This window comes from Nicotiana tomentosiformis, chromosome 2 (assembly GCF_000390325.3).
Source record: "Nicotiana tomentosiformis chromosome 2, ASM39032v3, whole genome shotgun sequence".
In the NCBI taxonomy this organism is placed as follows: Eukaryota; Viridiplantae; Streptophyta; class Magnoliopsida; order Solanales; family Solanaceae; genus Nicotiana; species Nicotiana tomentosiformis.
In genome coordinates this window covers 35,379,261-35,450,962 of record NC_090813.1, presented here as the reverse complement: position 1 = coordinate 35,450,962, position 71,702 = coordinate 35,379,261, and the positions used below count along the sequence as shown (strand labels likewise).

The 71,702-nt window shown below is 36.2% G+C and overlaps 6 protein-coding genes and 1 long non-coding RNA gene across 13 annotated transcripts in view; 2 read left to right on the top strand and 5 right to left on the bottom strand.

The window, feature by feature from the left end:
• The window catches only part of LOC104087647 (G-box-binding factor 1), a 7,950-nt gene extending 4,738 nt beyond the window's left edge, over positions 1–3,212 (top strand). For all 6 annotated transcript variants that reach the window (XM_009592186.4, XM_070195147.1, XM_009592181.4 and 3 more), the window contains 2 exons: positions 2,452–2,577; positions 2,897–3,212. In XM_009592186.4, the coding sequence (XP_009590481.1) occupies positions 2,452–2,577; positions 2,897–2,980 (210 nt within the window). In that variant the 3' untranslated portion in view covers positions 2,981–3,212. The remainder of the gene's footprint in view (positions 1–2,451; positions 2,578–2,896) is intronic.
• A 1,347-nt stretch (positions 3,213–4,559) lies between these two features.
• On the bottom strand, positions 4,560–6,761 carry LOC104087646 (scarecrow-like protein 15). The gene has a single exon (XM_009592180.4). It carries the CDS (start codon positions 6,480–6,482, stop codon positions 4,857–4,859), a length of 1,626 nt encoding a protein of 541 aa, XP_009590475.1. The 5' UTR covers positions 6,483–6,761; the 3' UTR covers positions 4,560–4,856.
• A 20,953-nt stretch (positions 6,762–27,714) lies between these two features.
• LOC108943624 (uncharacterized) lies at positions 27,715–38,323 on the bottom strand. Of its 2 annotated transcripts, XR_004504600.2 has the most exons (3): positions 38,216–38,323; positions 33,223–33,336; positions 27,715–28,052 (listed from the first exon to the last, which is right to left on the bottom strand). It is a non-coding gene; the product is annotated as an uncharacterized lncRNA (long non-coding RNA). The 2 variants fall into 2 exon arrangements; XR_004504598.1 differs by lacking the exon at positions 38,216–38,323 and having other exon boundaries at positions 33,223–33,479.
• On the top strand, positions 29,373–32,288 carry LOC104087645 (vicilin-like seed storage protein At2g18540). Its single transcript, XM_009592179.4, has 4 exons — positions 29,373–29,771; positions 29,889–30,064; positions 30,155–30,235; positions 30,499–32,288. Exons 1-4 carry the CDS (start codon positions 29,435–29,437, stop codon positions 32,095–32,097), a joined length of 2,193 nt encoding a protein of 730 aa, XP_009590474.1. The 5' UTR covers positions 29,373–29,434; the 3' UTR covers positions 32,098–32,288.
• Positions 38,324–39,514: 1,191 nt separating the features above from the next.
• On the bottom strand, positions 39,515–42,617 carry LOC104087644 (zinc finger protein GAI-ASSOCIATED FACTOR 1-like). The gene is made up of 4 exons (XM_009592177.4): positions 42,033–42,617; positions 41,536–41,932; positions 41,123–41,415; positions 39,515–40,659 (listed from the first exon to the last, which is right to left on the bottom strand). The coding sequence occupies exons 1-4, from the start codon at positions 42,169–42,171 to the stop codon at positions 39,875–39,877; spliced, it is 1,614 nt and encodes a 537-aa protein (XP_009590472.1). The 5' UTR covers positions 42,172–42,617; the 3' UTR covers positions 39,515–39,874.
• Positions 42,618–59,671: 17,054 nt separating this feature from the next.
• LOC104087643 (uncharacterized) lies at positions 59,672–61,740 on the bottom strand. The gene is made up of 3 exons (XM_009592176.4): positions 61,527–61,740; positions 61,306–61,378; positions 59,672–60,067 (listed from the first exon to the last, which is right to left on the bottom strand). The coding sequence occupies exons 1-3, from the start codon at positions 61,609–61,611 to the stop codon at positions 60,055–60,057; spliced, it is 171 nt and encodes a 56-aa protein (XP_009590471.1). The 5' UTR covers positions 61,612–61,740; the 3' UTR covers positions 59,672–60,054.
• A 466-nt stretch (positions 61,741–62,206) lies between these two features.
• LOC104087642 (splicing factor U2af large subunit A) lies at positions 62,207–68,457 on the bottom strand. The gene is made up of 13 exons (XM_009592175.4): positions 68,217–68,457; positions 67,192–67,472; positions 66,819–66,926; positions 66,110–66,180; positions 65,421–65,491; positions 65,297–65,341; positions 65,091–65,150; positions 64,428–64,488; positions 64,229–64,341; positions 63,407–63,853; positions 63,170–63,305; positions 62,992–63,059; positions 62,207–62,682 (listed from the first exon to the last, which is right to left on the bottom strand). The coding sequence occupies exons 1-13, from the start codon at positions 68,277–68,279 to the stop codon at positions 62,545–62,547; spliced, it is 1,662 nt and encodes a 553-aa protein (XP_009590470.1). The 5' UTR covers positions 68,280–68,457; the 3' UTR covers positions 62,207–62,544.
• Positions 68,458–71,702: the final 3,245 nt, after the last annotated feature.

Here is a 71,702-nt window from a genome sequence, read left to right as displayed (position 1 = left end):
CAAGCAGAGGTCCCCAAATTTATTTCTAATAATAAATAAAAGCAGCTCTTAAAGACAATGATGGGGTCTATAGTCTCTACACCAATATAAAGCCTTAAGATTATTCTGTTTTACGCATCCAAGAGTGACCTAGTGGTCAATAAAGTGGGGTGAGAACATGAGGTCTCAGGTTCAAAACCTAGCGGATGCACAAATACAAGGTAATTTCATCCCATCTATCCAAACCTTGGTGGATGGAGTTACCTGGTACCTGTTGCTGGTGGGAGGTGACAGGTATCCCGTGGAATTAGTCGAGGTTCGCACAAGTTGGCCCTGACATCACGGTTATTTAAAAAAAAAGATCATTCTGTTTTACGCCATCATATGGCACACTGATCTTTTTGCATTTTCGTCTAGCCACATTAACTTAGACTGATGCTTCAAGTTCCTTGTTTCAACCAAATCATTAATATCTTATGATGATGAATTTTTCTAGTTGATTGAAACACATTGTGTCACCTTTATGAAATGGTCTCCGGTATAAATAAGAATCGGGAATGCAATTCGATGTGATATCGGCATATCATGCTCTAATCTGCAGATAGTGTTTTAAGGCCCTAGTAACTGTAACGTTCTTTAGTGTTTTCTCTTTTCCTCTGAAAGAACAAAATCTGGTGTCTCTATTATTTCAATTCGTGAAGACAATGTAAAGCACAGCAACAACAACAACAACAACAACAACCCAGTATAATCCCATTAGTGGGGTTTGGGGAGGGTAGTGTGTACGCAGACCTTGGTTTGGGGAGGGTAGTGTGAACGCAGACCTTACCCCTACCCTGAGGTAGGGAGGCTGTTTCCGATAGACCCTCGGCTCCCTCCCTCCAAGAACTCCCCACCTTGCTCTTGGGGTGACTCGAACTCACAACCTCTTGATTGGAAGTGGAAGGTGCTCACCACTAGAGCGACCCACTCTTGTCGAAGACAATGTAAAGCACATGTGAGAAAATTTCTTCGAGTTGTAGAAGACAAATTAACGGATGGTATGTACCAAAAATGGAATATAATGTGAAAAAGCAACAGGAGATGCATTCATATCAAATGTCACGTAATACAAACCACTTATAGACGGTCTCCCTTAAATCACCATCCTCTTGAAGGCTGATTACCTGTTCTCAAAAGTAAGTCTGTCCCAACTATGTCTAACCCTTTCCAAAGAGAATCTTATATCAAATCCTACTACAATCTCTTTTATGGACCCTTAGTCAATACTTGGGGGTCGTTTGGTACGCGGGATAAGGTGGAATAAAGTATTGTACTAAATTTATACCATATTTGGTTGATGGTATAAATTTATTCCGGGATAAAATTATACCGTAAACGAAACATGGTATAAACTTAGTCCCAGACTTAATCCTGGATATCCCATCTTATCCCACCTTATCCCATCAAATTTGGTATTATTTTAGCCCACCTCCCAGGTAGGATAAATTAGTCTAGGGATTATAGTCCCAGGATTATAATCCCGGAATAAGTTAGTCCGCGTACCAAACGATCCCTTAATATTCTTGTCCTCTCACCTTATAGACTTAATTGTTAATTATAACTACTGACCCTTTTGTGAAACTGTTCCGTAATCTTCCTAGCTAAGACATATTATGTCAACGTAGGGAGTAATAAATACTCGTATATTTGAGAGACATGGTTGGGTAAATGTAGCCACTAATGTAAAATATACTCTCCTTTACCTATCAGTTACGCTCTTGAAAATACCTTTTAGCCCTTGAGCTCCTGGAAAGGCAATTGTTCTAGGCAAAACAGCTCGAACCAGAAAACTATTTAGTGACAAATAAAAACATATATGACCATGAATCTTGATGGGCTTAATTGAATAGGAAGTGGATAACTGGATAGAAGTGTAAATACCCATTATTATTTCTCATGTCATTGGGGATCGATGCATAACCTAAGTGTATCCACTCAAAAGGAGAAAGATAAAGAAGAAAAAATTCACCCAGATGCAGTAGTCAGCTACTGTTCTCCTAATGATAGTTATTAGTTAAATTAAATGGTGACATGAAGCGATGGGAAGCGTCATCAAATTAATGCCAAGAAACGAAGGAATTGGCTGCTTTCCATTTTAGGAGTTCATCTTACTGCATGTGGACTTTTTCTGTCCTTGTATATGACGTCAGTTTAGAAAGGAGTTACAACTGGTGACTAAGTGTAAAAATTCTTCCCGTGCACATCAAGCTTGTACCTCAGCCGACACAAAAACATGATACTCTTTTCCATTCATGTCACAACAGCAACCAGAATTCCAGCAGGATAGCAAACAAGCTGATTTTAGTTCTTAATAATGTTCATGGGCGGTTTGATTGTTTGCTTGCTCCAATTTCTGGAATCCAAAATGTACTCAAAATTTCCTTTAGATTTTCTGGCAGTCATGTTGTTTTCTGTTTCTTATTTTTGCAGGCTGAGTGTGAAGAGCTGCAGCGTAGGGTAGAAGCTTTGAGCAGCGAGAATCATTCACTCAAAGATGAGCTCCAACGGCTCTCCGAGGAATGTGAGAAGCTTACCTCAGAGAATAGTTTGATAAAGGTACTTAATACCTTGTTAAGTGTTCCTCTAATTGCTTATCCTCCTTGATATTTGGTAATATTCTCAAGTACCCTCTTCATGTCATCCCCTTTTTCCTTTCCCTCATTTACCTTTGCACTTTATAGGGATAGTGTGATGCTGCTTCACGAATAGCATTTTGTTATAACTAATGTGAGGCAATTAGTATCGTAGAATCTTGTTTTGTAGTGCTACTTTTTTTTCCCTTGCAAAGGATTTCTTTTTAACCTGACGAAGCAGTTGTGAAGGAGAAAGATGAAATTAAAGTACTGATATTTGCTGGAATATGGTGGTAAAACAGGAAGAGTTAACGCGTTTATGTGGGCCAGATGCTGTGTCTAAGCTAGAGAGCAACGGCAATGCCACTCATGAGGAAGCTAGTTAAGGAAAAGCCAGACACTGAGTAGTAGGTGATTTAAGTGCTCACAAATATTTCAGGAGCCAAAAGAATTCATTGCTTCTAGGTGCAGAAATGTTTGTTGTCCTACTAACCTATACCTTTAACCCTTTTTGAGTGTGACTAAAACATTTATTTTCTAATTGTAACCCCAGTGTTCTGTGCTCTTGTTAAATTACCTGGAAGAAGTCAGTGCACCATTGAGTACTGTTTCGTTTCATTTTCATTGGATATTTTTAAAGTTTCTTGCATTGAATGTGGATGAGATTTTGGCAGGGAATATCTTTGAAATATGAGAAAAATAGCAAATTATTTTTTAATTCTAAACTAACTAGAGTTGGTTATATAAATTTTATATTGTCATTTTCTTCAACTCGGAGTCTATTTACATGAGATAAGAATACTTTTGGTATATTTTTTTTTTTGGGGGGGGGGGGGGGGGGGTATACGGCAAGCAGTACTCCCTCCGTCTTAAATTACCTGTCATGATTTCTAAAAATAATTGTCTAAAATTATTATTTGTCATTTTCAAAGTTTAAGATAAAATAAATTATATTTTTTTCATTTTACCCTTAACATTAATTGTTATTGAAGATGTAGATAGTACTTAAATAGAGTAAATATTCAATGAAGAGAGATTATGTTTTAAAATATAAATAAGGGTAAAATAGTCCAAGCTCGTTCTAATTAATTTTTTCTTAAGGAGCGTGTAAAAGAGAAACACAACAATAATCTGAGGCAGAGGGAGTAATTGGTCATTACTTGTTATAATGGTTAAATTAATAGTGTAAATTATTTTCATATCGGTACATATTTAACTTAAACCTTCTGGTAATACTTTAAAATACTGTTTACGACTTTATGTAATTGTCTGCAATATTTTTTAGATGACTAAGCTCCCGTTTAGCCATATATTTTGTCTTTATTTTTTTTTAAAAATTGAAAATATTGTTTGTTTATGAAATATGATCATGTTTTGAGACAAGAAATTTCAAAAATTCCCAAGTTCCCAAAAACGGTTTTTGGGTGAAAATTTTTCTTCCACTCATAAAACTTAACTTTTCTTCAAATAAAATGTATGTCCAAACAATTTCAACTTTCAAAAATTATTTTTCAACACAACTTCAAAAACTCTTTTTTCAAGTTACAATCAAATCTATGTCCAAACGCTAACTTATTATGTTGTAATACCATACTGCTTCAGTGCTTCTCCTAGACTTAATTATTCCTTCGCTAGAACTCATCCGGTCAAAGTAACTAAAAATTTCGGATTGAAGTAATAAAATTATTGAATTATTAAAACTATTTTGATATTTTTATTTTTATTTTTTAGCCAGAGAGTATTTGTGAACTCATACGACTTTCATTTTTTCATTTTTTGGTTTGAATTGTTTGTTGATTGAATTATTACTAGTCGGCAGCTAGTTTATCGAATCTACCCGATTTGACTATACATAGGTTTAACTTTATCTTTTAATGAAATTTCTCGGAATAATTCACAAGTCACAATCCTATTACTCCTAATTGAACATGACGATGTTTTTTTCATGGAAAAGAACAAACATGGTGATGCGCAGGGAGATTTCTTTGAAATTAACAGCGAAAAAGTTACACATTGCATTTATCCACTAATTAGAGAGACCAACCTGACACTCGAAATTAAGCTACAAAATTACAAAAAAAGATAGTACCAACACAATTGAAAAAAACAAAAAAGCAAAAAAAAAAAAACATGCTTCTTAAAGTTTCTTTTGAGTTTTATCTGTTGTTATGCTACCCCCACCCCTAAAACTAAAACCATATAGGCTAAAGATTGAAATCACTGCTATTATTACAACTAGTTTAGGGTTAGTAGTTTTTATTATTAACACCTCCAAGCTGACGTGGCTACTAGGGCCCTATCATGCCAGCACAGCAACATCTCCGCTTGTCTCTTCGCCACGTGGAATCCCCTAACCTGTACTCTCCCCAACAAACAATCCGCTTGAAAATCCGCAAACTGGCTTAATCCCACCGGCCGGAATCCGGCAGCCACCATCGCATCCTTCCACGAGCCACCTCCTCGCCGCCCTACTGCCGCCACCATATCCACTATCTTCGGAAACAGCACGAAATTCTCAATTTTCCTCATCCAATCCCCACAATTCCCGCCACCGATATTTGCTGCTTCTAGTGATTCCAGCAACGTAGAGTAAAATTCCAACCCATCAATCACCGTCTGACGAAACGACGCGGTTCCGTAACCCATCAGCCCTTCGCTGTCCACGTGTACCACCATGTTAGGGGAAATACGACGGAGGTCGTTAACAAACCCTGACCCGATCCGCCGGAAGATAGCGGGGGATAAAAGCACCGCTGTCTTCTCTCCGTCCATGAACTTTATTGCTTTGAAGGATAACAACTCGAAAGTTCGAATTAGAACAAAATCTATTTCGAAACCGATATTGAGTTCACGAGCAAATTGTGTTAAATTTTCTCTGATTAACCTCGATTCCACAGCGTACTCTTCAGGGACTAGAGCCGTAATTCGAAGAACCGGCGCGTTGGCTTTACGACACTCGGCTTTATCGGCTAACTCTTTCATGAAGGAAGCCCAGTGGCCTCCGAGTCCGATGTCGAAGTCGATGACGTGGACTAGCATCGAGCCGTCGACTGCCTCGAGTACGGCTTGGTTCGCCGTGAAGCTGGAGAACATAGGGATTGGAGATATGTTTGAGAAAATTTTGTAGGATTTGATGGTCTGAATCACGTCGGATGAGCTGGCAGGGCGAGTCTGTCGAGTTGACCCGGCGAGTTGGGCTTGAAGTGCTTCCTTGAAGTAAAAGGCAGCTCGTTGAAGAGGTTTTCCGGCGGCGGATCTGAGCCGTTGATTGAGCCGTGCCAGTATCACATGTGCGAGCTGGAAAGCGTTGGTTTCGAAACATTCAGTGAAACGAATGAGCTCATCCACGTAATCAAATCCTACGTTCCAATTATTCTGGTGGATATCACCGGAGAGATCAAGGGCGTTAATGTAATTTCCCTGATTCACCGATTGAAATTGCTGAGGGAAATTCTCGGAGAAAGAAAAATCAGATGTAGGGAACTGAGTCGAGTCAGCTGAGAATTCGGAGAGGTTATGGAACTGAGTCAGCGACTCGCTTTGTGTAAGGCTGAGTTGAGGGTTAGATTTTGAAAGTGAAGCAGAATCGTCTTGTAACCCAAGTTCTCTCATCAAAGAATCCCAATCTTCGAAGTTGCTCAGAACATGATCTCCTAGCTGGAGAGGATCGTCGCCGCCGCAAAGGGCGGAGAAATCGGGATTTGTTATCACCTGCTTCTCGACGATAGGGCTGGGGCTGCGGCGGAGTTCGAGGACTGATTTGGGCTCGTAGCACAAGTTAGGGCCGTTGGTGGCGGCCGGAAAAGTAGCGTTCTGGAGATTGTTGTTGTTATTGCTAATCAATGGTTTTGAACTCACGTTGTCATTAGAGGAAAAGGGCACTTTCATTTCTCTGAAAAAAGAGAGAAGATTATTGGTAACCGTAGCCAAAGTCTCTAAAGACTATGTAACTAACAGGTGAGTGAATTATTTTTTGCGCGAGTGTTTGTAGTGCGTATGGTTTGTAGTTGCTTTAATAGAAGAAGACTTTGTGTGGGGTGTGTTCTTTTTAGCTTTCCCTTCTACTTTCTTCAATGGCTCTGAAAACTTTGAGAGAAAATGGAGGCTTTTTGGGAGGATGATGATTGCTGCCTTTTTATCTTTGCGTGCGTGCGTGCGGGCCTAATTGCATGCATGGGATTCAAGTTGCCTTTAATAGTGGCCGATCAAAAATTTTTACTAAGAGGTATTAAAATATAAACAGGTAAAAAGGGCCGAGACAAAATATACTACTAATATATAATTTTAATATTTTTTATTTAATTATATAGTGTAATTTTCTGAACGAAAGGGTCTCATTTGGCACATCTTTTGATAAGGCCAGTGATCAAGGGATGGGTATGATTTAATGCATAGCATGCATGTATGTGTTGTAGGGATAGGAACATGCAGGACACGAGTCTGAAGTGATTGATTTATCTTTTTGTAAGATTAGAGGTGTGTATGTGAAGTCTTTATTTTTGTACTTGAAAGAAAGAAAGGGAAAAAGAAGGCTTTTCTATACTTTTCCAAACACTTTATTAGTATTTCTTACGTTCAATTTTCCCATACCAATCTAATTACTGGTTAGCATGTCTTCAGATTTAATGTGTTGTCCTTCCTTTAACTAATTCAAAGTACGTAGTTATTCTTTTTTATTTATTTATTTATATATGTGTAAGTGTGCAAGTTAATTAAGTAAAGAGGTCAAACAAGAAAAACGAATACAATGCATAGTTGTTGAAACAAGATAGCAGCTCTTTCTCAGTAAAGTTATAGTATTATTTTTCACTTCTTAGTTAACTAATCCATTTCAAAGTTATTACAAGTCTTCCTAAAGTTATTACTCGACTATATATTCAAAGTTAATTATATTACAACAATCTGTTCAAAAGTATTGCGCTGCTTTCTGCTCTTCCTTTCTTAAAGCCAATAGCACGGAAATTCGATTGATGCGAAATAGTTAATATACAAACCTTCTCAGAAGAAAATAGTTGAGTAATTAAGCTAAGGTAGCATTAAGTGATGATTAATTAACTTCCGGTTTTTATTTGAGCTGCATTTTTTATCTAGCGGTAGGTTAAATCAATTCAGTTATTACCACGGAACTTAAAGCTACAAAATTATTGTCACATTAAAGTAATTAAATTATATGTGAATTGTTCAAGATATACAATAATCAGAAGGTCCTATTTTTCGCACTAGGTTATGACACGAATAAACGCCACGCTAACCTTTGTTACTCTAAAATTCCACCTAAAATAATAAAAAATAAAAGGTTGTCTACCATATATACTTTAAACAAAAAAACATTTATAAACAAAAAATGAAAATCGAATATAGTTTAGAGGTAGGGTTTCGAGAACATATATATTAAGCTTTGATAAGAGCTCCTACCATACTGGAAAATCGAATATTCAAGGAACGAAGGCAGTATATGTGTAGTGCATATTGACAAATTAACATGATGCTTCGTTACACTTTTGTATCTTGTGGTAGTATTTTTCAAAGTTCAGTCGTATTTTTCTTGACGCTCTGATCATGTTTATAAATGAACCTAGAAACAAAAAAAAAAGGTAGTTGTTGTAAATAATATATGGATGGATTTCCATGATGTAAATAGTGTGAGGATGGATTTTCCTACGACATATCTATCTTTGCACTATTCAAGATAGATTTTAAGTTACCCTTTCTTGCCTATAAAATTAAAGCATGACAATTTACATCGGTAGAGACCACCCAAGAAAGAGAAAAAAAAGAGTTCTACTACATCTCTTCTTAATTTTACTTCTCTTATTGTTTTTTTATTTTGTTAAATTATTTTATCTCATAACACGTTATCAACACGATTGCCACATTCAATTTCACAATCACATCCTAGTTGTATTCGATTCTCCTTCAGGTATATCACTATATATTCATTTTGGTTTATGGTAATATATATGCACCAGTATACTTGTTATTAATAAATTCATATATTGTTAAGCATTTATTATAGTTGGCCATGTTACTGAAGTTCTCTTGCCTTGCTTATTGTTAAAGAAAATATAATATATAGAATTTAAGTGTGTTAAACTAACAAAAATAATTTAATAAATATGTGTGAACTTGTGTAGAGCAAAATTTATCTTCAAGTCATTTTACAAAAAAATAGTGATAACCAAGGTGACAAAGTGATAATTGTACGTACTAGCTAGTTTAAATTACTTTACAATTGGTGGAAAGTAATATTTGAATGTATTCACTCTTATTAACATATATAGTTATTCCTCACATCCTCGCTTATAATAAAAAGCTTTTCTTTTACCATACTGAATATATCTCTTTGTGTTTATTCATATGCTCCATAATAATTCATGCTTATTTGACATATACATTATATGTTACTTACACCTCTCCTTTTTTGTTTTAATGGTACATGTTTAAAATGATCAATTTCTTAATTAGCAGTCTGGATTTGTTTTTACAAGTTAATTTTCATTGAATTTTTTTTTATTATTTCTAACCCATTTACTTTTATGATTAGTTTCAATATGTCAAACCTATCAAAGCTTGAATTCTTGGCACTAGGCATTACTTTATCATGAGTCTTTGATGCTGAAATTCACCTTGATGCTAAAGGTCTTAGGAATACTATTATAGAAGGAAATGAAACATCAAATCAAGATAAAGCAAAGGCCATGATTTTCCTTCGTCATCATCTACATGAAGGATTAAAAACTGAATATCTAACTGTAAAAGATCCACTTGAATTATGGATTAATTTGAAGGATCGATATGACCACCTAAAACTTACGGTATTACTGAAAGCTCGGTATGAGTGGATACATTTAAGGTTGCAAGACTTTAAAATCGTAAGTGAGTATAATTCTGCTATTTTTAAAGTAAGTTCTCTATTAAAATTATGTGGAGACACTGTCACAGATGATGACTTATTGAAAAAAATATTTTCCACTTTTCACGCTTAAATGTGGTGCTACAACAACAATACCGTGAAAAAAGTTTTAAGAAATATTCTGAGTTAATCACATGCCTACTTGTTGCAGAGCAGAATAATACTCTATTAATGAAAAATCATGAAACCCGTTCCACTGGGTCAGCTCTATTCCCGGAAGTGAATGTTGTAGCAGCATATGATAAGTCTCAAAGAAAATAAAATATTTATCATGGTCGTAGACGTAGACGTGGCAGGGAGCGAGACAATTATCGTTATTATGGTAGAAATAAACAGGAGAATAATAAGGCTTCTCAAACTAATCCTTCAAAAGGTAAAATTAATATGTGCCACCGATATGGTATGAAAGGTCACTGGGCACGTATTTGTCGTACGCCAGATCATTTTGTCAAACTTTATCAAACCTCCCTCAAAAAGAAAGAAAATAATATGGAGGCACACTTAACCTTTCAAAATAATGATGAAGCAGGTCCCTTAAACAAATATGATTCTAAGGCACATATAACATATAAAGATGATGATTTTGGAGGCCTTGCAAACATTACTCATTTACCCTCAAACAAATATGATTATGAGGCACATATTGCATATAAAGATGATGATTTTGGAGGCCTTGCAAACATTACTCATTTAGAAGTTGGAGACTTCTTTGAGGATATTGACTGAAGAACTAATAATCATACTGAGAAATGAAGCTATAATAAAAGTTGTTATTTTTTATTTTATATTTGCAACTAGTTTATGTGTATTTTTCTAATGCATCATGTGTTACTAGTTTCTACATTCCTAATGTAGTTCTTAATGTTTCTTTTCTGTTAGTCTTTCATATTTCTTATGATGTACTTTTTGTATTTTTATGAAGAATATGAAATTCCCAAGTCTTCAAGATTAATAAAGATGATATATGCCCTTTGGATAGTGTTATAACACACTATTTTAAGAGATAAGAGATATTTCTCTTATTTGGTAATGAAAGAAGTCAGTGTTAATACAATATCTGATAGCACAAGATTAATTGAAGGTTCTGGAAGAGCCAGTTTATTACTACCAGGAGGTACAAATTTGGTTATTGATGAAGCACTATATTGTTGTAAATCTCAAAGAAACTTACTCCCTCCGTTTTAATTTATGTGAACCTATTTCCTTTTTAGTCCGTACAAAAAAGAATGACCTCTTTCCTTATTTAGAAATAATTTACCTTTGTGCAATGATTTATAGCCACACAAAATATATGTGCCTCATTTTACACCACAAGTTCAAAAGTCTTCTCTCTTTTCTTAAACTCCGTACCCAATCAAATGGGTTCACATAAATTGAGACGGAGGGAGTATTAAGTTTCAAAGATTTTCACAAAAATGGCTACCATATTGAGATTATAAATTGTGAAAAGACTGAATATCTTTATATCACCACATTAATGTCTGGTAAGAAATATGTGCCTGAAATGTTATCTGCTCTTTCCTCCGGCTTATACTACACAAGTATTAGCAGGACCGAAACATATTTCATAGTAAAGGAGAAGTTTACTGATCAAGATAATTTTAATATTTGGCATGGCCGGTTGGGCCATCCTGGTTCTACTACGATGCGTAAAATAGTTAAAAATTCGCATGGACATTCAATAAAGAACCAGAAGATTCTTCAAAATAAGGAATTCTCTTGTGCTGCATATTCTCAAGGCAGATTAATTATTAGACCATCGATTAAAGTTATGATGGAATCCCCTGCATTTCTGGAACGTATACAGGGTGATATATGTGGGCTCATTCACCCTTCATGTGGACCATTCAGATATTATATATTTTTGGTAGATGTATCTACAAGATGGGCACATGTGTGCTTATTATCAACTCACAATATGGCATTTGCGAGATTGTTGGCTCAAATAATAAAGTTAAGAGCACAAATTTCAGATTATGCAATTAAGACAACTTGTCTTCATAATGCTAGTGAGTTTAAATCTTAGGCCTTTAATGATTATTATATATCAACTGAGATAACATTTGAGCATCTGATTGCTCATGTTCATACTCAAAATGTTCTAGCGGAATCATTGATCAAACGCCTCCAATTAATTGCTATGAGAACAAAACTTTCCATTTCAGTATAGGGTCATACTATTTTGCATGCAGCAACACTTGTGCAGATAAGGCCCACACGTTATCATAAACTCTCCTAATTACAATTGTCTTTTGGTCAGGAGCCAAATATTTCCCATCTTAGAATCTTTGGTTGTGCGATATATGTTCCAATTGCTCCACCACAATGCACAAAGATAAGTCTCCAAAGAAGGTTGGGGATATATATTGGGTGTGAATCTCCTTCTATTACAAAATATTTGGAATATATGATTGGAGATTTATTTATGGCAAGATTTTCTGATTGCCATTTTGATGATTCAATATACCCAACATTAGGGGGAGAAAATAAGCAGCTGATAGGAGATAGATTGGAATGCATTTTCATTATCTCATTTAGATCCTCGAACAAATTAATAGGATAAAGAGGTTCAAAAGATAATTTATTTGCAAAATATTACAAATCAACTGCACGATGCATTCACTGACCTACCAAGGGTGACTAAGTCACATATTTCAGCTGCTAGTGCTTCAATTCGAGTTGAAACCCCGACATGACAATCAATTAAAACAGATGAGTCTAAGACACGCTTGCAACGTGTTAGACCAATCAATTCTAAAGATAAAAATCCTCGAGGAAGAAAATGAGCAAATGATCAAAGTGATCATAATATGGAGGTTGTGGCTGGAAGGAGGGCCTTCTTGTGTACTCGTTCCCCTTGATATACTGCTTTATCCTTCACAATAGCGTTTCTGAAATTTGTAGAGCAGACCTCCTCAATGGATGACATCCCATCAGTGGGCACGCCCAAAATGGCTCCCAATACACTAGTGTCCATCACAAAATCAACACCGTTCACTTTCAGACAAATGTTATCATCCTCAACTATGAAGAAGTCAGCATAGAAGCTACGCACTTCTTCCTCATATACCTTGGGATTGTCAGTTGTGAACAGATGTGTCCACTATTGGAATTCATATATCTCCACCAATTGGCGCATTCCTGACATATCCAGAATATCGGGGGCAAATGTACGGACCTATAGTGCTTTTTGGATTCTTAGTTTTTCCCTTCCAGTATCCTGGGTTGCACCAACCTTGGCCCTCTTGGAGGAACCGGGTTCTTCACTAGCACTGGCTTTCCTTTTCAATGATTGTCTTGCACTTTTTCTTTTCTCACCAGATTTTTCAAACACTTTTTTCTCAGACACCTGTTCAACCAACTCTACACTAGATTTCTCAACTACTTTCTCACAAGATTTTTCACCCTCAACCTTGCTCAAGTCCATTTCACTCACATATGACTCACTTTTGGACTTTGGAACAGTAAGTTTCTTTGAGGACTTACGAACTAAGGAACCAGGTTCCTTTTCTACCTCATCATCAACATCAACGACTAGTGCAGGAGGCACTACCTTCTCATTTTCAACCTTTTCATCTTTCACCAATCTCCTCTTCTTCTTCTTTTTCTTTTTGCTTTTCCTTAAAACTGACTCAAGTTCTTCCTTCTTCTGTAACCTAGTAATAGGTCTCTTGGAAGTTGACTCTTGGGGAGTTTCTTGACTACTCCTTTCCCTGATGAAGCTCGCAAGAGCCACATTGTCATAGTCATCTTCACTCCTTTTGTTTTCCTCCTTAGACAAAGATCTCATCTTGGGAGGAACAATGGCCTATGGCTCAGCATAGAAATGAGAAGAGGGAGCGAGATCAGTACTGACCTAGTTCTTTAGAAGAACAGGGAGTTTCATCCCAAGTAGGATCATAGTGCTCCTCTTGTGTGGAGGGATCAGGTCCCTCAGGAAGTTCCCCAGTAGTACTGTCGGGTGCCAAATTTTTCATAGGCACCAGTTCCCTTTCCTCTACCAGTACACTATCACCTTCCCCCTTAGACCCATTTATTTCAGACACGCCTTCATACTCACCAACTACACAGCCTTTAACAGCGATTGATAACATATTCTCTATGGCCTCTTGTTCTTGCAAACCCAAAGTAAATTCAGAAGACATAAGAAGAGCATTACCTGTAGACTCGGCGACATTCAAATCAAAACTTGGGTTAGTCTTTGACGATTCATCATTGTTACAACCCACTCCTTGCATCTCAGAAGATTCTTCCACTGGTCGACTAAAAATTTACTGATTGTCTTTTTCCGCCACTGTATCTGTTTTTACCATTTTTTCCGACGAGACAAGGAGAGGTTGCTGTCACAAATTTTTTGGGAGTCGAGGTTTTGCGACTCCTATGAGAGCCAGTGCTTAACTGAGTTGGAGAGGAACCAGTAGGTAGTTGTGACTCTAGCTTAGAGTTTGGACTAGATGGTGTAGGGATTGTAGGTTCTAGCACTGGGGTTTCAATAGGTGATGACACAATGGGGACAATGCTTGGAACAATTTGAGTTTCTAGATTTTCTGACATGGTGGAGGATAGTGAGTGTTTGATGGAGGAAGAGAGTATTTGGTTTGAAGGAAAGGGGAATTTTTGGCTTTGATGTGAACAATTATGATAGTGACCGTGAGAGAGGTTATTTAAGAGGGGTGAGGGACTGGTCAGGAACATGGTATCAAGTCGGGTAGATGGGTCATTTCATAACGAGTAGGACGCTTGAGTTCCCAAAAAAAAGAAAGGAAAGATTGACATTTTAATGACGTGGCACCATTTCAGCCGTTAAAAAGATGTGGATGAGAGTACATAGAAACTACTAACATGTGTCAAAGGAACCAGGTTCCCTGACAGATTTTGTAAATATGGACTTCATCCTTTTGACTGAAATGCGATATCACCGGCTACTTGTTTGCTCTATAATCGTCATGCGTGTCTACCTGCAATGGTATAGAGATGAGTTAGACTTTGCTAGAAAACACTTTTTTAGCTAATTTACCTATAAATTTCTTTCATAGCCAATCATCGATGGACAAGGTCCTCAGCTTGGTTTTATCAACCCTAGCGCTAAGCGATTCCTCTCAAAGTGTTCTCCGCTTAGTGCTTTGGTGAATATGTTTGCAATCTGATCCTCTGTGCTGCAAAATTTCATACAGATGAGCCCTTTTTTAACATTGTTTCTGAGAAAATGGTGTCGCACATCGATGTGCTTTGTTCTTTTATATTGAACTGGATTCTTGGCCATGTTGAGTGCACTTGTATTGTCACACAGTAAGGGCACACAATCAGAAAATACACCGAAATCTTTTAGCTGCTGCTTGATCTACAGGAGTTGTGCACAGCAAGAGACAACTGCCACATACTTAGCTTCAGCAGTTGAAAGGGCCACTGAGTTTTGTTTTCTTGTCCCCCATGAGATTAGGCACGAACCCAAAAAATGTGTCATACCAGAAGTGCTTTTCCTATCCACCAGATAACCAGCATAGTCAGCATCAGCATACACTATCAAGTCAAAGTTATCTCCTGAGGAATAGTAGAGAACCAGGTCCTGCTTTCCTTTGAGATACCTCAGAATTCTCTTTGCAGCCTTCAGATGAAACTCCTTTGGATTGGATTGAAACTTGGCACAGAGTCCCACACTGAAAATAATGTCTGGTCTACTTGCTGTGAGATACATAATTGACCCAATAATGCCTCTATACATAGTCTCGTTTATAGGAGAACCAGGTTCATCCATATCCAGGCGAGTGGCAGTGGCAGTGGAAATAGGTGTATCAATGATGTACTTTTGCTGACTTATCATTGTGCCCCGAGGAGTTTGCCTGACTTATAGACCCAAGAAGAAATTCAATTCCCCCATCATGCTCATCTCGAACTCACTTCCCATAAGTTTTGCAAATTCCTCACATAATGAATCATTTGTTGCTCCGAAGATGATGTCATCAACATAGACTTGCACAATGAGCAGGTTGCTCCCTTGTTTCTTAAGAAATAAGGTGTTGTCAATTTTTCCTCTTGTAAAGTCATTTTCTAGAAGAATTTTGGACAACCTTTCATACCAAGCACGAGGAGCCTGCTTTAGCCCATATAGTGCCTTGTCAAGTTTGAAAACATGCTCAGGATGTTCAAGATTCTCAAATCCAGGAGGTTGCTTGATAAAGACTTCTTCTCTTAGAAAGCTATTCAGAAATGCACTTTTGACATCCATTTGGAACAATTTGAGTTCCATATGAGACGCAAAGGCAATGAGGATTCTGATTGCCTCAATTCGAGAAACCGGAGCAAATGTTTCATCCTTGGACCTGAGAAACAGAGTCCAGGTGAATCTGGAATAGTCATCCACATTAACAAAGATGTACTTCTTTCCTCCTCTACTTGGCACTCTCATAGGTTCACCTAGATCCATATGAAGGAGATCAAGTGGCCTTGAGGTACTGACTTCCTTTTGGGGCTTGAAAGAAGATCTGACTTGCTTTCCTTTTACACATGCATCGCACACCTTGTGATCCTTGAAGCTTGAGTTGGGCAGGCCGCGAACCAGGTCCTTCTTGACCAACTTGTTTAGCACCATAAAGCTTGCATGACCCAATCTTCAGTGCCATTGTTCAGGATCATCATCTACAACACTGAGACAACTGAGATCTCCATTTGCAGAGATTCAAAGTCAACAACATAGATGTTTTTGTATCTTTTGGCCACCAAAACCACCTCTTCAGTCACAAGGTTTGTGACCGTGCATATTTTTGACACAAATTCTAGCTTGTTTCCCTTGTCACAAATTAACCTCTTAATCCATCACTAACTTATAATAACTCTATTACAAGCCACTTTGTAATAACTCTATTACAAAGACTTACAACTCGACTAACTCTAGCCAAGACTTTAACACAAAGGTTTATGATTTACAAAGGTTTCCTACACAATGCTTCTAACTAAGGTAAGTAGGAATTACAAGTAAAGAACTTTAACAAAGGTGCAACACAACTAGGGACATGCAATGACTCAATACATGAAACTGGTCCTTCGTTATGTTGTTCTTTATTCTTGATGCCCTTGAGAATCACTTGCAAGATTGGCACAGACTTGAGAGGAAATGCCTGATCGATTCTTGCATGTGCAAGCATTTTATTTTACCTTTGCTTGATGTTAATAACTCATTTGTGACATCACTTGAATGATGTGAGCAAGTTAGGTAAAGGGCATTCCCCATAAAGTTGACTGCTGCATTATTTTTTTACTGTTGCGTGTGCAGGCAATAACTTTACAGCTGTGGGGAGTTGACTGGGTACGGTCACCATGGAAACTGATGTTCATCTGTTCCCCTTGTTGTTTCTTTGTCGTCTGAAGAGTTGATTTACATCTCCAGCTTAAGACTTGTTATTCCCACGTACTTGAAGGTGTGTATCAGGTTCCTTATACGATTCTTGTCATTAAGTTTGTTAGATCATCAAAACATTACAAGGTACATATAACCTATCACATAACAAATGATAAGACCTCAAGGGAGGTTTATATACCTGAAAATAATGAGAATGAAGAGATCTCAATAAGTTATGTCTCAACAGGAAAAAAGATGGAACCGAAATAATATTGTTATCGATAACGTTTTTGCTTATAATGTTGATGTTAAAATAATGCAACAAGATGAGGATCTTGAACCAAAATCTGTCGATGAAGGTAGACAGAGAAATGATTGGTCAAAATAAAAAGATGATATCTAGGCATAATTAAATTCACTTGAAAATCGTGATGTCTTCGGACATATAGTTCAAGCACCTGAAGGAATGAAGGCAGTAGGGTACAAATGGATTTTTGTGCGAAAACGAAATGATAAAAATAAAGTCGTTAGATATAAAGCGCGACTTGTGGCACAAGAATTTTCACAAAGACCTGGCATTGATTATATAGAGACATATTCTCCTGTGATGGATACTATCACGTTCATGTATCTTATAAATCTGGCAGTGCATGAAAAACTTGATATGCGTCTAATGGATGTTGTCACAACCTATTTGTAAGGCTTATTAGACAACAATTGTTTTTTTGAAAATTTCAGAAGGATTTAAAGTGCCTGAAGCATATAAAAGTTTTCGAGAAACTTGTTTAATAAAGCTTCAGAAATCCTTATACGGATTGAAATAATTAGGGCGCATGTGGTATAATCGCCTAAGTGAGTACCTATTGAAATAAGGATATAAGAATGATTCAATTTGTCCCTGTGTCTTTATAAAAAGGTCTGGATCTGAATTTGTTATAATCGCCATGTATGTTGATGATTTAAATATCATTGGAACTCCTGGGGAGCTTCCTAAAGCAGTAGACTATTTAAAGAAAAAGTTTGAAATGAAAGATCTTGGAAAGACAAAATTTTGTCTTGGTCTACAAATTGAGTATATGAAAGATGAAATTCTTGTCCATCAATCAGCATAGACCGAAAAGATTTTAAAGCGATTCTATATGGATAAAGCACATCTATTGAATACCTCAGTGGTTGTGAGATCACTTGATATAAATAAAGATCCATTTCGACCGCATAAAATGATGAAGAACTTCTGTAACATCTTAGTGCAATTGAGGCATTAATGTATCTTGCCAATAATTTTCGACCAAATATAGCTTTCTCTGTAAGCTTATTAGCAAGATTTAGTTCTTCCCCAACACAAAGACACTGAAATGACATTAAGCATATATTCAGATACCTCAGAGAAACCATTGATATGGGTGTGTTTTATTCAAATGAATCCAAGTTAACATTAACTGGTTATGCAGATGTAGGATATTTATGCGATCCACATAAAGTTCGATCTTAGACAGGCTATTTATTTATATGTGGAGGTACAACCATATCATGGCGTTCAACGAAAAAAATTATGGTTGCTACTTCTTCAAATCATGCAGAGATAATAGCTATTCATGAAACAAGTCGAGAATGCATTTGGTTAAGGTCAATAACTTAACACATTCAGGAAACATGTGGTATTTGTTTGACAAGAAATATGCCAATAATATTGTATGAAGACAATGTTGCGTGCATAGCTCAACTGAAAGAAGGATATATTAAAAGAGACATAACAAAATATATTTCACCAAAAAAAAAAAAAATTCACTCACGATCTTCAAAAAAACGGTGAAATAGATGTTCAACAAGTTCGTTCAAGTGATAATTTAGCGGATCTGTTCACTAAGGCATTGTCAACTTCAACATTTGAGAAGTTGATATACAAGATTGGAATGTGTCATCTCCGTGACATTAGGTGATGTTTTCATCAGGGGAAGTAAAATATGCGCTGCACTCTTTTTTCCTTAGCCAAGGTTTTATCCCACTAAGTTTTCCTGATAAGGTTTTTAATGAGGCAGCAAGTAATGCATATTGAAAATAACTATATACTCTTTTCTTTTACTAGAATTTTTTCTCAATGGGTTTTTTCTTAGTGGGGTCTATGAGTCATTTTTTCGTTTTACATGAAAATCCAAGGGGAGGTGTTGTAAATAGTGTATGGATGAATTTTCATGATGTAAATAGTGTGAGGATGGATTTTTCTACAACATATCTATCTTTGCACTATTCAAGATAGATTTTAAGTTATCTTTTCTTGCCTATAAAAGCATGTCAATTTACATTGGTGGAGACCATCCCAAGAAAGAGAAAAGAAAGAGTTCCACTACATCTGTTCTTAATTTTACTTCTCTTATTGTTATTTTATTTTGTTAAATTGATTTATTTCATAACAGAAGTGCTATTATTAAAATTTTCGACCTCGTCTAAAAAGGATGAATACTCTTGTTTTGAAAGGAAGACTTGGAGCAACAGTAAAGTTATCTTTGTGTGATCTATAAGTCACGTGTTCGAACCGTGAAATTAGCCGTTGCCTACATATCTCACCTTTTTGGGTGCGGCCGTTACCCCCACCCTACGTGAATGCGGGATACTTCGTGTACATGCTGTCATTCTTTTTGATGAATACTCTTGTTTGTAAGAAAAACTGAATTGGGTTGAAGTGCATCTAATCGGACGTGAACGAGAAGATCAAACATTGCAACAGGTCAATTATCACATCACCATATTCTTAGTGAAAATGAATATAAGAAGAGCAAATTCGAGAAAAGACATCATATCGACTTACTTTTTGAAATAGTTTTAAAAGACATTGTAGTTTGATCAGTTCAAGCCGGTAAAACTCGTAATAAATGTAAATATGTATATTCACGGGCTCAGAAGTGTATCCAGAATTTCAAGTACATGGGTGTACCATAAGTGCCATAAATCCAAATTTTCGAGAGGATGTATGAGAAGATGTACATTTTGTTTAGGAATTTTAAAAGTCAAAACAATGACTAAAGAAAGAGTTGGAAAAAAAAACATATAGCCAATAAAAAAAGGAAAAAAAGGGTAAGCAATAAAAAAAAAGGGAAAAATGTGTTTAATTAGAATAAGTAATTAGTTAAAATTTGATTTAAAAGGAGAAAGAATACGAGGATTGAACCCCTTACGAAAAGGTAGAAAGTGCACCTCCCTACTAGTTCACTAAAGTACTCACTTGAGTTTAGGTTCACTCATGTTAATTTAAGTACTCCGGCTGAAATTCACTTATGGGTATAATTTAGGAAGAGGAGGATGATTCACGTAAACCCACCCCTCCCATGTGCATTTTCCCCTGCACTGGCTTGTACATTTTTTTTTTTTGCTATCAAGTTGTCTTAAAAGTGCAGGAAAGAAAAAACAAAAAAAGTCATCTTAAAAGTAACTACATAACCTTAATAAGTAAAACTAATAATATGAAAAATAAGGTAATTAGTTGAATAGCCTCTGCAACATGTTAAATTACATTTATTATACCAAAATTGCACTGATGTACAAAAATTCAGCCACACTATCAATGAAGCATTAACATATACTCCATGTTATATGTATTGATGTTGTAAAAAATAATCTGCGTATAATCAGGTAAATTATAAAGTAATAACAGGTAAATCATATGATAAATATCTTGGTAACACGACAAAAATAATAACTAAGTTATTATTACAAATTAAACTAAGCTAATAAATAATTTAAGAAATTGTGAATTGCTTTGGTTGTATAACTTAAATCCTAAATGATTTTCTATATATACTATATTAAAAGCACGAAGGCCCTTAGCGAAATGTCGTTCGCCTTTTTTACCCTTTAAAATATGATTTTACATAGAATAATCTTGTCATTTAGCGCCTTTCCAAATATTTAGGACACTAAAATCAAATGAAATTTAGTTTATTAAATTTTTCCTTATTTAAATTAGGCCTTTAAATCAATTAAAAGATTTTCTTATTCTAACAAAAAGAGAAATAGAAAACTTAAAAAACTTACCTAACGTTAATTAGGTAAACATGGAAATTTGAACAATTCTAATTTACTGCAACATAAATAACGATAAAAGTGAATAGAGTTTCTTTAATTAACTATAAAATTCTAACAATTTATGAAGATTAAAGTGGCCGATCTCTTATTTAATTTAAATAAGGTCAAATTGGTTCTCTAATATCAGTAAACCAATATCTTCCCATTGCAAATAACAATAGTAAAGCATGTACAAGTTTAGGACTAAAATAATACATATATATATATATATATATATATATATATATATATATATATATATATATATACATATATATTATATAAAATTATATACCACTTAATTTAGATATGATTTTGAGCATCCATTGTTTTGATTAAATTACTGTTGTTCTTCTTTAGTTTTATCATATTTCTTAATTCATGAAAATTGAAAAGTATATGTTATTCTATAGATTACTGTCAGTATCTGTCCGTTATTTTGTACATATTTATTCAAGGTCACAAAAAGATGGTTCTTGCTAGGAAAGGATGCCCAATCAAGTGCCATAAAAATTTGATTTTGGTAGCAAAAGATATGACCATCAAAATCAGTTTGTCACGGGTGATTTTTTAAATTTTTATTTGTCTTTTGTATTCCTAAAAGGAGTGGGCTTGTTCTACTTATGTTCTGATTTTAACTTGATATTAGTTTCTAGAGTAATTTTCTTCTCATTTGGAAAGGTGAAATTAGAATCTCAATGCCATAAGTTTACTCTCTTTTGGGGATGGCAGATAGAATTGATAAAAAATTAGAAGAAAAAAAATTAAAAACTTGTCACTTGCATGTTTCTTTGTAAAAGTCTAGGTGAGGATTGTTCAGTTAATGTGTTTCTATATTGATTTTTTAAATAATTTATTTATATTTGGCGTAGACCAAATCTAAAGTCAGTGGGCAAATAAGATTAAATTGTCATTACAATTAATTTTCTTAGTATTTTTGATTTGTTTATACGTGTATGTTTATTTTTGATTTGTTTTACAGTAATTTGTTTAGGTTTTTCTTATTTAATTTATAATTTATTTTATAATTTGTCTAGGTTTAGTTTAGAATGATTACCAAAGTCATTGAGGAGTCCAAACCTTGTGGTTATAAGAAATTCATTAACTTTAATTTGTTAAAATTGAAATAACAATGTATTATATAGAAGCTCACGGAGCAAACTTTAAATAACAATAAATCATACGAGAAAAGAGAAATATATAAAAAGAGATACAATATTATAATTTTGTCACCTACCTATATACGAGCAATTCACTAAAAAAATAGTACACAAATATTTTCCTCCAAAAAAGGAATAGCCAAATAAAGAATAGATTTATATTTTTCTTTTAAGAAAGTAACAAGATAATTGTGGCAAATATTTGCTCATGCTTCAAAGGAAAATTAAAACTTAAATATAATAAATTAGGACAAAAGCAATAACATAACATATCATTATTTTATACAATAAAATATGTATAATTATAATTACTACTAAATAACTAACTCATTTAGTACGTGAAGATTTAGAAAATATTCAATTACTTTGAATTCATCTTGTCTTAACGTAAAGTATTGATTTTTTATTCAAAAAATTATTGCATATATCTCACTATTATTTCACATAATTCATTCTTATTCTATATTATATATGACTTTTTAATAATAAACGCAAAACACACGTATATTATCCGTAGTGCATAAAAATGACAAAAAGGGGTCAACTTTTGGGCTGTTAAAGTTCCACAAGAGTGATGAAGACCAAAAGAAGAGGGCCCACTCAAAGAAAGTCCACTAAAGGAAGCAAAAGACAATAGAAACTGAGCAATGAAGCAAAGTGTATTGGCATATTAATTAACCCTGCCCACTAACAATTAACCCAAATAATTAGTCAAAAATTTATTCGAATCCAGGAGACTCTACAAGGATTCTGGAGATCGCATGTGGATCGTCCGATGATCCTTCTGGACAGTAAGCATCTTGGAATTTCCATCTAAAAGTCACCGTTGGATCTGATCGGATCAGATCAGCCTCAAATCGGGCCTAACTAAAGAAAAGGAGACCCCCCTTATAAAGTTAAAAAAAGCTTTATAAAAGCTTATGGACTCACCACTGGCCCACATATATATGGGCCCTACAAGTGACCCTATTGGACATGGAGGAGCCCATCATTGGGCCCACTACACTCCTTTTTGTCTGCAATGCATTTGCGTGTGCCATAGGTGGAGCTACAATACTTCTTGACAGAATTTAATAATTTTGGTCTAAATTTTGTATTTATATCTAAAAATTTACTTAATATGTATTAGTAATGTCAAAACACAGTAAGCTATTCTTTTAGAATCTTCAACTTATAAACTCAAAATCGTATCTCTTGCCTAGAAGACGCGTTGGATAGAAAGAAGAGGAGAATATGTTCTTCTGTTGGTTAATGGGTGATAGTGCACTCATAATTGACCAATCAATCCCATCCTTTCATTGCGTATTAGACTATTAAAGTAATGAACAAAGAAAAAGGACATTTTTTTATTGAATAGTAAAAAGGAAAAATAGACTCAGACCATGATCAAAAGATCACATGAGTAACACTTTATGTTTTTAGTTACAAGTTAGTTGCTCTTGAACCACTGTTACTAAGTTAAGTTTCCATTATATGTTGTTTACTATGCACACAATTTTTTTTTTTTAAAAAAAGGAAGAAAGAAGTAATTACACCCTGCAGTACTATTTAAATGCAACAATTCTAATCTCATCAAATGTTCTTCCCTTTCCTTCTTTTAAAAAAAAATTAAAAAGTAGAAAAAAACTAAATATGGAAAAGCTTCTTTTTTAACTTTTGCCATGACTTTTCTACTGTTTCCTATAATTAAAAACTTGACATGATATTAAATTAAGGATTACAAAGCACTCATGTCTTCGTCAAGCTAATAGTCTTGCATTTTAATAATACTATAGAAAGTTGTCATGTCTTAATCATGCTTTATTTTAGTCACTAATAAATTTGTTTTGCTCTCTGGTCATGGGTTTTATTAATTTTTAACGATGACATAGTCTGAACGGTTATTTTAAAAGGATCCAAACAAAAGTGGTGTAATCATTCAAGGATTTTTATGCTTAAGCTTTTGGTACAAATCAGTATCGCTTTACAACAATGATAACATAGTAAAGTTCATTTTATAGCAAAGCTGCAGTTCGCTTTCTTTACTTTGTGATTTTTAAAGGTCAAGGGGGGCATAACCTTATAGTTGAATTGAAAAAAATTGAAGAAACAAAAATCAAGCATATATATATATATATATATATCGTACTGAAATATGTACACTCACTCTCTTTTTTTCCATAGGATTTTGGTTTTTTCTCCAGAAATAATTTAATTTGGAGCCATATGGTGTAGAGTTTGTTTTTCTGTTCGTCTTATGTTCTCTGTTTTCAAGTGCGGACCTAGAATGTTGGGGAGATACCACTTTCAGTATAGATCATAATTCATACATACATACATACATATACATATATATATATATATATATATATATATATATATATATATATATATATGTATATGTATGTATATGTATATCGAACGGAAAAGGGCTAAATATACCCATGTACTATAAGAAAAGATTTAAATCTAACCTTCGTTATAATTTGAGTCCAAATATACCCCTGATGCTATACTATTGGTTCAAATATATTCTTTTCCATTAAGTTTGTCCAAAGTGGACATCCAATCCTACGTTGCACTGACATTTGATGATGTGGGTGTCACATGGCTTGCCACCTCAGCGCCCCAAATCCATATATTAGAGACTAAAATTTGAAATACAATAATTTTTCGTAATGGTGGCAATAGTGGTGGAAGGGAAGAAAATTTTAGTGGTGGAAAAAAAAAATAGAAGGGAGGGGTAAAATAGGTTATGAGCGCTGAGGTGGCATGCCACCTCATCAAACGTCAGTTCTTCGTAGGATTGGATGTCCACCTTGGACAAACTTAACAGAAGATGGGTATATTTGAACCAATAGTATTACGGCAATGATATATTTTGACCCAAAGTATAACGAAAGATATTTACTCATAGTACAACGATACATTTCGTCATTTACCGAATTTCGAATTTACATTCTCAAAGAACTCATAACTTTGATGTTAACTAATTAAGTTTAAACTTTAGATCACCCTACAATTGTTGGGAGACATATCAAACCCATACCCTTGATATATATAAGAACTTTGTAAAACTCTTTTTAATATGTTAGGGTATGTACTAGCTAGCACCATGGATAGTGCGTGTCACCATTTTACAGCAAATAATATGCCTCATGAATTGGTAGGGAAAGGGTCTTTAAAGTTGAAGTGTTTTTTTCTTTTTCTTGGTAGGTAGTGGGGGAGGGGAAAATAAGGGGACAAAACACAAAATCAATTTGAGTACAATTTACACAAGTCTCCATATATTGATATAGTGCTGAAAAGAAATATAATGTTCTAAGGCAAAGGGGATAACACTTAGAAATTAGCCAACCTCATGTTTCTTACAAGTGGATGAGGGTTCGACTTTGCATTTAGCATCACCTTATTCTCTCTAATTTTCAACAGGACATGTTAATAAAAGGATGACAATCCAGATTGACAAAGTTATGAAAGTGAAAGCACTGTAACATTTCATTCAATCATGCAAAGCATCTCCCGTTAATTTTTCTATCTTTTGGAATATTACGAAAATCAAACCAACCTTTTTACGTATAAGTTTCTAATGACATCAGGGGACTCCTGAGAAATATTCTCACTCAAGGTCGAAAAGGACCCTTTAATAATGATCAATATAATTTTTTTTTATAATGGTCCTTTAATATTCGAATCAGCTCGTACACATCTCAATTTTTGTAATGAGTACATATTATCCCCGACAATATATATATATAAGATAACTTTGCCCTCAAGAATTTATATCGACAGATAAGAGATCACATAATATTTTTGTCTTTGTTGGAATGTAAACTCTACTTTTATGAAATTTTATTAACTGGTAGGTCACATCCTATAGAGCTTTTAGTCAATATTACTATTATTAAGAAGGAAAAAAAGAAGAAGCAAAAGGAAGATATTAACAATAGTATAACAACATTCATAAACGTGATTTAGGAAATAAAGTATGGAAAAATGAATAGTGAAAAAAAGTCAAGTACTTAGGAGTTAAGGTTCGTAAGTTGATGGGACAGATCACGGTGGAAAAGGAAGATAAGCTTCAAAGATACAAAAGCAAAGGGGGGTTGGGTTGAGATTCTGAGTTGTGATTAATACCACTCATGAAGAAAAAGTTATGTCATGGCACCATTCATGAGATTAAGACAACGGTGGAATTAAGATTTTTATTAAAGGGAGTCAAATTTTAAATATATAAATTCATCAAAAAGTCAAAAAGTATCAATATATAGTATATATATTAAATTATCTAATTACACAATATAATTTTTAACGAAAGGATGTCGATCGACACCCTTGAATGCATGTGGCCCCGCCACTGCATTCAGAGCCAACTCTCCCCCAAAAGAAAAGGCGCAAAACAAAAGGATTTGAAACAGTAGTTGTGGAGGTGATTCAGCCATGCTTTCATGACTCATCAATACCTACTTTTTATGTTTTTCTTTTTCCTTTTTATTTTCAGGATATAAATTTTGTTGTAAACTGATATAAAGAAATAAATTTACTCTCTTCAACCTATTAAGCTTTTAGGTGAAATTAGTAAGTCGTACAATTTAACATGGTGTAGAATTGATAGAAGTCGTAGACACCCATAGGTGCACTTTGTAGTGAAAATTAGGAGAAATTAGGGTTCAAAATCCAACTAAGATAAAAGATGTTTGGTAATTTCTTCACATCTGCTTAGAAATAATCTGCTTAAATTTGGATGAGCAAAGTTATCCAATACAAGTGTTGCTGAGAAATAATCGGTATCTAATAGAATAGTCGAGATGCACGCAAATAAGTTTTGACTCTACTTTAACAAACAAAAAAACAATAGGCAGATGTATCCAAAATTCATATCTTATGGTCACTCGTCAACAAAAATATTCCTTATGTTTAGTCCAAGAAAAATAACCATACCCAAATATAAGGGTTTGTTGAAGACGGAAATATATAAACAAATAAACAAATATCATCATATCTCCGATAGTTTAAAATTTTAGATTGGATATTTCACACAATTTATCAAAATTTTCAAAAAAAAATTCTACTTTTTCTTGCTTGGAACTTGGAAGGGGAAGGGGTGGTGGTGGAGATAGGGCGGGGCATCTTCTATCTAGTCTATGTGATTAATATAACAAAACAAAAAGGGCGAGGCAAAAACATGGATGAATGGTGGTCCTTTTCTATATTTATATGGATTGTTACGATACGTCGATTTCACTTTGCAAAATACCAATTAGATTCATTTAGTTATCTTTTTGATCACTCTGCTTTTACTATCATATATATATAGGAGTCCTTCCACGTTTCGCATGTGTCATTGTTTATATTTTCCATGGTCTTCCTTCCAAATGGCTAAAAAAATTTGACACAGTGGTCCCAAAAGTTTATAGAAATAGAATTCAACAGTGAGGCATATACCTATGAATTCTATTTTACATCTTCATCGTATAAAATAGAATGTGTTATAAACTTTACCTCGTGATGCTTACAAGGGGTGAAAATATAAAAGCACTTTATAGATTTACAAGAGTCACACCTTGATTTATCCTAAGATTTTATTTTTTTACATGCCAAACAATGAAGTATGGGAGATCCAATTGGAATAACATCAAATTTAATAAAATTCGAAATAGTCAGAGAGCTGTCTACTGAGGTATATTGAAACTTATTTTTTTTTAATAGAAAATATCAAATACTTAGCAATATATTAAAATGTTTCATAAATTACATTGTTTAAACCAAGCGTTGAAACATATGCTGATACGAGGTAGGCTTATTGATGAATTTATAAGGGCCTCATTGGAAAAGACGATCCAAAGCAATGGGCTAAAAATTGGCCCATTTTCTGCCACCCAGTGTATGGTTATTACTAGTTTCACCCACACAGATTTGCACTTCATTAGTGGACAATGTTGCTGAATTTGAAACATAAGTCCATTTATCTCCACTGTACAGTCCTTCCTGGAGTCCAATCCTGACCATATCTTCATGATTTTATGTAATGTGGTGAATAAGCAAAGTTTCATGTTATGCTTTGTCTCATTTCATAGCAAATTCATTTCCTCATAAAATTTACTTCAAAAAAGTTTCGTTTGATTTTCAGAAATCAAAATATGCTTTTCGGTAACCAAATGGTTTTCAATTTTGTTTACGAAGAACTTAAAACTTTCCAACACCCTACATCTATGATTGCAAGTTAAAATTGCAGAAATATGACACTTTTTGGAGCGGTCTTTATCGTTTAACTTCACTTGCACTTTAAGGGCAAAAGTTAAAAGTGTTTTTCATGAAGCAAGCGAGGGACAACACTCGTTAAATTTAAAATTTAGCAAAACAAGGACAAAAATTCAAGACTATCTATGTGGGTAAACGTACGAAAATTGGGCTTCTCCAGATTAGAGCCGGACCTTGGGGAAAGACAAAGAAATTCGAGGTCCACTTCCAGTTTCTAAGGAGATTAAGCCTAACAAACGATGGTCCTGAACGAAATATGTCTTTCTTTATTCTCTACTATATAGCTGACTCAGAATCGTTAGAATTTGCAATTTCCTCATAATAAAATGTGACGCAGTATAGATTCGAAAACCTTTGTTGAAGATTATTGACTCAGCTACGCGAAACAAACTGTAGTATCCAATGTACCGATTAACAAGCGACTGGTTAACTATGAATTTGTTAGCTCGACAAAATCACCGGTTGATAATGAGTTTGTGAGTTCGATAAAATCTAATTCTCTGATAGAAATTTTATATATTATGCAGAAATTTAATAAAAGTAGACTTAACTTATATATTTTAGCATTGACTCTTTTGAAGCAAAATCCATTCCATCTAAATTATGACTTCCCTTCATCGAGTAAGTAAGTTGCGTCTGTATCCTCATTTTACCTACTTTTCGCTATGCAATTATTCTAAGGGATCTTTATACAAATAGCCGGTTAATATTAATTATTATTTTTTTTTAATCATATACATAAATTATATATATATTATATAGTATTTTTAATTTAAGTGATAAATTGGACGTCTATTTGGATTAATTCTTCGTTATTCAAGATAATAGATGTCTCTAATACAAGAGCTAGAAGATAATAAGGATTATTAGGCCGAAAGGCTGATGGAAATGAACAAGAAGATAAGCTCCTAAATGGAAACAGTACGGAAAAAGTCAAAGAGCAGTGCATGGGAGGAATCATCAGTCAGAAAAGGAAGCCACGTGTGAAGTAGAAACAAGCACGTGTCCATGCAAAAGCCACGTAACTCCCTTCCATCACATCTTCCTTCTTCAAAACCTCGTGTTTTACTCTCTCTTTTCTCACTGCCAGTGATCGTCAGGACTGTGCATGTTTGTTTAAAAACTAAAGGCAATGTCGGATAAAAAATCTGTCTCGACGCCATTTGAATGTTGCAGAATCTTGTTTAAGTTTCTGCTGTTTATGGTTATTATCAGTAATGTGGCGATCCATGTAACAGCTTTGAGTGGGCGAGAAGGAATAACCCCAAGTACGGAATGGGGTTTGGGGCCTCTGGTGAAGAGAGGAGAAAGAAAACTAGTAGTTTCAACTGAAAATGGGGAGGTCTCTTCAGTCAGAGTAGCTGATGGAATCACCGGTTCCTATCATCTTCAGTTCATCACATTGGAGCCCAATTCCCTCTTCCTTCCTGTTGTTCTACATGCAGATATGGTCTTCTATGTCCACACTGGTATTGATTTTACATTTCTGTCCTCTTTTCTTCACTTGATCTGTCTCATTTTATTTGTTTTATTGATAAAATCTCAACTATTTGTTTTTTGATATTTCGGTGGAATGATGATTGAAGGGTCGGGAAGGCTGACTTGGATGGATGAAACTGAACAAAAGTCAGTGGATTTAAGAATTGGAGATGTTTTCAGGTTGCCCTTTGGAACTATTTTCTTCATAGAGAGCAACTTAGAGCCTGCGCGACAGAAACTTAGAGTTTATTCCATCTTTACCAATTCAGGGGATGATTTGAGAGTAATATTCTTTGTTCTCGTCCATTTTTTATGTTAATACTTAATTTTGCATTTTTCTTGATCAAAAATGAATTTCCTCGTATATATGCAGGAGCCGTTGTCCGGACCATACTCTAGCATCCGTGATATGGTTCTTGGATTCGATAGGAAAGTTCTCCAGGCGGCATTTCATGTAACTCCCCTCTATTTAGTTTAAACATATAATTGATAGTATTAAATTTTGTGCACTATTAATATATAATTTAACTCTTCATAAAAAGTCTAATATATTTGGGAAGTAGGTTAAATTGCAATGTTAGTATAAATTTGTTATACTGTTAGAGTATAACTTAAATTCATTTTGAGTTTTTTCTGTTTTTTTTGGGGATAATTTAATAAAAAGAGTCATGTTAAGGGGTAAATTGTGACTATGTATGCAAAACTTTCTTTGTGAAGGTACCAGAGGATGTGATAGATGAAGTGTTGAATGGGACAGAAGTACCAGCCATCATACATGGTGTGCCCAAGACAACAAAAAAGACCCTGTGGGAAATGGAGGCTCAATTCATGAAAAGTCTTCTAGGAAAGGGTGGTCACGGTTTCTTTGACTCCCAAAGCAATAAAAAGAAGACTGAATTGTTCAATATTTTCAAAGAGAAACCAGATTTTGAGAATTGCAATGGCTGGAGCACTGTAATTACACGGAAAAAATTACCCGCATTAAAGGGTTCCCACATTGGTATTTATGTAGTGAACTTAACCAAGGGATCAATGATGGCGCCACACTGGAATCCAACGGCAACTGAAATAGGAATAGCATTGCAAGGAGAAGGAATGGTAAGGGTAGTTTGCTCAAGCACGGGAACAAAGCAAGGATGCCAAAACATGAGGTTTAAGGTGGAAGAAGGAGATGTATTTGCAGTGCCAAGGTTTCGTCCTATGGCTCAAATGGCTTTCAACAACAACTCATTTGTCTTTGTTGGTTTTAGTACAACTACAAAGAGACATCATCCTCAGTACCTAACAGGGAAGGCTTCAGTCCTCCGAACACTGGATAGGCAAATCTTGGCAGCTTCCTTTAATGTGACTAACACAACAATCGATCGGATTCTGGAGGCACAGGGTGAGTCAGTCATACTGGAGTGTACTTCTTGTGCTGAAGAAGAAGTGAGATTAATGGAGGAAGAAAGGAGGAGGGCAGAGGAGGAAGAAAGGAGAAGGGAAGAAGAGGAGGCAAGGCAGAGGGAGGAAGAAAGGAGGAGGGAAGAAGAGGAAGCTAGAAGGAAGGAAGAGGAAGAAGCAAGGAAGGCTGAAGAAGAAAGAAGAAAGAGAGAGGCAGAAGAAGCAAGAAGACGAGAAGAGGAGGCAACAAGGGAGAAAGAGGAACAAAGGAGGAGACAAGAAGAAGAAGCCAGGAGAAGGGAAGAGGAGGAAGCCAGAAGGCAAGAAGAAGAAATCAGAAGGAGACAAGAAGAAGAGGAAGCTAGGAAGAGAGAAGAGGAAGAAGCAGCTAGAAGGCAACAGGAAGAAGAAGCTGAGAGAGAGGCAGAAGAAGCGAGGACAAGAGAAGAGGAAGAGGCAGCTAGGCAGCAGGGGGAAGAAGCACAAAGGGAGGCAGAGGAAGCAAGAAGGAGAGAGGAAGAAGCAGCAAGGAGGAGGGAGGAACAAGCGCAGAGAGAGGCGGAGGAAGCAAGTAGGAGAGAGGAGGAAGCAGCAGCTAGAAGGAGACAGGAACGAGAGGAAGCAGAAAGGGAAAGACAAGCAGAGGAAGCCAGGAGGGAGGGAGAGGAAACAAGGAGACATGAAGAAGAAGAAGAAGAGGAGGAAACAAGGAGAGGAGAGAGGGGAGAGGAGGAGGAGGAGGAAGGAGGAAGAAAAGAAGAGGAGGCGGCAAGAGAGGCTGAGAAAAGAAGGCAAGAAGAAGCCCAGAGACAACAAGAAGCAGCTAGGAGACAGGAAGAAGAAATGGAAAGAAGGCATCAAGAAGAAGAAACCGAGGAAGAGGAGCAGGGTCCTTACGCACGGAGGAAAAGAACATTCCTTAAAACAGCATGAACATGACCCGGTTGTCTCCTTTGTGGTGTCTTTCAGAACATCGCCAGTAGTTCGTTGATGTGGTGTGGAGTGAATACTTTTTCAATATATAAGCAATTTCGTGCCTTTTTTGGTTCATTTTGAGGCTTATGTAATATATTTGATCATGTAATCGTGAATACTTCAATAAAAGGTAACTCTTCCTCAGATAATGTAACCAAGAATAATTTCATTGAAGGGAAGCGGTATAAGCATAAAGGTAACTTTCCCTGTGATGAAGAATGATGATATCAAGTAGGCGTTGTTGATCAACTTTCCAAATGGGTGGAGGGTAAGCTACTTCACTGCCTTACTTCCTCTAAGTTCAAGTTGGGGGAGGTATGATCGGGGATTCTCTATCTTCTTGTTGAACAAGAAAACAGTACTACTACTTAGCATATATAGTTTCAATCAATAAATAGGAACTGTACTAACAATCAGAGCCCTTATTTTCACTTAGCATAGTTGTATACCAGTTAGAACTCATACTGTGGAAACAGAGACTCGTGGACTAGCAATGCCCTTATTAAAAACTATCATGGATGCTCTACTCATTGTCTCTCCAAACAACAGCACTCTTTCATAAAAAGGTACTTCATGCGACATCCATTAATACAAGAAGTTCAAGATACATAACATGCAGTAACAGAACTCGACTCAACTTAGACTTATCCCACATCTAGCTTGATTTTCCATCAAACCAGTGTGCGTAAAAGTAAAACATAACTATAGAATTGATCCCATGGTTAATCACATTCACATAACAAGCGGTTGGGATAAAAAGATGGTCAGTTCTAACGCTTCAAAATTAATATAGCCAATTAGTCGAACGGACGGTGTGCAATCCTAGATGACTTCTATGAAAGTGAGACGAATCAATCTCCCAAAAGTTTAGTACAAAGAAATAACAGCAACCGTTCAAACAATCTAATACGGCTACACATATTAATCTTCACAAATTAAACATTACAACAAAAGCATACTAAATTCTGAACTCAGTAAAGATTCAAATCAACAGCACCATATTATAGACATAACAACACTAGTGAATTGGTCATCAAAGCAACGAAGAGCACAGAAAAGTTCGAAATTTAACCAATCACGAACCTGATCGAAGCTCTTGTGGAACATCTACACGCTTCCTGACTTGTGGAGACAGAGTCTCGAGTAGATTCGGAAACTGCCCAGTCTAATTTTGATACGTATTCTACAATTTCCTTACTAAAGAGAAAAAGAGAGAGTGTGTGAGAATATAAAATTGGCGCCTCTTTCTTTTGGCGCTATTTATCTAGTTTTAGCGACCAGTTATCATGATTTTTAAAGATATTTTTAGATTGCCAATTTTCGCTGAGAAAAAAAGGAGGTAAAAGGTGTGGTAGTTAAAAGTGATAATCAACTTTATATAAGACTAGTCTTAACATACGTGCATTGCGCGTGTCATAAAAAATATTTTAAAAAATATATTTGCGTTATAATATAAAAATTAATACAAATTTGCAAGCTTCAAAATAATGAATTAATCATATTTAGGAGTTTGATCCACTCTAGTGGTTTTTGGTTCGACTAGCTTCATTGTACAAAAAATTTGAGTATACTTCCAATTCTAGAGAAAACTACCCTCTATAGCCCCACAAAATTTTAATAGCTCATGTCTTTTCTCACTTACACGAAATGGCCCTTTGGCCCAAACATAATAGACCGAAATGTCTATTTTGTATATTTTTTGTATAGTGACAGTCTATTTTGAATATTTTTTATATAATGACAGTATATTTTGTATATATATTGTATAGTGACGGTGGGAAGTGGGTTGCTCTAGTGGTAAGCACCCTCCACTTCCAACCAAGAGATTGTGAGTTCGAGTCACCCCAAGAGCAAAGTGGGGAGGTCTTGGAGGGAGGGAGCCGAGGGTCTATCAGAAATAGCCTCTCTACCCCAGGGTAGAGGTAAGGTCTGCGTACACACTACCCTCCCCAGACCCTACTAGTGGGATTATACTGGATCGTTGTTGTGGTTTTTGTTGTTGTATTGTATAGTGACGGTCTATTTAGTATATATTTGTATAGTGTTTGTATATTTTTTGTATAGTGACAGTCTATTGTATATAAATTGTACAGTGACAGACTATTTTGTATATTTTTTGTATACTGACGGTCTATTTTGTATATATGTTGTATAGTGACAATCTATTTATTACTCTCTCCGTTCCAATTTATGTGAACATGTTTGACTGGGTACGAAATTTAAGAAAAAATGAAGACTTTTGGAATTTGTGGTCCTAAACAAGTCAAAAAGGGGTCCAGAGTATTTGTGGGGTTATAAAAGCTTATCATTAAGGGTACAATTGTAAGTTTAAGCTAAATTATTATCAAATTTAGAAAAGGGTCATTCTTTTTGGAACAGACCAAAAAGAAAATAGGTTCACATAAACTGGAATAAATTGAGTATATTTTTTGTATAGTGAGAGTCTATTTTCCATACTTCTATGCTAAGTATTGACTTTAAACACTGTTCAAACTTAAACGTGTCTCTTTCGCGTGAAATTACTCTATATTGAACTACTACAACTATTTGTGCCGGATTTTGTCAAAAAACTCAATTTTCCGGCCATGTTAGTTCTGCTTCCTCCTCCCATCCTTCCATTCTTATTCTTTCTGCCACTTTTCAGCAATAGTGATACAACTAAGATATGTTTTAAGGTTTTGAACTATTTGTGTGGAAGAGTTTTATGGCGTATGCTTTTTCTTTGGTCGTTGAGGAGAGAGGTCGACGTCGCTCATGAAGACAATCTGCCGCCGACGAAACAGATCTTGTGGCTAGCCGCTAGAATTATTTTAGGTTATAAAATGTATATTATAATTTTGGACTACTGAATGATATATGTTTGGGCCGATGGGCTATAAATGAATTTTGCTCATTTTTTTAACGTGTTCTTTATTAGCATAAAAATTGCAGGATGAGTTTGTTACTTTAATTTCATTAATTTACTCTTTTTTTGCAGAATATACATACATGAAAAGTAACATGTAGTAAATATTATTATGTTACATATATAGTTTAAATAAAGGAAAAAGTTAATGTAAGGTAGAATTTTAATTGACTTTAAATTCCTAAATTTTAGGACTTCTCACCTAGTTCAAATAAGTAAATATTTAATAATCAGCATCTTAGTTAATTTCAAAGTACTAAATATTATGATAATAATTAAATGACTATTTTGTCTAGTCGAAATCTATTTTTTAAGGGTAAAAAAAGCGAATGATATTTCGCTAAGAACCTTCGTGCTTTTAATATAATACTAGTTTCTATGTACGTGCGTTGCACGTAAATCTTTAGTTTATCATTTATATGAAAGAACAATACATTAAATTTACTGGAAAATCATATACAAAAAGACCGAATAAAGCCACTAATGTGGGAACAATGCAATAGTATCGTCAATGGGAACATGCATTGCACATATATTCTTTATCAATAGTTATCTTTGTGAAATAAAAAATGATACATGTAATTTTTTACTCTCATTCATACTATGAATACACTTGTTTGATTTTTAAAATAGAAAATAATAAAGAGCACGAAAAGTTACTGCTAGTCATTAAAATTTGTTATGAACATTGACTCTATTATAGAATAACTCATCAAGAAGAATTTTAAGTGCAATATTGAAGGATTTGCTTTAGTTTCTAATAGTATAAATCGATGTCTCTTATCGGATCATAAAACCAAAAGAACTATAATGTCCATACAACTCCCTATGTATGTTTACAATTTGCTTTGTGTGTGTAAACATTAGAACTTTTCACCTAAATATCTCATACCTCTTAAGAAAGAATCCTTGCTGGATACTTTTTTTTTGAAGCTTCACAATTATAAGTTACTAATTAACTAATCTCTCCAAGCCTCTATTTAACATGTACACGTTTATCTCTGGACGAACAAACAATAGATGGCGTCGAAGATCCACTCTTCATCTTCCTGATTTTCATCAACTTCCTTATGCCTATTTATTTCTTGTTTTCAGTTAATTCGACAAATTAAATTAGAACAAAATCCATTACTGCTGGTTATCAGACAAAGAAAAACTAAAGTAACTCCTTTTGCCAACACCAATGTAGAACATAAATAAGCTTAAAGGTAATTTCTTTTAAATTTTAGGCAAAACCTTTATGTAAACGAACATTTAAGCCGTGGCTTTGCCATTGGAGTTCTAATACAAATAGGACCTTTAGTTTTCAATGACTTGAATTCTACAACTAATGAACTGTTTTTACGTTTTTGGATATTAATGTTGAAGACATGATTTAAATATGAAGGGTAAAAAAGTCGGTCAATATTTCAGGGACATTTTTGTCGTTCAATATTTAGCGTGTAACATTCGTGTTTTTATAATAATATAGATATAGATATAGATTTCTCTCCCCAACCCCGAGATTTTTTAAAAGTATTTTAAAATAGGGTTACTGTGCACATATAAGAATCAGAAATTTCCAGGACCATAGCAATGAGCATTATTGAACAGTAGTAGTACGTATGTCCTTTCTGGTATAGGATATGTAGCTTCATTAAAAGATAGAAAATGAAAAGCGTATAAAGTTTGTGATACATTTACTAATAAATCCAACGAATAAAAGAAATACTCGTATATAAAAGTAGAAAAGTAAGTGTTTGTACTTTTTATAAAAACACAATAGGTGGAGTTGAGAGGGATTTGGAAATTGCCTTGGATATTATGTAGGCATCATGAACCAATTAATGGGACCTACAAGATTAATGTTTTGGCTATCCTTATCTTTTATTGACAGGCCCTTCAATTTAAATCGTTGCTGCCCAAAAATGATTCCACTGTCAACCCATTACTTTTTTCAAAACGTTTATTGCACCATTGCTCCACTAACTTCTCATACAAGAGAGTAGAAAAGTTTCCATCTTTAACACTGCTAAACGTCAGAAACTATTTGTATTTGATAGCCAAAAAATATATATATATAAATAAAAAAATATATATTTTTGGATTATTATTTTGAGAGCGGTTATGCATAGTTATTTTCCCATTTTGAAACTATAAGTCTTTGGATTATTAATCCCATGTGGTTCAAGCTGAAGTTAAGAGGTTCCTCGTTTAGTGTCTATAAGCCTAATTAGGTGAAAATGATACTGGGACAATAACAACAACCCAGTATAATTTCACTAGTGGGGTTTGGGGAGGATAGTGCGTACGCAGACCTTACCCCTACTCTCGAGTAGAGAAGCTGTTTCCGATAGACCCTCGGCTCCTTCTCTTCACTTGCTCTTGGGGTGACTCGAACTCACAACATCTTAGTTGGAAGTAGAGGGTGTTCACCACAAGAGCAACCCACACTTGTGAAAATGATGCTGGGAATTTTTTTTATTTGGTTACAAGGGTCGACCACATAAATTAAATTACTGGTCCCATTCTACAAAGTTTGAATTCAAATCTTCCTACAATTCAGTATTCTATTTGGTACAAAAAACATGGCATTTATAGCCTCACAGTGAGGAAAAACTTGCATATAGCTTGAATGCCCTCGTTACATCCACGGATCCACCCTCCTTAATAACCCCCCCCCCCCCCCCCAAACCGGGGCCCTGGGCTTTACTCTCCAAATGCGTCAAGTCAACATCTCCACATTTAGTTAAAAAAAAATTGCATTCAGTTCATCAACAGGCACCAAAAGGTCCAAAAGTGTCCAGACATAAACTTGAATCAGTTTTATTTCTACTCTCTTTATTGTAGGTAATTGTTGTTGTCATCATATAATATTATTTAGGAAGAAAATAAGTAAAAATCATGAGTTGTGATAGGTCTTGAACAGAGAGGAAGCAAACCTATATAATGTCGCATATTAAAAAAAAGGAAGATTAGGTGAGAGACCATGGTTAATGACCTCATCCAAAGATAAATCATAACATAATTCATTATTCCAGGTTACTACTACCAGACAAAAATAAACGACAAGAATAAGGCGTAAACTTCAACAGTAGCTCATTATTATTTTATCAGTATATAGCAGTAGTACTATTAAAGAAATGATATTAATTAGAAGACAATTGAGTTGCAACTTAAACTGATGCTAACCTGACGCGTTTTCGTTTCCAGAGGATAGTTCTCCAAGATGAGATGTCCCAATTGGAGTTCCAAGTCAAAGTGGAATTGGAAAATGGTAAGAAAACTCTCAGCCCTTAGCTGTGACAGAGACGTCAATAAAGTATTTAAAAATTATAAACATTCAATGTTTAAACTCTACGCGACACAAAAATCACTAAATAATTTTCTTTTTTCCTGATTAAGTCTCGGTGAGCATAAATATTCATCACTTACGATTTTGTGATGATAGAAGATAGCAAATACTCTTGGAATAGTTAAGGCGCGATTGAGAAATTGATGTTAATAAAGAAAATCCTTGCATCAGATTCCTTCAGTTTGAGGTCAAAAGCACAATTATGAAAAGCCCTCAGCACATTCACTTGATCTATTCTATTTTATGTCTTTTCTCTAACTACGACTTAAGTTCTTCTAACTTTTAATCATTACCACACTTTTAAAACTTATCTAAAGACTATTTATCTCTGCTTTTTCTCCAAATTTACCTCAACGTCTCCTACCATATCCAAGCTTTGGTACTTTTTGTCCCTGTGGTATGATTCAGGCATGGTCCCTTCTCCAATCTTATCAATTAAACATATACTAATAAAGTATGTAATGTCACCGACTTTGATGTCTACTAGGACTTCGGCAGCTTGTGAAATATGGTGGTATTCAGCCAATTTCTTTTTAATAAAGTTGACAATTAGGAACCAACTTGCCGGCTTCGTGTTAAAGTATATAGTTGAAATGGTTCAGAAATATTAAATTCAATTCTATAAATTACTTGGATTCGGTCCACCCTAGAGGTGGTCACTTCTAGGATCAAGCCTCATTGTTGGCTAAATTTTGTCTTTAAATGGATTAATTAGCTTGGAGTTGAACAGCAAGCATTAACACTTTTAAGTTACCAGGTCTATGATTTAGTTATGCATGAATTATAATATGAAGATTATTTATGCAATGATTAATATCAAAATATATATTTATGCAATAAATAGTAATGTGAGTATTGTTATATTATAAATAATAATGCAAAAAACACTATGTACAAATTACCTACCTAGCGTAAAAGCACTTTTTAGATACTCTTATTCAGATATTACTATTACTCGTATTCTAATTCCAAACGTTGCATTACTAAAACGTTAAATTATACTAGTAATGCATAATTGTACACCGAATCAGTGAGACTGAATTCTATACCGGAAGTAAACATCCTTAACCTTCAAAGGCTCAAACCAAACAACTTCTCAATGCCTTAATGAGACATTTGATAACAATTCCACCAGATTTGATGTAACCTTGCTTAAAAGTATTACTTATATTTAATCACATAACAGCTACATTTGTAATAAACAGCAAAGGAGTTTATGATAGACAATCAGCTTCTACTGTACAACAACAAAAGACCTTTTTCTTTTCCTACACAAAGGAGGCAGTAGAACAATCTTAAAAAGTGTCAACTGCCTCAGAGCTTTCCTCCTGCCAGTCTATGCTCAATTCTTGGGGCTGAGGGCACTATACTTGGGCTTGCCATTTTGTTTTGCTCCATCAACTAAAATTCCATGGTCCTGTACAGTATAAACCTGACCCTTCTCAACTAGACCAAGTATAGTTATATTTTTCCATTGAGCATTAATGAAGTCAATATCATGAATTTCTTCCTAAATCTTTCCCACTGAAATCTCCACTACCAAAAGATCCTGCTGCAGTCGCCATGTCTAGATTACTACCCATGGATGTTAGGAGAGCTGACAATCCAGGCGATGGACCGCCACTAGCAGCCATTCCCAATCCAAGAAGGTCAAGAGTAGGATGCTTGGGACCAAAAACAGAGGGAGTTCCCAACATTAATTCCTTTAAACCAGAACCGGCATCACAGGGTAGTCCAAGCCCAAGGCCTGCAGCCAATGACGCACCATTGGTTTCAATTGGTCTCCCGCTCCATTCTTGCTGTCCATTAGAAGGCAATGAGGAGGACATAACCCCAAGGCCCCTCAACAATGATGAGCTGGTTGCTGCTGCACCCATCTGAGCTGCCTTCTGCAGTAATGCTGTTGCAGACATGGCCGGTTGTGGTACTGGAGCATATTGTCTCCGGTCTTGTCCAGCTGGTCTAAATATTGACGAACCATGATTCATCGCTAGGCAGAGAGATATTGGTTCCGTAGACGAAGGTGGCGCCATTTCAGGTACGCGGTCAGGAGCCACGGCTCGAAACAAGTCAGTGAATCCAGGAGCTTGAGATGGCAAACTTCCCGAAGCTGTTGATGAAGCAAACAAGCTTCCAAATACATTACTGCTAGTACTTCCATTACTACAAGAGCTACTACTGCTGCTACAACTTCCAGTCAAGCTTACTAAAGCTGCTGTTTCCTCCATAAACTGTTTGTTAGCAGCTCCTGCAGAATTTGGGTTCGAATTCTCCCTTAACTCTGCAGAAATTAGACAATTATAGAAAGACAAAAAGTCATAGCATACTTGTTTAAAGAAGCACAGAAAGTTAAAAACTTTTCATATAAAAGAATGTTATCTGTAGCAAAAGTAGAATCAACAACAGTATCTGCATTAATTTAAGTATACCACTTATTTCTTTCTTTAGCCAATAGTATCTCAGACTGAATCTTCATTTTTAATTATTTTACTTGATTTCTTTTTGTTTTTCTATTTCAGACCCTACTTCTATCTATAGGATTTGGATTGATTTATACGAAAGATTTCCTTTGTATAACGAGTAATAATACAAGGAAAAAACAAAGGATCAATAAATGACAAAATTAACTAGACTCCAAGATAAAGAAAGAACAAAGCTCTTTTGTTTGGTATGTAACAACCACACAACCGACAAACTAAAAATCCACAAAATTTAAAATTTCAAACATCAACTCAAAAAGGTACCTGGATTCTGAACAGAGGAAACAAATGATATCACGGTTGTTGACGGAGGAATAGCAGCAGGGGGTAAAGTCTTTGGAGCTGCCGGCGGAGGAAGAGATGGTGGTGGTGATGGTCGTGGTTGAGACTCGGCGGCAGGTGGAGGCGCCGACGGTGTAGGTGGTGGTGATGATGAAGCAGCAACTTGTGTCTTAGGTTCTTCATTAGTAACATTAGGAGGTTTCTCTGGTACTGCTTTTGCACTCTCTTGAGCTAATACATCACAAAAAGCCCTATGTGTGATAAAGCTATCCCTCCTATATAGTATTATTAGCAAACAAAGTTCTCAACTTTAGAAACCAAAGAAATTAAATTGTCATCACAAAAAGTCTTAAGAGCAATAACAGGGACAATTAAAAGGAGCATGAAGAATTCACCTTGAAAATAAAGTGCCACAATCACATTTATACTCTCTAGTACCACAAATCTTAGAATGAGCCTTTAAATCAGACTGAACTGCATATTTCTTGGAACATTTATCACATTTCCACTTCTTCTCACCATGTTTACGGCAGAAATGTTTCTTAATTCCGGTCAAATCGCCCAATGCCCGTGAAGGATCGTGGTGAACACAAGTGGTTTCAGGGCAAACATATACTCTCTTCTTCACCTCTTGCCCAGATCTCTGCCTTAACTTCCATGGCAAATTATGACCCCTTCTATGCAGCTGCAAATTCTGGTCTCTTTGAAACCCTTTACTGCAAATTTCACAAACAAATCTGTTCGTCGCCAGTAGAGTTTTAGGTGACAAAGCAATAACCTCTGCATCGGGATCTAATCAAAACAAGAACAAAACAGAAGGCCAAAAAATCAAATCTTTACTGAATTTTGTAATTAGGGTTCATCAAAAACTGTAGTTAAGACTAAATTTTACCTGGCATCCCAGGAAGATTTCGTTTTTTCTTAGCTGATTCTTTCTGAGGAGGAACTTGATTACCTGAAGAAGAAACACTTACTTCACCTGAGCCTGTTGAATCGTTCATGGCGGATGAGTTATCTGGGTCGGCCGGCATGATTAATTACTTCTTAGGGTTTTTTGGGGGGTAGCTAAAAAGGGAAATCTATAGAACTTTTTGATATCAAACTTTTCACGGTTCTTGATTTTGCTTCCCTTTTGCCGTATCTACCAGTCAATCTTTGCTCTCTTTTTTTCCTTTCTTTTTTATACCCAACTACCAGTTCTGATCAAACCAAGCTAAATTAGCAAATACCCATGATTTAGAATTAGCTCAAAACAAAGTAAACGAACAAAACCCAGATGCCAAAATCACCGGCGAAAGTCGCAAACTTTACGCAAATGGGGTTGCTTAAAAGGAAAGCTGATGGAGATAAGTACCGGACCGGAAATGAGAAGTGGACCGGTGAGCAAGTCGGCGGCTCGGAAATCTAGAGAGAGAAAGAGAGGAAATTTAATGTGAGAATAGAGACTGCAAAAAGTCTACTGAGTCTTGGGTCTTTCACTCTTACTTTTCAAGAACATGAAGAAAAATATACCCCGAGTAAAATAATAAGAATAGGAAATGATTATGAATGGAAATATTGGAAATCATAGTAGGAGTAGTTAAGTACTTGTCGTTTACAGTGAAGTAAATAAATGTGTCTGAACTCTGGAGTAGGATAAGGACGTCTGCTGTATTATTATTGTTAGTAGTTGTTGTTCAAATCTTTAATGCACGATAGTTTTTTCCCCGTTAAGTCCTTAAATGAAAGGCACATTTTGACCATAGTCATCTACGATTAAAAAAAATGTGAGAAAAGGGATAATAAATTTTCGATAAAACGTAAAATTATTTAGCGTAGTACTTAATTAGATTTTTATTTTGAGTATAATATATTCTTATTTAGTTATACTATAATTTTATATTATTTTTAACTTGGGATAACAATTTTGGAATAGTTAATTATGGGATAAACAATCAAAGATCGAAGTACTTTTTTCAAAGTTCTTCGTTTTTAAGAAGATTAAGATTAAATTAAAAATAAAATAAAAAATTATGTAATAATATTGAAAAGTTTATTTTCCAGCATTATAAAGAGGTTCTTGAAGAGTGGCCTTGGAATAATGGTAAAGTTACTTTCGCGTGGCCTATAGGTCACAAGTTCAAGTCATGTAATCAGTCTTTGGAGTGCGATCCTTTCCAAACCCTGCCTGAATGTGAGATGCTTCGTGTACTGAAGTGCTATTTTAAAGAGGTTTTTGAGCTTTATAACCTGTTTGGCCAAGCTTCTCAGCATGCCAAAAGTGCTTTTTTTCAAAAAGTATTTTTTTCCTCAATTTGAGGTGTTTAGCCAAACTTTTTTTTGAAAAAAAAAGTGCTTTTAACTAGAAGCAGAAGCATTTTTGAAAAAGCAGAAAAAAATAGCTTCTCTCCAGAAGCAGAAGCAGAAGCAGTTTTGACTTTTCTTCCCACCAAAAATACCCTTTGCAAAATATTATATATACCAAAAATAACCTTACTTAGTTTAAACTATTAAGTAATATAAAATGACTTTTGGGATGAACTTTCATATTTATTGGATGATTTTTGATATATTTAAATTATCTTGAAAGAATAAAGTACTTTTTAATTTTATTTTTATATTTTAATTAAATAAAATAAAAAACTTAATTATTATCTTTAATAATAAAAATTTATAATTATTTAACTACTTGTATAATATTAACTATTAAGCAAATCTCTTCGTGTCCTTATTTGTAATTTGACACATAAAAGTACTTTTTGAAAAGTTTGGCCAAACATAAATTATTGTTCAAAAGTGATTTTCAAATTGATTAGCCAAACACAAACTGTTTTTCTCCAAAAATACTTTTTTGAAAAGCATTTTTAAAAAAAGCACTTCTCAAAATAAGCTGATTTTTCCAACTTGGCCAAACAGGCTATTATTAGTCCTCACCTTAAATCCAACCCTAAAAGCAACAATCTAAATAGTTTAAAAAAATATTTCAACTTCATATTTTTCACATAAATTAAACGACTACAATATTTATTTTTGAGCTATGTGTTCTCGCTTAATTTTTACTTTCTATTAAGATTAAATTAAATTATTTGATTTAATATAAATATCAAGTACCAGTAAACATTAACCATAGTATATATTTTTGCTTTTTTTAGCTCAGAACTAGAGCAGTCGTATAATTTTTCAAGAGACTGTCATGAGTCTGTTACCAAATTAAATGGAGTGGAGAAAATTTAGAATACTTGATTTGGCTCGGCATTACTATCACATCTTCATTTGTCCTCCATTCAATTTTCAATCATCAGTCAATTTTCATCTCCCTCTTTCTTTGCATTTACAATTAGCCCCTCTTCCACATACATCAACATTCAACATTTTTTATTCTCCCAAACAAGAAAAAGTGGAAAAATGCTAAAATTTGAAACTGATTGAACTTGCTTCTGATTTGGTAAGTTTGGCAAAACAAACTTTATTAAATGTTTTCTCATAAACAAGAACTGACTCAATCTAATCACAAACATTCCTAGCCCCACGGCTTGGGGAGTTGAAATAACAATGGTCAATTTGTCAACAACTTAGGCCAAAGTTTCTACAAGTGAAGGGAGTAGCTGGTCTTTGGAGGTGTAAATTTGTTTTCTTTTTTCACTTTTTACACACAAAAAAATGGAAAGTTTTTCAGCCAAATGCGTAATAAGAGAGTTTATACACTAAAAAAATATTACTTGTGTTTGGTTGACAAAATTGTTCAAAAAAAAATTCTAACACTTTTGAAAGCATACGCCATCTAAAGTGTGTTGGCTGATTAATGAGAAAATAATGGTGCTTTGTTGAATTAAGGTTAAAAAATAAGTGTGTTGCCTAGAGTGAAAAAGTCAAGCCAACTTTCTTTATAATTAAGCTTTCTTCCAAATATGAAAATTCAACGTGCTGTTACTTCCGGGAATTGAACATTTGTTACTTATTATCCCAATCCTAAATTCGTTGTTAGCCTTTTTATTAGGATTACAATAATCATATAAGCCAAGTTTTGAGGTAAAGAGTCCATTTCCTCCATTAAGCAATTAAACAACACAATTTATCTAAGGATACAATTATTTTTTATGTTCCATTTTATGATACTGTATGATCTTACTGTGATAATTGAAGAATATATTTAAAAGAAATGATCGAAAAATTAATTTGATGGAGGACGCACCACATTAGCGTTTAAAATATTAATACTTGAATTTGAAATTTTTAATGGAAATAGCTCAAATATACCATTAATAAATGGCCTATTTATGCCATCCACTAAAAATTAGACATATTCATTATGCCACTAATGTTACACTATTGGCTCATATATGTCATTATCTACTAACGAAACCTACTACTACCAGATTTTGCCACGGGGCCTTATCTAAATGTTTCATCCCTTACCAGCCCCAGCCGCTCTCACTCCTATTTATGAGTGGTACATATGAGCCATTTCATTAAGTTTAGTGGCATATTTAAACCTTTTTCCTATTCCTTATATTACATAACTCTCTTGGGTTATAAATTTTATCTATCATTCGATGCATGACATTCAACCTTTTAAAATCGTATTCCTGTATAAAACCTCCATTTTTCTAATTTTATGTAGCAAACTTATAAGAACAAGTTTGTCCCTTATACAATAATATTATTATTTTACATAAATAACTATACTCTCTTATTTAATTTAATTGGACTATGAATCTAATTCTATTTTACCTCATTCAAGAATTTCTCGTATATTAGCTCTTAAAAAGATTTTAAAAAGGAAAAATGGTCAAATATGTCCTTATACTATTGAAAAAGGTCTAATATTACCCTCCGTTATACTATCAATCCAAATATACTCCTAACATCATACTATCGATCCAAATATACCCCTAACATCATAAAAATTGTACAAACCTATCCTTTCTCCGTTAACTGCCTCCCTATGACCACATTTTATTGTTACCTCACCATTTCACCCCGTTTGCAGCTACCAAGTTCAATGACTTGGACGTTCTATCATTATTTTGAAGACTTCACTGCCTCAACTTCCTCTTACTTTTCAAAATACCTATTGCTTCTCAGGTTGACCCTGGAATTATACGTACCTTTCACTTGACCTTACAATTTTGTGTTTCATTTTGTATTTTATTGTGTTGCCGCTGAATTTGTAAGACCTATTAAAGAAAATTTTAGTAGCACTTTTATATTAACAAAAAACGTAAAGATAGAAAAAAATGGCAACCTTCCAGAAATGTGGTTGAAGAGAAAGAAACAAAAAAAAAAATAACTCTCATGCCTAGATTGTTTTTCTTTCTCACCATGGAATTCAATTTTGAAACCTTAAACTAGTTTGCACTTAGTTTTTTATATAAAACAAAATATATTTTCATTCGTACAAGCATGGATTGTGTATAAAAAAATAAGAATTTTCTCGGTTCACATTGTTTCATATTATTTTTAGTTGTTGCATTTCTTTTGGTACAGTTTGTTTGTATATCTATGATCTATAATTTTTCTTCAAATGAAAGGGGAATAAAGGTTGTAGAGAAGGGATGAAAATGAGAGTAGAATAGTGAGGTGGCAATGAATGTGGTCATAGGGAGGAAGTTAAAAGAGGAATGGCAGGTTTGTACTAATTTTATGATGTCAGGGGTAAATTCAAATCGATAGTATGATGCTAGGGGTATATTTACACTGATGATATAACGGAGGGTAATATTAGATCTTTTTCAATAGTATAAGAGCATATTTGACCCTTTTCCCTTTAAAAAACACATAAAATTTATTTAAGGAAAAAAAAAAGAGATGATTTTAAAATAGAGTACATTAATGAGGTGTATTTGGATATGGAAAGTACATTTTAGTGTGTAAATTAAAGAATGTATATATTTCATGGTGGAATTTGGACTATTGTTGTCACGATCCGAAATTTCCCACCGACGGGACCGTGATGGCGCCTCACTTGCTAGGCAAGCCAACGTTAGAGAATCATTAACCAATATCTTATTTCTATTCAGTAATAAAAAAATAATTAACTAAGATAAAATATAATAAGTGCGAAATATCATAAAATTGTATTAACTACTACCACCTGGATTTGGTATCACCATTCACGAGCATTCTAGAATTTACGACAAGTAATATTCTGAAAGAAATACAACTGTCTGAATGAAAGAAAACAGTAGGACATAAAAGATAGACGGAGACTTCAAGATGTGAACGCCCACAGATCTACCTTGAGTCTCCGTACAGCGAACCAGTAACAAATCTCGATCAACTTGAGCTGGTATCAAAATCTGCACAGAAAGTGTAGAGTGCAGCATCAGTACAACTGACTTCACATACTGGTAAGTGTCGAGCCTAACCTCGGCGAAGTAGTGACGAGGCTAGGACAAGACACCCACATATAACCTGAACAGTATAATCATGCTAGAGGCAACAACAATAAGTAAAACAATAATGCAAAAATAATAGGAGGGGAACAACAGTGGGGTAATACAACGTAAAGAGTGAGAATAATGAAAGGACATAATTAAATCGGAAATCCTTAAACGAATTGAGCAATCAAGACAGCAAGAAAAACTGCACTGCATCACCCTTCGTGCTTTTACTCTCAACCTCACCAAATAACAAATAAGATTGCACGACATCACCCTTCGTGCTTTTACTCTCTTCCTCACAATATAAAGAAATTATGCACGACATCACCCTTCGTGCTTTACACTCTTACTCACAATATAATTAAATTATACACGGCATCACTCTTCGTGCTTTTACTCTCTTTCTCAAATTCACAGAATCAATAACAACGGATAGAGAGTAGTTTCACAAGAAATCAATATTTCATAAATGATTACTTTCACAATTTAACATCTCAACCTCGAATCAATATTCATATTTTTATCGACCTTGTGGAACCGGATACAATCCTTCCAACATTTCAACAACAACAATAAGCATGGATAGCCAGATTTAAGACGACAAATTTGCAAGAAATAAAATTTCACTCGCATGATGTGACTCGACCACAACGTATAGATGCTCGCCATCTCAACTATACGTTGTATTCAACAACAAAACACGTAGCAAATACTCATACAATACCTATTCCCTCAAGCCAAAGTTAGACACAACACTTACCTCGCTCCGAATGCCATTTAATTCTCAATCACAGCTTTTCCTTTGGAATTCTCCTCCAACTCACTTGTATCTATTCCAAAATGACTCAATAGTATCAAATATTGTTAAAGGAATCAATTACATTGTATAAATCTAGATTTCCTAAATTTTTCCCTAAAAAGTCAAAAATCGACCCAGGGTCCGCTTAGTCAGAACCCGAGGTTCGTATCAAAATTCATTCACCCATTCACCCCCGAGCCCGAATATATAATTGGTTATGGAATCCGACCTCAAATCGAGGTCTAAATTCCCAAATTTCTGAAATCCCTAGTTTCTACCCCTAACCCCTAATTCTACCTTGAAAACTCTAGATTTTTGGTTAAAAATTTAAGAAATGTAATGAGTAATTGAAAGAAAATAGTTTAGAATCACTTACCAACACTTTGGGGAAGAAAATGACTCTTGAAAATCGCCTCTACCCGTTTGGTTCTTGAAAATGTTGAAGAAATGGCTCAAACCCGTGTTTGGAGTCTGTTTTAAGCCACTCGACACGCCTTCATCGCGTTCGCGAGAGGCCTGTCGCGATCGCGATGCACAGCTGCCTAAGGCCTTAGCGTTCGCGAGTCTTCCTACGCGTTCGCGTAAGGCAACTCTCCCCAGCCTTCGCGTTTGCGACCCAGTGGATGCGTTCGCGTAGAAAAACATGACCAACCCTCCCCCATGTTCCCAAGTGCTTCGCGTTCGCGATGGTCAGGTCGCGTTCGCGAAGGGTAAATCCCCCATCACTTCGCGTTCGCGACCAGGCCTTCGCGTTCGCGAAAAAGAAGTCTCAGCCTCACCAGTTTACTCTTCGCGTTCGCGAGAGGACCTTCGCGAACGCGAAGAAGGATATGCTAGACACCAGAATCTGCAGAAACCAGATTTTTCCCAAGTCCAAAACATCTCGCGGCCTATCCGAAACTCGCCCGAGCCCTCGGGGCTCCAAACTAAACATGCACACAAATCTAAAAACATCATACGAACTTACTCGTGCGATCAAATCGCCAAAATAATACCTAGAACTACGAATTTAGCACCAAATCAAATGAAATTCTCAAGAACACTTTAAAATCCATATCTTCTCAATTGGACGTCCGAATCACGTCAAATCAACTCCGTTTCTCACCAAATTTTACAGACAAGTCTTAAATATCATAATGAAACTGTATCGGGCTCCGGAACTAAAATACGGACCCGATACTGACAATGCCAAACATCGATCAATTCTTAAAAATAATTAATTTTCAGACTTTTAATTTTTATCAAAAATTCATAACTCAAGCTAGAGACCTCCAAATTCGATTTCGGGCATATGCACACGTCCCATAACTCGATACGGACCTACCGGGACAGTCAAAATACGGATCCGGGCCCGTTTACCAAAAATATTGACCAAAGTCAACTAAAATCAACTTTTAAGGCAAAAAATCTTATTTTCATTAGTTTTTAACATAAAAGCTTTCCGAAAACCTGCCCGGGCTGTGCACGCAAATCGAGGAGGGTAAAAATGAGATTTTTAAGCCTTAAGAGAGAATATTTGAATTCTAAAACATAAGATGACCTTTTGGGTCATCACATTCTCCGTCTCTAAAATAATCGTTTGTCCTCGAACGGACATAGAAAAGTACCTGGACTGGTGAAAAGGTGGGGATATCTACTCCGCATATCGGACTCGGACTCCCAAGTAACTGCCTTAATAGGCTGACCTCTTCATTGCACTCGAACTGAAGGGTAACTCTTTGACCTCAACTGACGAACTTGCCGGTCTAGAATGGCTACCGGCTCCTCCTCGTAAGTCAAATCCTTGTCCAACTGGACAGCTGAAATCTAACACATGGGACGGGTCACCATGATATTTCTGGAGCATAGACACATGGAATGCCGGATGAACTGAGGATAACCCTGGAGGCAGTGCAAGTCTATAAGCTACCTCCCCCACTCTCTCGAGGATCTCAAATGGCCCGATATACCTAGGGCTCAACTTGCCATTCTTTCCAAATCTCATAACACCCTTCATGGGCGATACCCGAAGCAATATTCTTTCTCTAACCATGAATGCAATATCACGAACTTTACGGTCAGCATAACTCTTTTGCCTGGACTGAGTTGTACGAAGTCGATCCTGTATAATCTTGACCTTGTCCAAGGCCTCCTGAACTAAATCTGTACCCAATAACCGAGCCTCCCCCGGCTCGAAACACCCAACTGGCGACCTATACCGTCTACCATATAATGCCTCATAGGGAGCCATCTAAATGCTCGATTGGTAGCTGTTATTATAGGCAAACTCCGCTAACAGCAAAAACTGATCCCAAGAACCTCCAAAGTCAATAACACAGGCGCGAAGCATATCCTCCAAGATCTGAATAGTATGCTCGGACTGCCCGTCCGTCTGAGGATGAAATGTTATGCTCAACTCAAACCGTGTACCCAACTCACGCTGAACTGCCCTCCAAAAGTGCGAGGTAAACTGCATACCTGGATCAGAAATGATAGACACGGGCACACCGTGAAGACGGACGATCTCCCAAATATAAATCTCTGCCAACCGCTCTGAGGAATAGGTAACTGCCACATGAATGAAATTCGCTGACTTAGTCAGCCTGTCCACAATGACCCAAACTGCATCAAACTTCCTCTAAGTCCGTGGGAGTCTAGCAACAAAGTCCGTAGTGATACGCTCCCACTTTCACTTAGGAATATCTAACCTCTGGAGTAAACCACCAGGTCTCTGATGCTCACACTTTACCTGCTGGTAATTTAGACACCGAGCTACATAGGCAACTATGTCCTTCTTCATTCGCCTCCACCAATAATATTGTCTCAAGTCCTGATACATCTTGGCGGCGCCCGGATGAATAGAATACCAGGAACTGTGGGACTTCTCAAGGATCAACTCACGAAGTCCATCCACATTAGGCACACAAATACGACCCTGCATCCTCAAAACTCTGTCATCCCCAATAGTAACCGGCTTGGCACCACCGTGCCGCACTGTGTCTATAAGGACAAGTAAATGAGGATCGTCATCCTGTCGATCTCTGATGCGCTCAAATAAAGAAGACCGAGCAACTGTACAAGCTAGAACACGACTGGGCTCAAAAACATCTAACCTCACGAACTGGTTGGCCAAGGCCTGAACATCCAATGCAAGCGGTCTCTCACCAACTGGAATATATGCGAGACTACCCATACTGACTGAATTTCTACTCAAAGCATCGGCCACCACATTGGCCTTCCCGGGATGATACAATATAGTGATATCATAGTCTTTCAATAGCTCCAGCCACCTCTTCTGCCTCAAATTGAGTTCCTTCTGCTTGAACAAATACTGCAAGCTCCGATGATCAGTGAATACCTTACATGGCACACCGTAAAGATAGTGCCTCCAAATCTTCAGCGCGTGAACAATGGCTGCCAGCTCTAGATCATGAACATGGTAATTCTTCTCGTGAACCTTCAGCTGCCGTGAAGCATATATAATAACTTTGCCACCCTGCATCAATACCGTACCCATACCAATACGAGATGCGTCATAATATACTGTATAAGATCCTGAACCTGTGGGTAACACCAATACCGGCGTCGTAGTCAAAGCAGTCTTGAGCTTCTGAAAGCTCGCTTCACACTCGTCTGACCACCTGAACGGGGCACCTTTCTGGGTCAGTCTGGTCAACGGGGCTGCTATGGATGAAAACCCCTCTACAAATCGACGGTAATAGCCCGTCAAACCCAGGAAACTACGGATCTTTGTAGCTGATGTGGGTCTAGGCCTGTCCTGAATTGCCTCAATCTTCTTAGGATCCACCTGAATACCCTATGTTGATACAACGTGACCTAAGAAAGCAACTGAACTCAACCAAAACTCGCATTTTGAGAACTTAGCATATAACCGGCTGTCTTTCAGAGTCTGAAGAACGATCCGAAGGTGCTGCTCATGCTCCTCTCGACTGTGGGAGTAGATCAACATATCATCAATAAACACAACTACAAAGGAATCCAGGTAGGGTTTGAACACCCGGTTCATCAAATCCATGAATGTTATTGGGCCATTTGTCAGCCCAAATGACATCACTAGAAACTCATAATGCCCATACCGAGTCCGAAAAGATGTCTTAGGAACATCGGATGCCCTAATCCTCAACTGATGGTAGCCAGATCTCAAATCAATCTTTGAAAACACCTTGGCACCCTGAAACCGATCAAATGAATCATCAATCCTCGGCAATGGATATTTGTTCTTGATGGTGGCTTTGTTCAACTGCCGATAATCTATACACATCTTCATTGATCCATATTTCTTCTTCACAAACAACACAAGTGCACCCCAGGACGAGACACTAGGTCTAATGAAGCCCTTATCAAGTAAATCTTGCAACTGCTCTTTCAATTCTTCCAACTCTGGCGGGGCCATGTGATATGGCGGAATGGAAATAGACTGAGTGCCCGAAGCCAAATTAATGCAGAAATCAATATCCCTGTCGGGTGGCATCCCCGGCAGGTCTGTAGGAAACACCTCTGGAAACTCACGAACAACCGGCACTGAATCTATGTAAGGAACCTCCGCACTAGAATCGCGGACATAAGCCAAATAAGCTAGACACCGCTTCTCGACCATATGCCGAGCCTCCACATAAGAGATAACCATGCTGGCAGAATGGACAAGATTTCCTCTCCACTCTAATCGAGGTAACCCCTGCAAGGCTAAGGTCATTATCTTGGCATGACAATTTAATATAGCATGATAATGTGACAGCTAATCCATACCCAGTATGACATCAAAATTAACCATGTTGAGAAGTAGAAGATCTACACGAGTCTCAAGACTCCCAATGGTGACCACACACGAACGATAAACATGATCTACAATAATAGCATCTTCCACTGGTATGGACACATACACAGGAGCACTCAAAAAATCACGGGGCACAACCAAATAGGAAGCAAAATAGGATGACACATAGGAGTAAGTAGATCCCAGATCAAATAGAACTGAAGCACCTCTATTTCAAACTAAAACGGTACCTGTGATAACAACATCAGATGACTCAGCCTCAGACCTGGTTGGGAAAGCATAACACCGGGGCTGGGCCCCACCACCCTGAACTACATCCCTGGGACGACCTCTAGCTGGATGATCTCCACCTCTAACGGCATGACCTCTACCTCTAACAGTCCGGGCCTCTACCTCTGGCTGCCTGACCCCTGCCTCTGGCCGGCTGAGTAGGTGGTGCAGCAATTGGTGCTGGAACTATGGCATGAGAACTCTGATGCTGTGAGTTGCCCGTTGCCCGAGGGCAAAATCTAGCAATGTGCCTCGAATCACCACAAGTATAACATAATTTTGGCTGTTGTGACTGCTGACCCTGAAACTGACCTTGTCGACCTGAATAACCACCCTGATGACTCTGGAATGGAGATGCACTAACAGGAGCTGGTGGTGCACTGTAGGCTAGCTGGTCGGAATAATGCATCTGAGGGCCACGACCACCTGAGGCACTGTGAGATTCCTGAAGCGCTGAATGAAACGACCTGGGAGGATGGCCTCTACCAAAAGTACTCCTGCCTCTAGGTGAGGCACCGCTGAATTCACCGGAATGACGAGGTCTCTTGTCAGACCCCTGACCTCCCTGAGTAAGAACCAGTTCGACTCGTCTGGCGACATTAGCAGCCGCCAGAAAAGAAATGTCACTCCCCGTCTCCTTAGCCATCTACAATCTGATAGGCTGAGCTAGTCCATCAATAAACCTCCTCACTCTCTCTCTCTCTCTCTCTCTCTCGGTGGGAAGCAGGAGAATAACATGACGGGCCAAATCCACAAAACAGTCATACTGCCCTGCTGGAGACGCTCAAACTGACGGCGACACTCCTCTCTCAATGTGATAGGCAGAAACTTCTCTATGAAGAGCTGAAGAACTGGTCCCAAGTAAGAGCAGGCGACCCAACTGGTCTGGTCAACAAGTAATCTCTCCACCATTTCTTGGTGGAACCAGACAGCTGAAATGCAGCGAAATCGACCCCATTGGTCTCCACTATACTCATGTTCCGTAAAACCTCGTGACAGCTGTCAAGATACTCCTGGGGATCCTCTGAAGGAGCACCGCTGAAGTGAACAGGAAAGGGCTTGATAAACCTGTCTAATCTCCATAAGGCCTCAGAAGACATAGCTGGCCCATCTTTGACCGGTGACGCAATAACCGGCTGAACTAATCCGATTGGCTGAGCTGCTGGAGCATGATACTGGGGAGCTAAAATGGGAGTGGTAGGAGTCTGGGCACGGACAGCGGACTAGTAGCAAATCTCGATCAACCTGAGTCGGTATCAAAATCTGCATAGAAAGTACAGAGTGCAGCATCAGTACAACCGACCCCATATACTGGTAAGTGTCGAGCCTAACCTCGGCGAAGTAGTGACGAGGCTAGGACAAGACACCCACATATAACCTAAATAGTATAATCATGCTAGAGGCAACAACAATAAGTAAAATAATAATGCAAAAATAATGGGAGGGGAACATACAGTGGGGGAATACAACATAAAGAGTGAGAATAATGAAAGGACATAATTAAATCAGAAATCCTTAAACGAATTGAGCAATCAAGACAACAATAAAAACTGCACGGCATCACCCTTCGTACTTTTACTCTCAACCTCACCAAATAACAAATAAGACTGCACGACATCACCCGTCGTGCTTTTACTCTCTTCCTCACAATATAAAAAAATTATGCACGACATCACCCTTCGTGCTTTACACTCTTCCTCATAATATAATTAAATTATGCATGGCATCACCCTTCGTGCTTTACACTCTTCCTCACAATATAATTAAATTATGCACGGCATCACCCTTCGTGCTTTTACTCTCTTCCTCACAATTCGTAGAATCAATAACAACGGATAGAGAGTAGTTTCACAAGAAATCAATATTTCATAAATGATTACTTTCACAATTTAACATCTCAACCTCGAATCAACATTCATAATTTTATCGACCTTGTGGAACCGGATACAATCCTTCCAACATTTCAACAACAACAATAAGCATGGATAGCCAGATTTAAGACTACAAATTTGCAAGAAATGAAATTTCACTCGCATGCTATGACTCGACCACAACGTATAGATGCTCGTCACCTCAACTATACGTCGTATTCAATAACAAAACACGTAGTAAATACTCACACAATACCTATTCCCTCAAGCCAAAGTTAGACACAACACTTACCTCGCTCCGAAGGCCATTTAATTCTCAATCCCAGCTTTTCCTTTGGAATTCTCCTCCAACCCACTCGTATCTATTCCAAAATGACTCAATAGTATCAAATATTATTAAAGAAATCAATTACATTGCATAAATCTGGATTTTCTAAATTTTCCCCCAAAAAGTCAAAAATCGACCTCGGGTCCGCTTAGTCAAAACCTGAGGTTCGGACCAAAATCCATTCACCCATTTACCCCCGAGCCCGAATATATAATTGGTTGTGGAATCCGACCTCAAATCGAGGTCTAAATTCCCAAATTCCCGAAATCCCTAATTTCTACCCTAACCCCTAATTCTACCCTTAAAACTCTAGATTTTTGGTTAAAAATTCAAGAAATGTAATGGGTAATTGAAAGAAAATGGTTTAGAATCACTTACCAACACTTTGGGAAAGAAAATGACTCTTGAAAATCGCCTCTACCCGTTTGGTTCTTGAAAATGTTGAAGAAATGGCTCAAACCCGTGTTTGGAGTCTGTTTTAAGCCACTGGACACGCCTTCATCGCGTTCGCGAGAGGCCTGTCGCGATCGCGATGCACAGCGGCCTAAGGCCTTTGCGTTCGCGAGTCTTCCTACGCATTCGCATAAGGCAACTCCCCCTAGCCTTCACGTTTGCGACCCAGTGGACGCGTTCGCGTAGAAGAACATGACCAACCCTCCCCCAGGTCCCCAAGTGCTTCGCGTTCGTTATGGTCAGGTCGCGTTCGCGAAGGGTAAATCCCCATCACTTCGCGTTCGCGACCAGGCCTTCGCGTTCGCGACCAGGCCTTCGCGAAGAAGAAGTCTCAGCCTCACTAGTTTACTCTTCGCGTTCGCGAGAGGACCTTCGCGAACGCGAAGAAGGATATGCTAGACACTAGAATCTGTAGAAACCAGATTTTTCCCAAGTCCAAAACATCTCGTGTCCTATCCGAAACTCACCCAAGCCCTCAGGGCTCTAAACCAAACATACACACAAGTCTAAAAATATCACACGAACTTGGTCGCGCGATCAAATCGCCAAAATAACACCTAGAACTAAGAATTTAGCACAAAATCAAATGAAATTCTAAAGAACACTTTAAATCCATATCTTCTCAACTGGACGTCCGAATCACGTCAAATCAACTCCGTTTCTCACCAAATTTCACAGACAAGTCTTAAATATCATAATGAAACTGTACCGGGCTCCGAAACCAAAATACAGGCCCGATACTGACAATACCAAACATCGATCAATTCTTAAAAATAATTAATTTTCAGACTTTTAATTTTCATCAAAAATTCATAACTCAAGCTAGGGATCTCCAAATTCGATTCCGGGCATACGCCCAGGTCCCATAACTCGATACGGACCTACCGGGACTGTCAAAATACAGATCCGGGCCCGTTTACCAAAAATATTGACCAAAGTCAACTTTTAAGGCAAAAATTCTTATTTTCATTAGTTTTCAACATAAAAGCTTTCCGGAAACCTGCTCGGACTGCGCACGTAAATCGAGGAGGGTAAAAATGAGATTTTTAGGGTTTAAGAGAGCAAATTCGAATTCTAAAACATAAGATGACCTTTTGAGTCATCACAATTGTGGTGCTTGGGACATGGTGATGGCTTGGGAAAATGATATAAAAATTGTTTAGGGAAAAAAAAAAGCGGTGGGTTTAAAAGACTAATGAGGTGTAGCTGCGTATGAAAAGTACATATAAGTGTGTGAATTAAGAGTATATATATGTTTTTATGGTAAAATTTGGGGTGTTACAACGGTTTGGACGTAGTTTTGGCTTGGGAAAAGGCTCAAAATATACCACTGAACTTAATAAAAAAGCTCAAATATGCCACTAAATTTAATGAAAATGCACATATATGCCACTCGTAAAGGGGGCTGAGAGTGAAGGGAGATGGTAAGCAATGAAGGGTTTAGATGATGCCCGTGGCAAAATTTGATAATAGTAAGGTTTGTTAGTAAAAATGGCATATATGAGCCAATAATGTAAGTTAGTAGCATGAACATATTCAACTTTTAACGAATACATAAATAGGCCATTTTTTAAAGTTCGATGGCGTATCTAAACCTTCTCTGAATTTTTAGAGGTGTATGAAAATGAGGCGGTGTCTAATATTTAGAGATAGCTGAAAATAAGAATCATATAGACAAGGTCGAGAGAGTATGACTTTTGGGAAAATTATCTAATTTCTGTCTCTACTGTCGTTGGAAAATATCAACTATATACCTTCGATTTAATTTGTTTGCCTTGAACTGAAAAAAACAACTATTGAGCCAACATATTTTTCACTAGCAGATTACTTAAAATTCTCTGTTGATAGCAAAGGCCGTCAACAATCTTTTACAGCGAATAAATCCAGTGCAATCTTATAGGTAGGATATGAGGAAGATAGTGTGTATGCAAACCTTACGCCTATCTTGAGAAGATAGATGAGCTGTTTTCGATAGACCTTCAGCTCAAGGAAAGATGAAAAAAGAAGCAGTAACAATAACAAGATAGTAAGAAAATCAAAAGCGAAAGAAAAAGCAAATAGTAATAGAAATCTAAGAATAAGAAAATACAAGAGTAATACTAATACTATTAGTAAGGAAAAGAGAAACACTCGACTACCTACGAATCTTCTACCGTAATTCTAGGCCTAAACAATCTTTTCTTTATTCTTTTTATTTTCCTAAATGTTGGAGACACAGCTATTTGCCAGTGGACATGTTACTTGTAATACTAGTCCAAGAATGGACTAGTCCGTTTCATACTTCAAATTAAGAGGCTCAGCTGACTCAAAAGATAAAAGATCTAGGAAAGTGTCGAGTAGCACAGCACTTTTATTGAGGAGAAGCATAGGAATGCAATAAATTTCATTTGAAATTTCATCTTAATCCCACAATTTCTCCTCTCTCTTTTTTTCATTTTCAAGTCACTTATTTCCTGTTTAAGTCTATTAATTTTTTGGAGGCTTCTTCCTTGTATTAATCTTTATTAAACTTGAAATTTCAAAAATATTAGATATTTAAAGGAATTTGTTATATATAGGTAAAAATGCTAAGTTTATTGTTGAATAACCTTTACATTTTACAACTAATCCCAATTAGTGAAGATGAAATGTCATATGATATGATGGGTTGCCCTAAACAGCATAGTGAATCTAAAATGCAGTACACCCTTTTATCAACATTGAGTTGTATACGAAGTTGCACGTGAGCTTCCTTTGATTTGTATATTAATCACTTTACCTTATGATTATATTGTTAATTAACCTAAAAAGTATATGCCCAGTAAACATATACAAAGTTGAAAAGATCTAAACATACAACCACAAAGCCAGCATATCTTTTCTCCAACACTTTATTAATGTTTTCATTGACTTGAATGCATCTACTTTTTTTTAGTTTCTAACTCTTTATTATGCCGGGAAGTGGTATGGACCACCCCACAATTTTATTTCCATTTTCCTTTTTATATTCTTTATTTACGTGGATAAGATCTTTTTTCTTCTCAAACTGCTAATGCCTAACAGTGGGTCATCCCAAAAAAATCTTTTCACTTTGAGAATTATCTTAAATTGATGGTTTACAGTAATGCTGCTTACAAATTACACAAGCAAAGAGTCAATATGACTTTATCTCAGGAGAGGGGTAGGAGAACACTTCACAAAATGCCTCACTGAGATGAAGTCTATCCCTTAGCCTAGTCTATATTCATAGCTGACGCAACTCCGCACTAACACCTCACTATTACTTTCATTGAAAAGATAAAGTGGGCAACTTCACTAGCCCCAATTTTAGGCCTAAAAGCTCATAAACAAATTGTAGTGAAAAGTTTCATTTTTCATGCCGTCGCATGATGGATGTGAACTCCACTCTTCGTTATAAAGCTCTACTGATGCAAAGAAAATCAAAGTTAGAGTAATCAATTTGTCGAGAACATGTTCTGCTGCAATTACAGTTATACTTCTTCTACCTCTGGATCAGATATGCATTCTATGATGTTTTTGTGATAAATTCAGTTTGCCAAAGGAGTTATGAAACTCATTTATGTCATCTCCTCTACTTCCGTTCCAAACCCTACTACCACGCAAACACATCTAAGGCTCTAAATAGTCTTCAGCACACACATTTAAGGCCCCATTATGAAGTCTTCAAGAATAAATTAACTCAAAAGGTATTGAAACCTATTAGCATTGCATCCCCAAAGAAATCAGGACAAGGAGATTAAAACTTGCATTTGAAGCAATACATGACTGGATATTACCATCTGTCTAAACTCATTTTACTTTGAAAAATACAAGTACAAGAAATCTGCTAACCCCTACATCGGTTCCAAAGAAGCTTTCCACTAACCCCTACCCCAAATTGAATGACTAATTTCAAAGCATTCCTCAATCTGTATGTATCACCACTGCTTCTTCATATACATGTTGGTACACATACAAAAGGAAGAAACTATTTGAAGAGGATATTCATCATTCATGTCCACAGACAGCAAACATTCTCTAGTAACAATTAAGAACAAACTTGTGAAGCTCATGAATTTCACCACATCTGCCTGAGAACAACAAAACCACCAAAAGAATCGGATTACTGTTAAGAATAATTGGTAAATGGTACAAGAGCTTGACTAAATTTTAAGAACTAATACAATGACCGTGTAACAAAAACAGACAATCTCACCTCAATAACATATTTGTGGTCTTAATTCAACCAGGCAAAGAGCATAAACAGAAAAACAGAAACTGGATCACGTTTCATGTATTAGACAAGGAATCCAAGAGAGAATACGCATCAAAATTTGAATAAAATCTTTTTGACCCATTTGAGTCACCAAAGGCAGCGAATAGCCTGTGGCGGTTATAGTTATTTGTGGTCGTAATTCAGATTAACCTAAAAACATACATATCCTAACCAGATCATATAAATCAGTTCGGTATGACATTCAAGTATTTTATGTGAGCTGGTATTGTAACCAAATTAAGCTTCAGCACGACAAACAGTAAGGTATCCAGGTAGGACAAGTTGACGGAGATGACTTCATTGTGATGTGAATATACCTTTGTTGACAAAACCAATGGTCAGTCTTTCAGTGCACACACTCACTAGATGCCCACAGTCAGAGATCGCTCATTAGACTAACAACAGAATAGACGCTTGATTTATTTTTCTTCTACATCCACAAGTTGTAGGCTCGCTGTAGTATCTTTTCTTTACCTTTAAATCTCACTTTTTCTCTTCAATTCTTTCCTTACTCACTCTGACTCACAATCAAATGGTTCTGAAAGGTAACTGGAACTCTGTACTCACAAAATATATAAATCAATGTTTGATTGAATATATACAACGAATGGCTCAAAAAAGTTTTAGGAGAAAAGGAAAATAAAGCGAGGGTTGAGCTGCTTGTATATGCAAATTCAAGTAGTAACATAAACTATATCTATCTTAAGACTTGACAACCAAAAATGATGGTCTGAAAAATATCAACAGCCAGTTTATCTTGTATAAACAATTGAAGAATTCTGACAACAGCACCAATAAAATTATCAACCTTCTTGGGTCATCGAATGTTTCCTCCTCCAACTCTCATTTTTACAACAAAAATTCTTCAATCACGTTTATGAAATACAACTGCATATGATTTTATTACACCTTTAGACATCCATTTTCCAGACCGAACATATAGGTACTAGATTTGCATCAAATTTGTGACATTTAAAATAATGCAAATAGCTGAATTAGAGAGCGTAAGAAACAATATCATCAAGGAGAAAAAAAAATACAAAGGCGGCTTACCGTTTGAAGAACTCGGAAGCACATCGAAACCCGTTATAGGTAATAAACCACAATAATACAAGGACCAATGTATCTAAGATTGATTATGAAAATCCAAATCGAATAAATCTGATCCATTAAACACTCAGCAGTTCGAGGAATCAATAGGTTGACAAAATGAATAACAGAAACTGATAGAAAGCAAAAGGAGAATCAGATCTAAATTGAAAATGTAAGGATACTGAAGAGACAACGTTCCCACAAGTCAAGCATGTACAGACCAAAAGTGACATTGTACAGATACACTTTCCGCTGAACCCAATTCATCTCCTCTCTCAGCTCCGTTTTCTATACAGAGATTCAAACAAAATAATTGGTGATTTTTGGTTTTATACTTTTTTGGAGTCGGACTCAAATTCGCTGTAATGGTTGAATCTTCCTTCCTGCCGCCATTTAACACTGGGTGGTGTGTAAATTTGTAATTCACCAAATTGACCTCGTCGCAAATGCTATGGGTACGTCCGTACGTAGGTAGAAAAACACAAAAAGAAAAGCTCTACTAACATAATGTTTAATATCAACGAATTAAACTTTTCTGATTGCTAAACTTTAAGTATTTTCTTTCAGTGTTGTATAAAATGAGATTAAAAGACAAAGTTTTCCCGACAATCCGAACCTAACGCCTTGCTCTAATAATAAGTAAAAACGCCGCCCATAAAACAGTGGCGGGAACAGGCCAGTACATGACAATTTATAAGCATTAATAGAAGATATAGTCAACTTTAAATTTTCCCTAGAGTGGGGAATCATTACCCTGAATCGACAATTTGTTAATGCTCTCTCATTTATCATCACAACAATTTCAAATTGTAAAATCCATATAGCATATCATCCAAATAGAACAATGTTATTTAAGCGGCACTAGAAGAAGTAAAAACAATACATTACACTAACAAACAAAATTGTTCTTCTTGGCTAGGGAACAATGAAGTACATGACAACCTGGGTCTATACTAACATAATTATAAAAAAATACAAACAAGCCAATAAATATTCCTGTTTGATATTTTACACCAGCTTTGATGACACGAACAAACTTCAAAACCAGAAAAACGTAGCCCAAAAAGGAAAAAGAAAAAGGAAAGGTAACAGGGCGACTATAATCCCTCATTCCAAGAGGAGATAATTTCTAAAGCCATGCAATAGCTCCCCATATAGTAACACTCTGAAGGTTATCTATCATAACTATAGTGGTTAGAGCTAAGCCTCATAGTCTCCCTCAGAGAACTTGTTCTCCGGGTAGAAGACAGCTACAACTTGGTTACCACCGAATTTTCTTCCATTCAGTCCTTGCCGAGCTTTGCTGGAACTGTCAACATCTGCATACTCCAAAAATACCTGAAAAAACAACCCGGAAACTAGTTTAGCAATTATACATTCACAAGTACAAACCACCAACACCAAGAGAAAAAAACAGTACAAATGTATTGAAGCCCTTTTGCAATGTTCCAAGTCAGGCAACACTTAAGGAAGCAATAATAAATAACAGAAGTGAAAAACACCAAATAACAGTCATTTTTCGGCAGGTCGCTATAATGAAAATAAGATACAAGCTGAATCTCCTTATTTCCAACATATACAGGACAATAATCAGATTATAAACATAATTAACCTTGATGATGGTTTAAGAGATCAGCAGACAGGTACCTTTCCTAGTCCAGGTGTAGGCACACCATTAGGATTTGGACGTGGAATGACAACATTCACTAGAGCTCCTGCAAAGTAGCCGTACAAAAAAGCATATACAAGTTAAGATTCCAAACTCAAATTCCAGCCATAAGCTATGCTGAATATAGGAAACAGAAGACTTGATATTACCACTCACCGAATTTCTCACATTCAGTCCTCATATCTTCCAAAATATCTTGATAGTCATCATCATCATTGAGCTCATCCACAGTGACCACTTCAGTCAAGCACAAGACCTTCGTTGCTAATGCACCAGGTTGTAACATGAATCTCTATTAAAGAACATGACACTGAGAGTGAGCTACGCAGTCCCTGTATCAGCATATAGCCTAAGAACCTGAAAACTGAATGAAAGAGCACAGAAATATCTCACCTGCAAAGCTATCTGCTGTTGTGCATGCAACAATACACTCTCTTGCTCAGGGTTGGGTTGGGTTGTGCCCTGGTTAGCACGCCTAACAGTAAGAGTTTTATCGCCCATCTTAATTCCATTAAGCGCTGCACAAGCAATATCAGTAACAGACACATCCTGGTACACACAAAAAGCATAGCCTTTTGAGTTCCCAGTTTCTCTATCTTTGACAAGATCAAATCCTCGAAGTTGACCAAAAGACTCTAAAAGTTCCCTGATTTGTGATTCTGTAAAATAGTAGGGTAAACCACCAACAAATATGCGATCAGGACCTTCAAGCCCTCCCGAAGAACCTGGTGTTAATCCGACAGCTGCAAGGTTGAGGTTAGGGCACGGTTGGCTAGGACCAAGAGTAGCAGCCAGCGAAGGATTGTAATCACTGGGTCTTCTAACCTTAACTGGTCCGCCCTGAGCAAAACATACAGTGCAAACAGAGCAAATAGCAATCAGAGTTGGAATACATTTAAGGACATTTGCTTGACACAAAAAGACATGATGCTTTGGTTATATGTTATCGAACACCCGAAACCCCCCTTAAGTAATACATAAATAGTAACCAACAAAAAGAACAGGGTTTGCAGATTCCAGCTTATATAATGGGACGGGGCGAAGGGATGTTAGTTCGAAACTTCTCCTTGTGCTGAACAAGACTGGGAGGATCAGAGAGTTGGTTAGAATCCTGTGAAAACTAAAATCTTTCCTTTCTTTGCTTTCTCTTCAATAAACTATAAGTAGTAGAAAGCTAACATACAACACCTATTCAAGTCATATGACATTTAATACCTCAAAAATGACACCATCCAAAGCCATCGCGTTACTAGCCTCCTCTACAGATCTCATTTCAACAAAAGCAAACTTCTTCTCGTGGTTTATATAAACATTGACAACAGCATCCCCTGAAAATCTCAAATAATACTCTGAGCATCAAAATGGCAAATTTAGTGATAATAGCGAGGGAAAGCACATTAATCCTCGAACCAACCTGGACCAGCAGTGTTTCCTCCAATTGCATACATGACATGACTAAAGAAGGTAGCAACAGACTGCATGTAGATCAACAGTGAGCCAACATAAAAAGTACTCAAAGATACGCCACAAACAGAGTAATAAATTACCTAAAACCATAAAGTTAGTAAGTTCAACCCTATGATAATCCGTAATCTTGGAGGGCGAAAACTTGATTGTTACTTACATATACTGATATACACACATAAAAAAGCCTAATTTGTCCATCATAGTACGAAATAATTGCTATCAGTGAACAATGAAATGTCACCCGTTAATCACAGATATCAGAAAAGATCTACATCTCACTCTAATAGGACAAGCAAATTTCCTTTTTTTTTTCTCTTTATCAAGTTAATGCAAGAGAGGTTCTCTCTAAGGATTGTAAACTGAAGGGATATTCTCCCAAAAATTTATATTTATTTGCATTAGAGTTGTTGCTAGTTACTACATCTACATAAGAATAACAATCTAGCCAAAAAATGATAACTACGGAAGGTTCCCATTCTGCAGACATCAGAAGTCAATGTAAAGTGCCAGTGTTGATGTCAAAAAGTAATTGCAACGTACTGGAGAAGATGTGCAATGTCACAAAAATATGTATAACTACCAGCCCCCACAGCAGGAGGAAGTCTAATACCTGTTCATTTGCAGTAGGAGGAAGTCCACCAACATAAACTCGCCGAGCATGTCTGGTAGCCTGATAAAACATCATTCGAGGATATACTCAGGGTAAAAGAAGATGCCATTAGAGAGAGAGAGAGAGAGAGAGAGAGAGAGAGAGAGAGAGAGAGAGAGAGAGAGAGAGAGAGAGAGACAATAGGAAGTGCCCAACAAATTATAAACCTGCTGTGTCATTGCCTGGACTGGCATCATCGGGAGAGCTCCAAACTGAGAGAAGCCACAAAACAAATAAATGAGAATCACAATAAATCATTGGACATTTATTAAAAAGGGTCCATGACTATACCTGGCTTGATGCTAAAGGAAATATGTTAGAAAACAGTCCAGGAATTGCTGGGTTAGTCCCAGGAACTTGACCTGCACAGATGAATGAAATAGCATCTTATAAAATGAAAATAAGTATATACTTCAAATTCTAAGAGCAAGTGAATATTTATACACAATATTTTTCTTCTTTCAATGTTGTTGAAAAAATAAAAGACTTTGTAATCAAATCGAAATAAAACAATTGAAGGGATGGAGATTTTTACAGTGTATTCATTACTAGGGAATATAATTGTAAACTACCAAGATAGCAATTCCTTGTTGAAGATGAACAAGACCTGTATCGATTCTTCCTTGTACATATAAGCTACAGAAGTCGGCTCACGCCCATTGTCAGCACAGTGGGGCAAGTAGCCCAACATTGCCTTCTTAGAACATAAGACAATACAAAACAAACAAACAAACACCAAACACAACAAGAAACCAAAACGCTCTCAGTCTCGGAATTATTTCACCAAGTAAAAAGTAAAGAAAACCAAAAGAGCTAATCTATACCAGAACTCTCTACCGATATAGGTGGAAGTCAAAGAACCAAAAAGCTTACCAAAATGTAACCATGCATTTTGATACGAACTTCCACACTATGTCCAAGAAAAAACATGACAGATTTCAAGATACTTTTAATTGTAAGAAAACTGATGGGACGTGTACCTGCAACATCAGTAGCGCCTGGTAACAACGCATTGGTAGGAGGCGCCATATCAAAACCACTGATCCTTTTGCTGAAAAGACACATCGTTAGTACCAGTAGCAAAGTCATAAATTGTAGCAAATTTTAACTTTCGATGATCTATATGGATGTTAGCAGCTCACTGGGACATATGTAACACTAGAAAGGTTTCAACCAGATAAACATATGAAATAGAAGGGCATGACTAAAAATCAAAAGGAGAAAAAGACGCTCATAAAAGAAATACAATACAAGGGGCAAGACCGAGAAATCACAAACATTAAAAAGGACAAACAGTCAGTATCGAATACATTTTCAGTAAAAAGAGTGAGGATATCAAAGTCATCATAGCAGCTTTAACCTTTTGCAATAACAAAGATTTTCTGTAGCCAAATACCAAATCACCAACTCACAAGGCCAAATAACAAAATTTTCAAGTACTGTTTTAATCCAATTCCATCTATAACTCTAGCACTCATTATTCCCTTTCCAATTTGACAGATCAAAGAATACAATGACCAGTCTCACCAGCATTCCTGCAAATAACTATTTACTTCATGTAAAGGAAAAGCCTAACGTAACTAAAATGTCAAGACAGAAAACATTCATAAAGGAGCATTAGGACTTCAAAATTAACAAAAATATAATATCTCAATGCTCCGATAAGAAGATATAGGAGCAGCCGTAAACCTCTTGGATGGCGACCGTGATCGAGATTTTGATCTATGCTCAGATCTACCCCTTGAGCTAGGCCTGTGTCTACGTCGATCCTCTCTATCTTTGTCATTGTCTCTTCGCCTGCAAGGACGAATGAACAATCACATCAAGATACAGGAAAACTCGGAAATTTGGTAGAATATTAAATCAAAAAGCACCAAATCACATGAATCTCATATGAAGATCAGGCTAAAGTATATAGAGTAGAGCAAACAATGACATGAAAACCAACAGAATTTGAAGTTAATAATCAAAGGAAATGGTTCTCAAAATATAAATATCACTAATACCATCACAAAAAAACTGAAAGGAAGTACACAATATTAATCCAACTAACAGAACTTACCTATCATAATCTCGACTTCGATGAAGATCATCTTCATCTCTATCTCTGGTCCTCTCCCTCTCCCTCCTATCACTCCGATCCCTATGACGATCTCTGTGATGACGATCACGGTCCTTCTCCCCATCTCTGTCTCTATGCCTATCTTTGTCCCTTTCCTTCACTTTGTCCCTGTCTCTATCTCTATTCCTATCCCTGTCCCTGTCCTTATCACGCCCTTTGTCCCTCTCCTTATCCCTGCTTCTTGATGAGTCCCTTTCATTCTCATGGTCACGAGAAATATGCTGGAAGAGGCAAATTGGTAGCAGAAAAAGTTAGTGTGTGATGAAAATTACAAATTTTACATATTGAACCAAAATCTTAGATTATTATGACATAAATAACAAATCTAAGGATGGGAAACCATAATAATCTAATACTTGAAACTGTGCAAATTGAAAATTTTAGAGCACTAGAAGCCCCTATTAATAATTTGAGACAAAAAAAATAAAATAATTAAAGAGCGTGAATCAGGAAAAATATTTCAGATACCCGACATCCAACATGTTACTTACAGTATAACTACTCTCGTATCCCTGTTAAATAACACTATCACTATTCAAAGTGCCGTTTTTCAAACATTTCCAAATACTTTAGATCATATAAATGGTGACTTACATTACTTTTGTGTAATTCCTAAGGATGTAATTTCAGTTCAAAACATTAAGGAATGAATAACAAGTCTAATTGGAAATATTGAGTGATATCATAAAGCTTTGGTATTGGCTAAGTCACAACTTGGGGATTATAAGGACCGCCATAGAGTGTAATTCTCTAACGATGTAATTTAATTCCAAAAAAACTCTGATTTTACACCAAAAAGTTGATGTTTTTATAGTCATGTTTTCAAAGTTATCGACCATCAAACAATCAAAAAATATATTAGTAGCCCTAAACATCTCTGTGGATTAATTCATCACCATTACAAGTTCAAATCCAATTTAAAAAATAAAAGCTTTAAATTGATCCAATAGAAATAGAGAGAGTACCTGACTGTAAGGAGAGGCGCCATTATTGTCTATATCTACTCCATTGCCTTCATAGTCCTGCATCGTTCCCCCTGTGTTACACTCTAATTTTTACTTCCTTTTTCTTCTTCGCCTTGAGAAAAAGCAACACAAAACTAGGGCTAGAAAAAGGTTTCACCCGTTCACCGTTTCTGTAATTGGGAATAGTCGTCCAACTGGGATTTTCGTAAAGGGTACAATTGTATATCCACTTTACCAAATTGTGATTTTGAGTATGATTTGATTTTTGCTTAAAAGAAATTTGATGTCCGAATTCAATAAAGAAGAAGAAGAATAAGATTAATGGAAATGTTTGTTATAAAATAAAGACCGTAAAGTAAAGACAAGTATATAGAGAAACTGATATATTATTCAACTTCAAATTCATGTACATAATGAACTGAAAACTTCTCTATTTATAGAAGAAAGGAAGTAGCTGCGAGGCTTTTCAGGAAGTAGTTGCAAGGCTTTTCTTTAACTGTTTGTAAGTTGTCTGCATGAGCTGCTTGCGACCTGCCTGTTTAATAAGAACCTGCTGTAAATCATTTCATTGAGCTGCTTGCAACCTGCCTACATCAGCTGCTTGTAGATAAACTTCAACAGAGTACTAAATGGATAATCTTCTTCAGGAAGATTATCTATAGCGGAGTAATAAATGAACATCCACAATATAATTATTTTCATAACACTCCCCCTTGGATGTTCATTAAAAGGTATTGTGCCTCGTTAAAACCTTACTAGGAAAAATCCAGTGAAAAATATCCTAGTGAAGGAAAAAGAGTATACATATTTAGTAATACGCATTTCTAGATGCCTCATTAAAAACCTTATAAGGAAAACCCTGTGGGAAAAAAACCTTAGTAAGGAAAAAAGAGTACATCGCGTATTTTACTCCCCCTGATGAAAACCTTGTTTTAAATATTTGAGTCTCCGCATTCCAATCTTGTATACCATCTTCTCAAAAGTTGAAGTTGGCAAAGATTTAGTGAATAAATCTGCTGGATTGTCACTTGAACGGATTTGCCGCACATCAATGTCACCATTTTTTTGAAGATCGTGTGTGTAGAATAATTTTGGTGAAATGTGCTTCGTTCTATCTCCTTTTATAAATCCTCCCTTCAATTGGGCTATGCATGCAGTATTGTCTTCGTATAAAATTGTGGATCTTTTATCACACTCCAAACCACATTTTTCTTGAATAAAATGAATCATTGATCTCAACCATACGCATTCCCTACCTGCTTCATGAATAGCTATTATCTCAGCATGATTTGAAGAAGTAGCAACAATTGACTGCTTTGTGGAGCGCCATGATATGACAGTACCTCCACATGTAAACACGTACCCGGTTTGAGATCGAGCTTTATAGGGATCAGATAAATAACCTACATCTGCATAACCAACAAGATCTGCACTATCTTTGTTAGCATAAAACAAACTCATATCAAGAGTTCCCTTTAAATATCGCAATATATGCTTAATCCCGTTCCAATGTCTCCGTGTAGGAGAAGAGCTATATCTTGCTAGTAAATTAACAGAAAATGCTATGTCAGGCCTTGTAGCATTAGCAAGATACATAAGTGCACCAATTGCACTGAGATAGGGTGTTTCAGGACCCAGGAGTTCCTCATCCTCTTCTGGAGGTCGGAACGGGTCCTTATTCACTTCAAGTGATCGAACAACCATTGGTGTACTCAATGGGTGCGCTTTGTCCATGTAAAAGCGTTTTAAGACCCTTTCTGTATAGGCAGATTGATGCATAAAGATCCCATTTGCTAAATATTCAATTTGCAGTCCAAGACAAAGTTTTGTCTTTCCAAGATCTTTCATCTCAAATTCTTTCTTAAGATATTCAATTGCCTTTTGGAGCTCTTCTGGAGTTCCAACAAGATTCATGTCATCAACATAAACAGCAAGTATAACAAATTCTAATGCCATTTTCTTTATAAGAATACATGGACAAATAACATCATTTATGTAACCCTCTTTTAACAAATATTCACTGAGGCGATTATACCACATGCGTCCAGATTGTTTTAAATCGTACAAAGATCTTTGTAATCTGATTGAGTACATTTCCCGAGATTTTGAATATGCTTCAGGAATTTTAAATCCTTCAGGGATTTTCATGTAAATCTCATTATCAAGTGACCCGTACAGATAAGCTGTAACCACATCCATCATATGTATTTCAAGCCTTTCACGTAAGGCTAAACTGATGAGATATCGAAATGTTATGGCATCCATAACGGGTGAATATGTTTCTTCATAATCGACTCCAGGTCGTTGTGAGAATCCTTGTGCGACAAGGCGAGCCTTGTATCTTTCAACTTCATTTTGCTCATTCCTTTTTCGCATAAAAACTCATTTATGACCAACTGGTTTTATACTAGCAGGTGTTTGGACTACTGGTCCAAAGACCTCTCTTTTAGCAAGTGCGTTCTATTCTGATTGAATTGCCCCTTGCCATTTTGGCCAATCAGATCTTTATTGACATTCTTCGACAGATCGGGGTTCAAAATCCTCACTATCTTGCATAATGTTAAGTGCAACATTATATGCAAAAATATTATCCATCACTATTTCAGATCGATTTAAATTAATTCCATCACCAGTAGAACTTATTAAAAGTTCCTCGCTCACTTGAGCCTGGGGTTTATTGATTTCTTTAGGAATCTTATAACTAATCAGATATTGGGTCTCTTCAGGAGATCCCTTCATAATATCATTTTGATCATTTGTCGATTTTCTTTTTCTATGATTTCGATCCTTAGAACCCATAGGCCTACCACACTTCAGGCGTGCTTTAGGTTCACTAGCTCTCATGCTAATAGATGGTCCTGCTGGGATATCAATTCGGATAGGCACATTCTCTGCAGGGATATGTGACTTAGTTATCCTTTTCAAATCAGTAAATGCGTCTGGCATTTGATTTGCTATATTCTGTAAGTGGATGATCTTCTGGACCTCCTGATTACATATAGGGGTACGTGGATCAAAGTGATATAATGATGAAACTTTCCACACAATTTCTCTTTTGATTTCCTTTTTCTCTCCCCCTAATTGTGGGAAATTTGTTTTATCAAATCGACAATTTGCAAATCGAGCAGTAAATAAATCTCTCGTCAATGGTTCAAGATAGCGAATAATAGAGAGTGATTCAAACCCAATATATATTCCTAACCTTCTTTGGGGGCCCATCTTACTGCGTTGTGGTGGTGCTACTGGCACATATACAGCACATCCAAAAATTCGTAGATGGGCAATATTTGGTTCATGACCAAAAACTAATTATGACGGAGAATATTTATTATAATGTGTTGGTCTGAGACGGATAAGTGATGCTGCGTGCAAGATAGCATGGCCCCAAACAGTAGTGGGCAATTTTGTTTTCATATGTAGTGGTCTTGCTATCAATTGCAGTCGTTTAATAAATGACTCTGCAAGGCCATTTTGAGTATGAACATA

Bases quoted from the DNA above. Each gene is read 5' to 3' on its own strand.
- LOC104087643 (XM_009592176.4), bottom strand. From the start codon at position 61,611: ATGAATTGGGTTCAGCGGAAAGTGTATCTGTACAATGTCACTTTTGGT. The intron at 61,379-61,526 runs GTATCCTTACAT...AATCAATCTTAG, and splicing joins GTGGGAACGTTGTCTCTTCA to ATACATTGGTCCTTGTATTA.
- LOC104087644 (XM_009592177.4), bottom strand. From the start codon at position 42,171: ATGCCGGCCGACCCAGATAACTCATCCGCCATGAACGATTCAACAGGC. The intron at 41,416-41,535 runs GTGAATTCTTCA...AATACTATATAG, and splicing joins TGTGGCACTTTATTTTCAAG to GAGGGATAGCTTTATCACAC. The intron at 40,660-41,122 runs GTACCTTTTTGA...TAATTTCTGCAG, and splicing joins TTCCTCTGTTCAGAATCCAG to AGTTAAGGGAGAATTCGAAC.
- LOC104087646 (XM_009592180.4), bottom strand. From the start codon at position 6,482: ATGAAAGTGCCCTTTTCCTCTAATGACAACGTGAGTTCAAAACCATTG.
- LOC104087642 (XM_009592175.4), bottom strand. From the start codon at position 68,279: ATGCAGGACTATGAAGGCAATGGAGTAGATATAGACAATAATGGCGCC. The intron at 67,473-68,216 runs GTACTCTCTCTA...TGCCTCTTCCAG, and splicing joins GCGCCTCTCCTTACAGTCAG to CATATTTCTCGTGACCATGA. The intron at 65,151-65,296 runs GTTTATAATTTG...ATGTTTTATCAG, and splicing joins TCCAGGCAATGACACAGCAG to GCTACCAGACATGCTCGGCG.
- LOC104087645 (XM_009592179.4), top strand. From the start codon at position 29,435: ATGTCGGATAAAAAATCTGTCTCGACGCCATTTGAATGTTGCAGAATC. The intron at 30,065-30,154 runs GTAATATTCTTT...GTATATATGCAG, and splicing joins ATTCAGGGGATGATTTGAGA to GAGCCGTTGTCCGGACCATA. The intron at 30,236-30,498 runs GTAACTCCCCTC...TTCTTTGTGAAG, and splicing joins TTCTCCAGGCGGCATTTCAT to GTACCAGAGGATGTGATAGA.